The following is a 59,557-nucleotide window of genomic DNA, read 5'->3' as shown; positions in this document are numbered from 1 at the left end:
GATACAAGGACAATTATGGGTTTTCAAGTATAAATGGAATTCAAGTTTACTGATACGTTACTATTTATCGCTAAATAATAATCAATTAAACATTTCAGTTCCTTCAAATCAACAGGTTAACTGTAAAATACTTCTGCAATAATGCAATGAAGATTATAAGAGATTTTAGTTTACATAAATGGCTGTAACATAGACAGACTTGCGGCACCGCTTTGAAGTTCGATGACCGAGCGCGCATAATACGAGACGCGAGACGAGTATCTCATTCGCTCTTCTCTTTGGACGATTCACGCGTGGTTTGGTCTCAGCTCGAGATACGACAGATTGATTCCTGGACTGAATCGTCGACCAACCCCGAGTAATTGCGAATTTCCGACCCCGATTTCTCTCATATAGCCGGGCACGCCTGCATTTCGTAACGTTCCATAAAGCTATTTACTATAAATTAATAAACTCTATCGAATTTCCATGGACCATAAATCACCCGGTAATCAAACCCATGGATTCCATTTTGCCCAACACTGCCATGATCTCCAACCAGACGGGCAGGGGTTGGGGAGGGGGATCCTTGGGGAAAAAAAGAGGTTAAGAACCACTGCTCTAAATGGAGCTCGGTTTAAAGCGCATCGTTGGAACTCTCTTTCTCTCTCGTTCGTTCTCTCGTTCACTCTCTCGCTCTCGCTCTAAGTAAACACCAAGAAGGGTCGTCTCGGAACAGTTCGTGGGAAACTCGCGGGCGCGCTTTAACGCACTTAAAATAATTTGTACAGCATATTATTGCACATTGTCTTTCGAGGAGCGTGGACGACGCGCCTAACGCTCTCCGGCACGAACAGTCGCGAATGGTCAACCTCTCTCGACGGAGGGACTCGTGGCGACTGGACTCGTTTGTTTTTGTTGGATTTGCTCGGGATGAGCCGGTCTCATCGTGCAGCGCACGCGTAGCAACCCGTACGGCAGCCAACCGTTGGTCGTGTGCACGGCCCTATTGTTCTTTCTGCTGTCGACCGCCTCGCGTTGCGCTTGCAGCCGATGAAGCATCGCCCCTGCCACGAGGGCAGAGATCACCGCGGAGAGAGCAACAACGATGAACAACGCGCTGAAACCGGGCATGGGCAGGCAGATACCATAAACCACTTCCTCCCGTATTCTACCTTGAAAGACCGTTACAGCTTCCGCGTGAGTGTCCGGGCTGAAGGCCAGATCGGCCTCGGAAATCACTTCGTACAGACCGCTCACGCCGACGTCCGCGCTACGTATCTTTCTGTCGGACACTACGACCGATCTCTTTCGTCTGCCGTTCGGAGACGAAAGAGGTGTCACCGGTACAGCTGTCTCACCCTCGAGATTCCGCGGACCATGAGGGAACTGATCCTGTTCGCTCTCGTATCGCGTCACTCTCGGTGGATCCTGAAAATAGATTCACTGGGTTAAGAACTAGTGGAAGATTGGGTCGCTTTTATGGTGGCGAGAATTTATTTTCTATTATTGAGATGATAACTTGAAATATTGGAAACAATGCACAGTCGGTCCCATGAATATTCGCAACCTCTATATCTATCGAAGAAATTTGTTTAAATTAAATGGCAGGTTTGACGTTTCCAAGTGTATATTTGTATAAATATGTTGATTCATATATAAATATATACATGTATAAGCTTGTTCATATTTATAATGAAAAGTTCATTTGGTAATATGAAAATTATTATATAATTCGAGTAAGAATATTTATGGGATTGACTAGTATATCGCAGTTGTTGACGTAATGTCATAAGTCACTACGTAGACTATGAAACAAGCGCTATGCAGAGATGAGAAGATGAATAGCGAGTCTGACTAGTTATGGTATAATCTCCTAAATTATACGGTGGAAGGCAGAGCACTGCTTTCCCGCTGCGAGTCAGCGGCGCGCCGTCCACGCAGCGGCAGTAGTATAAGTCCCTCATGCGCAGACACTTTATACTCGGACATACGATTAATAACTCGGAGATCACAGAGACACAGAACATCGAACGCAACTTCGCAATCCTTGACTTTCGTCTTATTTTGACACGCAGAGTCATTAACTTACGTTTTCTTGGACTAAACAAATGTCCACTAGGAAATCATTTTTAAAAATACGTTCTCATAATTACCAAGAATGGCCTCGAGAGATCGCCGTCGTCAGGATGAATCTCCTCGTCCTGTGGCTCGACTACCGGCGCCGGTAATCGGTTGCTCGTCTGCGCCTGCGCCTTCGGGACCGACTTCTCGACCCCCAAGAAGTGACCCCCTATCGAGGTCATCTCGTCACCATCTTGAATGATGTCGTCGTAAAGGGAGCCGTCCGGTTGCTCGGCTCCCCCTCCAGCGTTTTCGTTATCCTTGTCGGCGCTGTTATTGTCGTCATTGTGAACGGTGGGCGGTGCTGTGGTCTGCGAATACTGCGGTCGTATCTGATCCTTGCGCTCCTGAATGTAGTGGCCAACGGACCCGCTCAGTTGACAGTGATCCAAACAACCGTGACGACAAATCTCGACCTTGACATTGATCAAAACAACTTATCATCCGGCTGGACCGCGTCATCTACTTCGTTCTTTTTTTATTTTTTTTTTTACAACGGACGAATTTGCATAACGAACGAGTCGACGCTTTTTGTCGTGCGTTCAGCGAATTCATCGAACCTCTTTAGCAGCTGTTTGACGGTAAATATTTGTTTGCGGTTTCGCGAAAGGCTCTCCGAGTTAACGTTAGCGACAGGATCGAGCACCTTCCGAGCAGGCTCGAGTCCTCCAACTATTACGAGAAAGAAAAGTAGTAGTTTCAAGTAGACTCGAACCTCGTCGAGGCAGATTCGATTCCTCTGTAAGCACTTTGAGAAACAAAAGTCGGACTTCCTAGTAGAATGGAACCGTACGATGCTTCGTGTACTCGACAGTGTGTTCTTTAAGTGCTACTTGTAATAGGTTCGATTCCTTCAAATATTGAAATACTTGTAAGCGCAACTTTCGAATTTTACAGGTGCTCACCTTAGGATTCGAAACTAGATTTCATAGATTAGTATTTTACACTTCATACATAATCGTACGAAAATCATACACTCGAAGATTACAAAATACAACAAAAGTGAGAATAAAACTGGTATTTAGGTGAAGTTGTTTCTTCCTTTATTTATTTAAATTCCCTTCTTTTTTTAGTTAAAGTAAATTTCAAATAAAACACTTAGAAGCGTTGGGAGCTGCTTGTAACGAAATTGAAATTAAATTCGGAATGTAAAGGGTTAAAACTGAAATTGTGATTAGCGAATGGATATCACTAGCAACTTAGAATCTTGCAGAGCAGTTCTTCAAAATATTCTACAATTAGATTCGTAAGTACCTATTGATCTCAATCCCATCTTTAGCGACGACATCGAGATAAACAGGTACCTACCGATTCAATTCTACTTGGAATTGCTTCCTGTCTTTCTTAAAATGCTTCTTCCTGTGCTTGATCCCATCCCTAACACGGTAGCCTAACAACGCAATATTTCATCTGGCGATAATTACGTTCCTGATTGAAGGCCACCATGGTTTACCTTGCACTTGATGTGCACGCTGAGCGCGTCCGGGAACTTGAACGCGTGAAAGAAGGCGTAAGTGATGACTGTCGCCCGATCATCCGAGCCTCGCGCCTTCAGGAATCGGCTGATCATTTTCGGCCTAAGCACGCATCCGAACTCGTCGCTTAGCTGTATCGTGTGCCCACCACCGTCCGACGCCACGCACGACTTGACACGCATGTCGAATTCTCCTGGATCGAGATAACGAGAAAAGTTACGTTAGTTGCCTTTGATAGAAGTTCACGGTGTCTCGCGTAGAGTCGAAACAAATATAGCGATCTGCTCAAGTCGGTTTCCAAGTGTCCGTTAAGCAATCAGATGGAATTCGAACTAATTGTGCTATGGAATTAAACGTAATTGATTCAAAAGTTTTGGGGATTTAAAATTCATCTTAAAAAGGTGAGTCTCTGGTTTTTCGTAAATGTTCACTTGTGCACTTGTCCATAATCTTGAAACATCCTATAACTCGTAAGCAGAGTCGTCCTATTTCACACTCGTTAATACACGGCAATCCTGAGTGGTATCCCGCAGTTAGGCTGCTACCGTCTTGGCACCCCTGCAGTTTCCACGAGATCGCTACATTTGTTCCAGCGGTTCGAAATGTGCGTCGGTCGTTACCTCGATAATCGTTTATAGCGACGACCAGGGTGAGGGTGGAGCCGAGCGGCACTATCCCGGAGACCGGCGGCGCCCATGGTCCCTTGCCGTGTTGAATTTCCATCCAACAATCCACGTTGTCGCCTGCAATATCAATAGAACTGGCATGCTCGTATTTGTGCGACCCGGAGGTAGGGGCGGTTCGTGCTTTCTAGGCGCGACGCGCCAGGCGCAATTTATACGCGTTGCATAAATTGAAATTAAGTGGCGTGGCTGCGGTTCCACCTGTGGTAAACCGCGGGTGCACGAGTTACCGTATACGGTACCATCGTTTACCTCGTATTAAACTCTTTGCGCCGAGGGATCATCGTTTCTCCTATCCGCTACGTGTCCCGTAGTTCTCGTACACGGTAAAATGTGGCTGACGTAAACTGCTCGCACGTACATCGGGCAACGAGTGCCCGTCGCAATTGCTCTGTCGTGTCGATAGATCCCGCGGTTCCGTCTCACGGTGTTTAAAGTACATCACGATTTATCTCGGGGATCTCACGCGACCGTTCGATAGACTCCGCGACAACGTTAAGGTATACCGTGATTGTTTATTTATCGTCGATAGGCGACGTTAGACTGACGCGTACATGATGGGGGAAACCGTACCTCTGAAGTCTAATTGTATCACGTCGAGATCGGCGATCACCATCGGCGGTTTCGAGGCGGTTTTCTCGTAATCGTTGAACCACTCGCATCGCAATCGTTTCGCCTCGTCCCAGACCTCGAGCAGGTCTTTGTCGTACTGAACGACTACGGTGTTTTCGTAGAATTGGCCGTGCATGTCCGGTTTGGTGCCGCATCTGTGACGAAAAGAAGAGAATCTTTAAGATAAATTAATTCATTGATGAATGTTTGGGTATATTTTAGGGATTTCTTGTAGTATTATCTAATTCTTTGGGTGAAAATGGACCGAAAAGTCCTGTACTCTTTCGTATTATGACGCTTCGTTATTTAGATAGAAATTAACGTTGACATATGACTGATATTTAAAGATTGACACAGTTACAATGGAAACTCCTCGTATCATGTTCCAGGTTTTCCACCAGCCGCTGAAACCAATTCTCTGGCACTCTAGTCGATTATTTGTAATTGCAAACATACTCTTACTTAATCGCCCCATTAATTAATTAATCCCACGTATGGAATAAGAATATTATAGTGTCATTGCGGCTCCTCAAAGTTTTCAGATCCTCCCAAACCTGCCACAGTTGACTCTACACATTTTGAAGAACATTTTAAATAACATGTTGTCGAACAGGTTTCTCCATAAGAACTCGATCAATTAAATTTAAAGTTATCTGTGGGAACGACTTTCGACCAGATTGCCAAAGAGTGATAATTATGACATAAATTTTCTTAGTGAGACTATCCGTCGTTTAGCTCATTTTGATGCTAATTGGATCGAAATTTGTGGCACGTTATTAATTGAATCAGGGTTAAAAATAAATAGTACACTCAAAGTTGAGGAATTTCAAACGATTTGATGTCATTGCTAAGATAATGATACTGAAGATTATAAGATTTCGTTTTGCGAGTAATATTTTTATTGTTTATTTGGATTTGTAAATTAGGCTCTCAAAGTTTAAAATGGCCCACGTTTTAATCAAGGTAAACAACAAAGTCATGAATCCTCCACACGTCAGTCCCATAAATATTCGTACCTTTTATGTCTATTAAATAAATCTGCCTAAATTAAATGGTAGATGTAATATTTTTAAATAAAATTTTCATTATAAATATGTGCACGAATGAACTTTACACTTGTGTGTATTAATATTGAAATATTTATTTGAAAATAGCAAACCTATCGTTAAATTTAGATAGATTTCTTTAATAGACGTAGAAGGTAGGAATATTTATGGGACTGACTATATTTATTTCTACAGAATTTTCTATAGCCTCCATGGTAAATTATCTAGGTTTGCTTGCTAAGCATCTCTTAAATCTTTTGATAGACCCAAGTTATAGGGTCGTAGAGCCTCCCTATAAAGATATTTTTCAAGATAAGCACAGCTGAACGAGTAGATGGGAAATCTAATGGTCTTACCTCGCGTAGGCTATCCGAAAGGAGAAGAAAGTTTGCCCGGTGGAAGGCGGAACGTAGACGCATCGAGGATCGGCGTGCTGGCCTTTGGACGAGACTATGCCTTCGAAGGGTTGCGAGAACGAGAGATGCACGTCCATGTGATCCTTTCCGCACATCACTTCGAGGGATTGTATGGCTGGCATTCCTTCTGGCCTCTCCAGCGGCCAAATGTCGCTGTTGCTACCGACGCTCTTCAAGCCAACCACCTGTGCATTCAACGAACACATTTTTCTACCTTGAACTCTCGACGACCTCCTCTTCCTTTCTCACTGGTTTACCGCGGGGGATCACGAGGCACGCGTGCTACTGCCTTCTATGAATATCGTTCGGCCAGGAGCGACCCAAAGTTACGCGCGTAAATCACCAGTTAGCGGTTGTCGACGGTGGTCAGGCCATTGTGTCAAAATTTATTACGAGTTCAGCAATTCCTCGCAGTTTATGTCTGTATCTGTTGGGGATACTGTAACTCTGACGATTTCATTAATCCTTTGTGCGGCGAAATCGCGGACGCTGGATTGGGTTATCCACTCGTCGGCGACCCGAATAGCGCAGCTCTTCGTTTAGATGCCGCTTAACTATTCCGAAACTTTTCCTTTTATTTCTCGAGGAGATTTTATTCGTGGAAGTTTATTTTTCTGGGGGAATTGAATCAGTGTTTCTCAAATTAAATACAGCGGTAGTGTCGATGAATATTTTACAGAGGAAAAATAATTTCATAGTAATTTCTACGTGTTGTTTGTAACTTTGTAAGGAATTTTTTAGACGAATTGAATGACCACGGTAACAGTTGTACCTACTCTCCATAGGCTGGTAACGGAGTTATGAAGCAATTATCATACAACCCACGAGATGGATGAGATCGAGAAAGATTAACGTATCTGTATGAAATCAGGTGTTGAAGGTTGCAACTTGTATAGTTCCAGGATACAACACGCCAGTATGTCCAATCTGATTGAGTAACAGGATGGGCAAGAGTTGCGGTATAGTTACCTAGATATATAATCGGTATAAAACTTTTATAGGTTGGTTACGCTCTGAAAGTCAAGAGAGTGATCTCATAGATGTTATTTACGAACTGGGGGTATCCTGATCGTAAATTTTCGCACGATCAGCATGTAAATTCTCTGGTATTATTGTTATTCAAAATTAGTTGGTTCAGTCTTTTATCGCGTTTCCTCCGTAAGAATGGGACAATTACTGCAACGGTTTCTTCATGAAATTCCTGTTTAAAACTGCGTAAATTTATATCGAGGCAACGTGTGTCGTATGAATATTTAGATAAACGGTTGTTCACATTGTGCTTGCTACATTTTAGGTAATCCTTTTGTCAGACGTTAACCGCGATACATGTGACGGTAATTGAGAAAATTGTACACATTGCAGCTGGTTAATTACGGTTCGTTGTAGTCTACTGTTTCCCAGCTGTGTGAAACTGGGATAAATTCATAATAGAATAAGTACAACTGTTTTTATAACTGAAAATGCTCGCGTGTATAATTTTCTGTAATATCGCGGTGCATGAAATTCTACAAGACGTACGTGACTTTTCAAGTATCAAGATCGCAATTGGAATTAGCTTCTCGAGAATTCTTCTTAGAGGATGGAGTATCCGATTCTCGAGGAATCTTGCTTGTTAATGAAAGCAATCTATTCCTGACCCTATTTAATTTAGAACCCCAATAAAGATCACGACGAAGCCAAAGGAAGAGTCTCATGCCAGTACATCATCCTCCGGGATATTCATCGTTCGCCTAACACTCGCAAGCACCGCTCGGAACAGAGACTTTACTATTTATTCTCGAGGATGCAAACCGTAAGTCGTCTTAAGCTATATGCAGGAGAGATTACTTAACGACTGCCGTAATAGCCGATCCATCGTTCATTACGCGTACCGGTTCGAAGCATAGAAGATACCCTTGTCGTGAATTGTGAAATTATTATCGCGCGTGCACCAATCGCAGCCCGCGCGCACCCATGTAGATCATCCTGGGATGAGCTTTACTCGGTAACGTACAGGATATTCCCCGTGCGCGTTAGCAACCGATAAAAAACCAAGTTACAGCCTTCGAAACGGTCTGTTACCAATGAGCTAAAACCGAATGAGATACAAATCAACCGCGACGGCTCGAATAGCGAGTTATATCCCGAACGAGCGCCTCGACGAGACCTATCCCACGGCGTCTATAATTTCGCGTGTCCAGCGTCGTTATTTTCAATCAGACGTTGCCGATTGTGTCATTACGGTTATCGTAAACTACTCGTTGCAACATTCATCCGCGGCGCGTCTACTCTGACCGTAAATCCCGCGGCGATGAATGAGCGACTCTCGTTCCGACGATACAACGGATCCTATTAGGTCGTAGCAAATGAAATATTCGATCGGTCGAAGATCGATTGCGATTAATAAAGTGCCCACGGAGTAAGGTAGGAAGTAGCGGTAGTTGAGCGTGGAGTAGCAAATCATAGTGAATGGATATTAAATGAGCGGGAAATGACGACCGAAAGGATGGTGGATTCATTTCTCAAAAATGAGTGGGAGGAAGTTGTATAGAGTAAAATTACTATTTTCTTTTACAGTGATTGCCTTCAAAAACTGCGATAAAAGCATTGTTAATAATTGAGTGATTTTAGGAAGAAATTTGAAGTACATGGATCAAATTGCCAAGCTTAGTAGTCTTAGAACTATGTTGATCCTTTATAGAAGCAATTCTGTTTTTGGAGAATTTTCAACATGAATTAGAATATTTAAATTTGAGTATAGGAATACATAGCTTCGCTCTAATGCGTGGAGGGGGTAGGAGTCAGGCGAGAGGCCCAACCCATAGACTGCCTCAACGAACCAACGCTTCAAAAATATAAAGGAGGTTAGTTACAAGAGTTTGAAACATTGAAACCTGATCTAAGCAGTCATCCAGAAGGCAATTATCATTTCCTGGTGCCAAAAACAGTATCTTCCTATTCCCCCAATGCTCTGAGGTCCAACCCATAGACAAACTCAACGAACTCAACGCTTCGAAGACATAAAGCATTTTAGTTATATAAGAGCATGAAACGTTGAAACCTAATCTAAGCAGCCATCCAGAAGGCAATTATCATTTCCTTGTGGCAAAAACAGTATCTCCCCAATGCCCCAATGCTCTGGTTCCAACTGATCCTAGTTTTTTTTCCTCCCTCGTCCCATATCCCGAAGATCCAAGAATCCCGAGGACGGGAGTCAGAGGCGCGCAGGCCGTGGGAGATTAGGCGTGTTCGTCCGCAAGGATTTCTAGAAATGTCTCCGCTCTGCGTGCATTCTTCGGTACGTCTTTGGGCGTATTACCTCGAACCCAGCGTACTAACACGACCGAATGGGTCGGGCTCAGCCGCAGAAAATCCGCGACACGTACGCGTAAGTGAGCATCGTCGAAGGAAGGTGTTCCCCGCGTATATGCCCGTGGCTTGCTCGCGCGCAATGCTGTAACGGGAGAGGCGTCTTTACCGCTGCATTAACGGTCGCCGTTTTTCGCGCAAGTGAAAACAAGTTTCTGCGCTCTTACAATCGCACTGTTAAATGACAACGTTTCATTAGAAATGATTACGCACCTGGCATACGCCTGGACCACGCGCGTGTGTGCGTCCGCGACGCTGGTCGCGAGAGAGCCTTGTTTTTCCGTGCTCGTCCGTCCGTCGTCTCCGCCGCGCCTCGATTCATGCTCGACATCGAGGATCGGCGAATCAACGGAGAACGATTTTCGATACCCATTGCTGCCATTGTACGCAAAGTGCGAGACACGGCGACACTTCGCAGGATGATTCGATAGAAAAATAGCGTCACGGAAACGAATGGCGATATTTTCGGGATTATATCATCGTTCCAACATCTAAGTCAGTGGTTCCCAAACTTTTTTGTCCTACCGCTCCCTTTCCAGAAAAACTATTACTTAGCGCCCCCTGGAAATTAATTTTTTGTTAATTTTAATAGCAATTAATACGAAATATATATGTATTAATGTTTATACCTTTTTCGTAAAATATAGAAAGGTGTAAATTAGAAACATCGAACTTTGAAATTATGAAACTATTTATTGAACTCGGAATAGAATGTAATACAAAAAAAAAAGTTAAAACATTCGAAATCATCTTAACGAGAAGGATGAATCTGGTGTGCTGCTAACAATTTAGTTATCCTCGGCTTTATTTTCGTCAGCAGTAATCTTAAATCACCGCGATTTACTATTCGCAATTGGTTTCTTTTTTTTTTGTTAATAAATTGGTTACTGCACCGAACCCACGTTCCACTGAATATGACGAAGGAAATGCAATTAAGAACTTTTGAATTATAGCCCACATTGGCCGTCAGCGTCCTCCTAAATCGCTGCAGCATCCACCAGGGGGCGGTGGTCTAAGTCTTTTACTTCGAGTTCAACCAAGAGTCCTATTATTCGGATAGATTTTCCTCGCGTTTGGGAAAAGCAAAATCGAAGCTATAGAAATCGTCGAGGTCGCCGCGAACGAGCGAGGTTCTATCTCCGCCATCTATCAACCTGGGGACAATGCGCCCGTGCTTTCGAACGTGAAACGAATGGCAAACGATATTTATATTACGCGTCGCGGTCTGAAGCAATTCGCAGGGATATAGACTTTACGATTCCGCGGCGGTTCGTCGCAACAGCGAATATATCAGTATTCCGAGTGACTCGAACGTGAGGCGCGCAGGTAGGTGAGTTTCCCATCGCGGCTCTTCTAGCGTTCGAATACTAATGCCCGTCTCGGTGCTCGATTGTGCTGCTCGTGACACGCGGAAATAGCTTCCTCTCTGCCCGCTTATGCGCTTGTCTTTGCTTGGGACGAGCGTCTATTTCTCCCCGTCACGTTCCTTCGAGTGGATACCCATGAAGCATCCAGCGGTGGTTCGCGATTCAAAGACCGATGCCGAAAAATGATTGCCGTTTTATGGGAAAAAACAATCATTTGGTACAAATTTTTATGTACGGTGCGTTTATAGATTCTAGGGATGCCATTTCATCGGATTTTTCCACTTTTTCTTTCATGGAGTTAATCGATTCGTGCAATGTATAAAAGTATAAAATAATAGAAATTTGACTGATAATCCAGGATAATAATATGGTACAAAAGTAATTCTTGAATTTCTCATGGTTCTTTTAATCCAGCATTGCTTCATACAGCAATTAATTGCACGGTCTAGTCGCACCTATGGCGAAGCTTGCTGGGTCAGCCTCACTGATGAGGCTCCTAACAACACACAATGAAAAGTCGAATGTTCCCGGCGAAAGACCTAAATTACAGGTTCCTCCGATGTATCGAACAAAAGAAATGATGAATCTCCGTGTGTAATTTAGATTACCTTCCAAAATGAAACCGTTACTTTACTTGTAAGAAGTTGAATCATACCCCGACTAACAATCGCTTTTTAATTTGAGTACGAAATAAAACGAATTTGTTACAATGTCGATCGTACCACCAGTATCGTTTAAATATATGTATACTGTATTTTACTACAAAATTCTAATGTGTAGGACAGTCCTTACATCTTCTGTGAAATTATAAAACCTGTAAACGCGTTGCTCCTTCAACGGATAATTATTCGCGCACATGCATCATATCGTTCGCTATTAAGATCAAAAGATCCACAGTGTATAGAGTTTCTTACGTGCCTGGTAAGCAATGAGAACAAGCAGTCATGTTACGGGGATGATAAACCAGCAAAGAAAGAACGACTACGTCAAAACAACGTGATTAATCAACAGAAAAGATTAAGTAACGTGGATGGGCAGACATGTTACGCAGATGTTGAAACGAGCAAAGAGAAGACTACAACGTCAAAACAACGTGATGAATTAATGGAAGAGACTTTTGAAGAACTTGCGATCCTGGTGAGAACACGTGTCATTGATTTGTTATTAACCTGTACTCTGCTAAAGGCAATATTAAATATTTGGTAATAATTAACGAATCATTTATTTTAATATGTACAATGGCATCCATATTAGATTAGATCCACAATTGAGGACACAAAATCGAACAATTACCGACACTATCGTTTAGGGCGAATGTCATTTGTGGATATGAAGGAGGGCCAGTTTTCCTCGAAAACAACACTATTAGAATCTTTTTTCCATACTAATTTTATTCGAAGTTAACCCTAAAAATTGAATTGCATTAGTACGATCAAAAAAAAGATAATTCAGGTTTTGAAAGGGTTAACCATATCCACGTATAAAATTCCACAGAGCGGTCATTGCCAAGATCGCCTGGCTTTACCTGCCCGAGCAGATTGCAAGCGAAGATCTATCTCTCTTTTCGCAGAAGCCATATCGTGGATTTAAAACAAGACGCGGCCAACGGTCCCTCGGTTGCTTTGCATACACGTAAAGAAATCCATGAAAGTTGGCGAGTGCACGGTCCTCCGTGGGACGAATAATAAATCCAGCAGCGCGAACAATATGGACACGGAAGCGCATAAATTTGCCAAGGAGCAGACACGCGAGAGGACGCGACGCATTTCCTGCGCGAGACCGCAGTAAGAGGTCTCACTCCGCAGACGCAATAACGTCGCGGGGCCAATAGGTTGCGCAGGGGTCCTGAATAACTTTCAGAGGAAGCAGGTGCAGAGGGAAAAAGAGGAAAAGAAGGTCGCAAGACACGCGTAACGGTACCTAGAGTAGGCAATATCCGCTTGTGAGCCGACGAGTCTCCCGCTGCGTCATCGCATTGTCATCGAACTATGACGAATTTCTCATTGGGAGTCGTTTCAGAACGCGCCACGTTCCATCCATTCTCTGTTCGTACCTGGATGGTGGCCAGGGGGAGGAGGGAACGCTTTTCCCCCCACCTTTCGTCCATCGTTTCTCGTTCTGAACGGTACCCCCTTGTCAGGGTTTTACTCCTAAGCCCGTTAGCCTTTAATTAAGGGATCCACGAGGAGTATGGCGGCGTTAGGAAACATACTCGAAATTATAGACCGTTAACGGAATTGGTGGCCGAACCTCGGCACGATCTACGATTCGATTGTCTCGACAAAAGGATGCGCTGGGAGATAAGAGAATCTGCGAGGAGTTGCGCGATTGCTGGACCATGCAACGACTACGGTCTTGTTGGCTATGGGAATCCCAGGCATGCGGTCTTATTCGACGCGGTGCCACCATTAGACTGGAGAATCGTCCGTAATGAACCACAAGCATTCGTTGCAACTTAATGGAAGGGGCAGGCGGGCGATGGGATCGGTGTCGAGAAATTTTTCTCTTTTATCGTTCGGTACTTACTTAACCCATCGAACCTTTGAGTGCAAGAGAAAATTTTCATTCATATTCGAGAATAGCCAGACAATTTTAACACGACGAATGGCACATCATATATGAGTGACAGAGCTTTTCACCAAGGAAATTCAACAATTAATTTCAAGGGTTAATTTATTTCAGGCTTCCATAGGACGACCAACGTCATCGCACTCGTACAAACCCGTTTCGATCCAAGTTACGCGATTCGGAATCGCAGGAAATGCTGAACAGATCAAACGAAACAGCATTTGCCAGGCATGTGGTTTAAACAACTCGACGACGCATCGCGAGGTAGCACAATTGCGTTTATCCGACCCGCGTACGATACCTATTGCGCGGGCAAATGTAAACAGACGTTCCCCATGCAGGCTTCACAGAGGCTAACCGTTAGACCAATATTGAATTACATTTTCCATGTGGGTCCGCTCCTAGTGGTATCCGCAGCCGTTTTGCTCGCGTTATGGCAGATGCATGCACGTTCGTTAATTGCAGTATCACTCACCATATAGATCATCATACGTAGCAACCTCCACACCCCTGGCATCCTGGAGGTCCCAGCCTCTCACGATGAGATACGCTTCCCTGGAAAGACAAACGTTCGTCGTTAGGAACGGCGGATGATGCTCTAATCGCACGCAATCTAGCCAGGCCCGTAGGAATTCGCAGCCGGATCTATTTTAATTTATCCGACCACCATGGTCTAGCGAGCAAATTAACTGAACACCGGCCGGCCAGGTCGCGGTTCGAATCCCAAGGAGGTCTCCCGGCGCAAAATTGATTTGCGAAGAGAAATCATGGTCATGGGGTTTCACGAGTGTACGTGTGCCCGATCCATTCTGCGGAATCAGGATACGCGTTACAAGTTTAGATAAATAAGATCGATACCGATATAACGATGGGGCACACAACTCGATGCAACATAGTAGCCTCTCGAACGATTACGCGTTATTCGGGAAATTATCGAGCGGAGGTAATCGCGATCGAAGCTTGGGACTACGCGTACTACATGATATTTAAGATTCGGACGGGGTGCTATTAAGCGATATCGTTAGGAATACGGTGTTGGTACATTTATCTCTGATGTACGAGATATGAAACGGATTTCGTACCTCGAATGACTTGACAATCTTGATGGCCGGTAATTAGTTCGTTTGTGGGCCGATGGTGAACGACGATGGATGTTTTAATCGGGTGTTTAGGGAATGTGTGGGAATTAGGAGACGATAAATGTGTCTTTAGGGGTGATAAATTGGACAGATATGTCACTTTTATCACTGTCACATTTTAGGTATAAAAGTAATCTTCGCACTACAGTAATTCTTTTTCGTCTTCTCACTCCTCCAAAAAAAAAAAAAAAAAAGATGTTTAAATAGTATTCAAGAAAATTTTAAACACAACGTAACGCGCAAGGAAACTTGACTGTTAAAACGTGCGCAACACAAACATTGATTAAACATCGGAACTAGTACGGACACGCTGACATTAATCGTCCGACCCTGGAGTAACAAGTTTCATACATTTTCGTATCGGTAACTCTACTCTCGGCTAGCAATGACCTACCGATAAGTATCGTTCGACTTTTACGTTGATTTATCGCACGAGATACCTCGCGAAGATAGCGAATACAGTTGCCTTTACCCTATGGAGCAACGTTTTAAATGCTATGGGGGGAGCCTGGAGGGAGGGGGGGGGGGGAGTTACAACTTACAACCGGCGCGTTTGTAGAATAACCTACTCACCAACGGTTCTTTGTTGATTAGGATGTAGTCGCAACGGAGTTGTTAATGAATCGATAAGCGATACGTTACCGGTTCGGGTAGTTCCTCGAGCGTCATTCTAATTGCAGTTTTGCGTACAGTACAGGCAACCTCGATCGATGCGATCCATGTTTTCGTCGACAACAATATCGACCCCGGAGGATGTAAATGATAGGATATCGTAAATACAGAGAAGCTCAAACGTTTGGCTACGCTTGTACACATCACAGTGGTAAATGAAATATGCCGAGGAAAATCAGTCAATTACAACAATGGGGGTATCGTGCAACGTTCACGTGGCTTCTGATGTTGAATTGCTTCATTTTCTCTGTCAAGATTAGTTTCTGCCTAGAGATGTTCGTACAACCTCTTCGTCGAAACATTGTACCTAATACTGTCTCGTAATTTGCTCGGTTGTAAGATCAGTGGAAGGAAAAGAAAGATTGTTGATTGATTTTAAAATTGTTTACCTCCTCCACTTGATTCTACGCGTGTTCGACAACCGTTGATTGATATGAATATCAATTAGATAATTGAGAAAATTAATCAAGCCTCGCCACGCCGATTGATATTCAGCATTAAGAGGAACGTAAAACAAGAACGACGCAGAAATAAAACGTCTCGATGATCGCACAGCTAGATGGAAACCTGTTCCCCGTGACCATTCATAAAACTGTGGTCCGCTCCGCGGCTAAGTATTTATGAGTTATTTACGCTGATGGATTTACCGCGGAGTCTCGATCGTATTTAGCGGCGGAGATCAATCGTTTGGGCGCCCCTAATGGACTAGACATCTACGATTTCGCGATTAGCTTTACGACTGTCGCGAATATTGTTAATACGGTTCGATCAGCGTTGTGTCACGGAAATGCTTTCAGGCACTTCGTGCTATTTAGCACACTTTATGGGATAATACTACGGATTTTAATGAGACTTGGATACATACGTATATTGAAGGCTTTACTGACGTTTGAAGATCTAATTCCGAAAATTTCATGTGGAGTTTGCGTGTAAAATAATACGGTTCGATGTTTGTCACGAGGTTTCGAGTCTTGGATTCAAGTCACCTTTAAGCAGAGTCATCAAGCAAAACTTATATTAGGTTGTCCCAAAAGTCTCTTTCGTAATTTGCACTCAATTATTTTGTGTGACAGTGTTTATATAAATAGACAATCTAATTTCTCAGATATTGATGTTGTAACAGTGATGGAGCAAAATGAATCGTACACGATTCGATAATGTAACATTAGACGTAAAATGTTGTGTTTGTATTACTTATTAATAAAACGAAAGAAACTTTTGGGATAACCTAATATTAACGCTTCACCGACCGGTAGCTCGTTAATCGTCTCTTTTCCATGGCAAGCAATGCTTATTTATTACCGAGAAAGTACGATCCCATTGTATGCTCCCATTATTATGTGAATTATGAAATATTATTGTAGTATCCGCGCTTCCCATACCCAACAATAAGGAGTCGCGTAGGTAAAGCGGTCGACTGCGAGGATCGTGGGTTCGAATCCCCGTGCCTTATTTTTCGTTCAGACTCCTACATTATGTACATTCAGTACATCACATCTAAACTTTACCAAAATCTTCACCTTTACCCCGAAAATGATTAAAAATCTCGTAACACCATTATAAAGCAAAATCACAGCATATCAATGGCTCCAGTGTTCATAGTTCGTTCCCCTGTCAGATTAAAATCTTCGCTTCGCCAAGGTTTCGATTGACAACGGTCGCCTTACAACCTCGTTCCCCTAATGACTGGATAAAGACTGTGATACGACCGCTCGAAGCGATTCGTTCTTCTCTCGTCCGTGGTTCCATTCACCAAAGTCCTCGCCATCGACCAACGAACAGTCGGACACTTTTTTCCTCGTGTCCTGTGTTGCTCGCCCAAGTAGACATCAGCTAGCAAATCCCCGATAATCTATCCTTTTTTATGATCCTTTCGTCGCTCTGAGGATGAAAGTTCTCGCGTATTAAAATCCTTTTTCAGCGTGACTTAATTCTGACAAGGGCAACGTTTTTGTCCAACATTGGTATTCGAACTTGGTTCCCTGGAAACACGATCGCCACGTACCGACTGACCGCGAAATGACTTCCTCGAATTCTTGTTCTTTCACTTCTTCAGCGGTTTCTGGCGCAATTCATTAGGCGTAAAATCAACAATCCTTAATTGTTTTGCAGCTTCTCCCACTGCAATTAGATCAAAAATTTCACGCCCTATCGTACAAACAATTAGAGATAGAAGGCCTACTAAGAAGGCCACATCTGGGACTCTCCTCTCTCAAATGAAACCTCATGAATCCACCACAAGCCCTCAGGGGGCTGTGGCTGTGCTTGGTCGCAACTACAGTACGGGTTCGGCGATCCCGAGGTACCCCAGCCTCATGTAGGCCCATTGGGCCTGAATATAACAGAGTGATAAGAATGTAACATGTAAAAGAGAAAGAAGTATGTAAATATGTTCCGTAAAGTATAGTAAGAAAGTGTCTCAAAGCCACAAATATTGTAGATTAACTTTAAACACATTCTATTATTAATTATGTTGAAAATAGATTGCAAACTACGTAGTAATCTAATAATACTGATGGAACCTCTAAATTTTTCAATTGAAAAATAAAAAATTTTCAATTAATGAAAAGAAGACTAAATATGTACAAAAATTACTTTTTAGTTTCTATGAACAAAAATGATGTCGAGTGCAACTCGACATAGGAGTGCAAAGAGTTCAAATAAACCAACCGATCTCAATCCACCACAAAACCAGTTTTCTAAAACATCCAGATATTTGTATCGTCGCTATCAGTTTCCCCTCATTGAAAAATATACAAACAATCTTGAGGACAACTCCCGTTACAAAAAAACTCTCACTTGCAAACGATGGTTATATTTAGATCGTAGACAGTGTCACGATGTCAATTGCGAGGCTCCCAGAGATAGAGCAAATAGGAGAGGCTGACAGGGTGGCTGGTGGATTGGCGTGCAGCTGAGTACGCCCACTGTCGCGCGGAGGACGTTAATTAAAACTGAGTTTACAACTGTGTTCTACGCATAAGTGGCACGTCGCGGATTACGACCGATAGAACGTCAGCGTTTGCGACTATCCACGTGTGCGGTTGGCTGATGGCTCTTTGTTGCGGGGCGTATTTAATTAATGCGGCAGCGACGCCCGCTGAGAGGCACGGGGCTGCTTTCGTTCTGAATTTGCATCGACGAATGTCGAACAATTACAGCTGATTGGTTAACGACTCGTGGCCGCCGGTGAAGAACTATCCGTGCCTATCCTACCGGAACCATCGGACGTTGCCGATGGCTACGCTCGATAGGCGCAAGAAAACCGTAAAATCACGCGAATCGAGATCGAATTAAGAAGGTTCCCATAAAACTTGGACACGCCTGGTGCTAGAATCTAATTGCAGAATTTTAATGCAATGAAATTGAAGAAATGCATTCAAAATGAATAAAAATACAGAATTATGTGAAAATTATTTTAATTAAACGTACAATGTTTTATTAAAAATAGTTATATATAATCAGAGTTTCATTCGTATAAACGACATTTCATATGTACCAATCTAATAATTTCTTACTAGCATTTCCAGAATTTCATTTAGGAATTATATTGGATGAGTACATAAGATCGTCATTGAGATCCTCGAGGGATATGCAGCAATTCGCGTACCTACAAATGTCAGCCGTAAAATTGATGTACAAACTGAATCTTCCTGCAAAAAGTGCCACGTAAATCCAGGGGCCATGCACCGTTCAACCGGAAACTGTGTTACGTACTTTACCCGAGTACAGGCCAACGAGGTTTTGTCACACACATACTACACGTTTACCGCGGCATAGAAAAGAGGCTTTCGTACCCCCCTCGACGTCATCTAATCCATCGATCAGTGATGCAGGTCATCTTTCGATCGCTCCGGGACACACAAGTCTCGTTTCACGGAATTCCCACGGTGTCCGCGATTATTGCAATGGGGAATTGTTGAAAAATCGGGAACATCGAACATTCGAACAGTGAGGGCATATCTTTCAAGCATCTTAACACACACGTACACATACGCCGACGATTTCCGCGGAGACCATCCGAGGAGGTAGGCAAGTAAGACATTCCACGGATGTTTAGAAGCTGGAATGCTTCAAAGGGCCAGTCGGATTGCACGTATCGCTGTAACGGTGTCTCCTACTCGCCACTTCTGGGACTGGCAATAGATCCCACGCTAATAATTTCCCCGTGGCATCCTCTCACGGGATCGCGACGACGTCGTTTTCCAGACGGTTTCTGTTTCGTCGATACCGGCGAGCCAGCACGCGTCGCGGCTGCGATTTGTCTTCGCCAATGAAGCATCTTCTCGACATCGCGCAGCTAATTCGTTCTGGAATTTCCCGCGTGGGTAGAATTCTGTAACCATGCGCTAGGGGAAAGAAAGGTGGCAAGGGGAACCTTCGGAATTGGAGGCAATTTCGATGAAACCATGATGAGATTTTTGTTCTAGAGCGTTTAGTATAAATGAATGTTTCGTTTGGAATCTATAGATCTTCAAATGATTTTTTTTTATTTTAGGCTTTGTGCTGTGCACCCAAGAATAAAAGGATACATTGGTGAAAATATGAAGAGATGTTTAGTTCTGGAGAGTTTAGTATAAATCAATGTTTTCTTAGGAATCTATAGATCTACAAATTTTTTATTTTAGGCTTTGTGCCTGTGCACCCAAGAAGACAAGGATTGATGAAGAACCCATATTAGTACATATTCTCATGTTGATATATGTATATGTATGTGTTTGTCGGATATAACCAGAGTGTCTTGATCGCGTTAGTTACGACTGGAGACCGCTACGATGCTAATATCGCGGCGATTAATTTCTGATACGTTAAGACGTTGTAAATTAGCAAGTTTATCAGCTCCATGCGTTTCAGGAAGGATTATTTCATAGTCTTGAGACTTTCTACGCTTTATCTCCTTTTTTCTGTCTGATATCTCGTGAATTATTAGTTTCCTTAAACCTGTGGTATCATTGCAACATTTACACTAGTGGTATTGACCTGGTTGTATATTGGTGACCTAGGGAAAGAATGAGTAGATTATTTGACTGTTAACAATTTTTCTATCCTATCACGTACTCATTCAAGAATTTTCTCTGCACTTTGAAACCAGACTTTGAGTCCCTCAGTATCGCATTATTTATTATACCATGATAACCAACAGAAAAAATTCAAGTATCGTGGATGAAAACATGTCACAGTAGTGGAGCATGCGAGGTGTATAGCTGTTTTGCAATACGACCATGACTTGACGATTAATAAAAACTTTCGAATTACAAGCGTAAATCACGATTATGGCTTCCGCGGTATTCACCGTCCTCGCGCAGGCAATGTCTTAGATCCGAGGGACCTCGTAACGTACGAATTATTCTCGGAATGCGCGAGGAACATATGTATATCGTCGTAGTAGGATTCGTAGATCTCCCGCGGCTAACCATCGTTAATTCTCGCGGCTCTTCGTAATTTGTAAGTGTCACCGGAGTGAACGGTAACTTATTCCAAAAGCGAATATCTCGTAAAAAACCGAAGGAGGTAAAGCGAGTGTCACCCGATCATCACGGATCCGCTATACTAACGACGAAAGACAAAACTCGTTCCGTGGGAAGCGATCGCTTAGATTCGACGATAAGTGACGATTAATTATTATCGCGTATAAATGTAAATGTCGCTTTTATAACTGCTCGAGCGGATATTCGTTAAATGGAAGACGAGAGAATCGTTCGCTTGGGGGCCTCTTACCATCGAAGGTGCTTCGACCTATTTTATCAGTATACTATTTTTAGATTATACGATCAGTTTTTTTTTTTTATATACATACAACGTTGGATACAATTTTATATTTTGAAATTTATGTAAATTCCATCGGATTTGATTAGTTATTTATGTTAGTATTCGTTTTGGCTGGAATTAAGTGTTTTTATATTTGTAAATATCAAAATTTGGAATTATTGAAAAGAACAAAGGTACCTGAAGTACCCAATAAATTGTTCTTTGATTTTTCTTAGACCTCTGAGAAACTTTGCATTTCGTATCGAGCAATTAATCAATAGTCAGCTTTGCTCATAATCTGCGCGACAGAGGAAATGATAAATATGGAATTCAATACGTAGTGCCGGATGCCGTTTAACTGTCTCGTTAGTATTCTTACGATGATATTATACAGTGCTTGCAATAATTAGAGAATCAACTGCTCAAATGACTGTATCATTTACGATAGGAGTACCAGAAATGGAGACGTGTTTTTTTTTAATGAGTCATAAACCAAATGCCACGTCTTGCGGATGAAGTGGAGTTGATTAAGAAATGCTTGCTTTTATGTTCATCTGATCATTTCTTTACGGGATTAATGGAAGTAAAGGTCAAGATGTCAATGCCCTTGGGTCGTCGAAACATTAGTTTCGACTTTCAGGTTTCGGTAAAGTGAATAAAATTACAATAATAATAATACTAATAATAACAATAATAGCTATATGCTTTACTGTGTATTTGTATAAAAATTGAACGATATAAAATAGAATACAGCTTTGATACAAGAAAATCCCTTACAAAATGTATGAAGTAGTGGAAGCAAAACAAGCGATGACAAGCTAAAAGAGAGTCCACAAAGAAACCCTCCTCCACATAAAAAGAAGAGACACTTCAACGTGAACGTTTTCATATACCCTCTCTGAAAATCCGTCTCGACACACGACAAATTTTTAAAATATTAATTCACACCCCTCCGAAAATTCTTCAACCATTACCTACTTCCGAGCATTTAGCCAAGTGTACCCTCGATCCTAACAAATCTAAAAATAAGTACAGGTGGGTTAAAAAAAAATTCATGGCCCTCCACCCACGAGAATCTCTGATCTAAGCAACGGTGACCTTCGATCTTTTAACCGCGAACTGTAGCCTCAGCGCCGTGTCCGTAGAATTTATAGCTCGGCGAATCGAAGAGGATACGCGGAACGGAACGAGCGTGGCACAGCACGAGCGGAGAGATTCGTGCGAGCCGTAACCGAGCGCGTAATTGACTTTACGATCCATTCACCGCGATCGAGATCGGTTATGTTAACATTAACGGTTAATGTGACCCAGTGATCGCCGTTGCCGCGGCGGAGGAAGGCCGCCGCGACGATGAGCAATTATCGCGTGCGGTATGTCCATCTCGCGTACCGATCGTCTCGGACGAAGGCTGCGAGTGGCAGCCGCGTATTACGCGGCATGCACGCGCGGCCGCGTGCATTCGACCGTGTGAATGCGCTCCGAGTCCACGTTTACTACGTGTACGCGCGCGTACACGCGCGGAGCGATAACAGCAACCGTGAATGGAATGCCCGGCGATACGACGCGCCGCGCTCCACTGCCCCCTTGGGGCTCTCTTCTGCTTGTCCGATATTTTTTTTCCATACTCGAGCGTACGCGAATGAGTAAATATTTTGAAATCGATGGAAATTGTTTTCCCCGAGTCTGTGATTTCTATCGAACGTTTCATATGGGTGGATTCCCTCGAAAGCGAGGTGATTCGCGAGGTCGGCGAATAGTTTTATGGCCGTAGAGCTTGAAACAACAGAAATTTTAATAGGAATGTTTGAAACATTTGGCTGGACAATTTTGAAAAAGTAGTAAGTGTTTAGTTATTAGTAGACTGCAGATCTTTATGCAAAATAAAATCTTCGCGAGCGTGCCTACAAAAAAATTGAAGCTAAATAGGAATTTATTTTATTCTGTAAATATTATAACACGAACTTTACTTTCAATTTTTTTTTTATCCTTGTATATCGTTTGCATTCTGTAGGGTCTTGCACATTCAAATTTCCTATAATTGCATAAAGACCATCAGTCTAGTTATTAGCTTCAAGTCAGTAAGGATCTAGTTAACTTCACCTACAAGAACCATTGCATGGTATATATGTTGGAATATTTACTATAATTCAACCTTTATTTTATTACGAAAATAAATTTATTGAGAATATGTGTACAATGTATACAGTCTGTCTCATAAATATACCCTCTACGTCTATCAAAGAAGTTTGTCTGAATTAAATAATAGGTTCGATGTCTTCAAATAAATGTTTCTATTATCTATCTATCTATTCGTGGAAATTCTACGAATCCTCTAATCTAATGTGTCTTCCCATTCTACGTCATTTCCATCTTCAAAAAAAGTAATTCTTAAAAGCCTATTTTAAAACTCTTTCTACAAAACATCGCAATATCGAATTAGAAGTATAGTCTGACTTCAAACCTCATCCTCGATGGACAGGATACTCGTTTCGTGATCCATCGAGGGTAATTAACGCCCGACTACCACGTTCAAAAGCAATGGTTACATTGAATCCGTTAGAGCAACGTCGTGAACCATCGTCGTGGATCGTGTGGTTCTCGAGGATCACGCAGCGTCCCTTGTTAATCGACAGAGATCAATTTGATCCGCGGGAGAGATCGTCGACATATGCGCGACGAAGTAGACTCATGGTGGCGAGGATATGCGATTAAGGTTGCATCATAATGCGTGCGATGTAGGCTACGTCTCTGGTATACAGGATGGAAAGCATCCACGCATCTGGGACGCGTTAATGCGATAAGTGGGGCTGGAACTATTCGAATAATTCGATATTCGAATACTTCAGGGATGTGGTACATTGACGACACAGAAGGCTGATACATATGTGATTGGCACGCTGTAAACTATGGATAGTATAGTGTTGTACTGGTGGAAGGAACTGGACTGCATGTATGATCAGTCTTAACACACTCGCGACCGCTGACGTGAATTCACGTCACTTCAAATTTCATTCCTGGTTATGAAAAAATTATGAAAATCTTTTTATTTTATACACTACACACTTACATCGTTGATATTTCAAAAGATATTTTGTAATATTTATTTTCCCCCTAACAATACAAATTTGCGATGTCCAGCTTCCGCATTTTATTATTTTCGTCAGTACTCGATATTAGGAACGTAAAATATGTGCCGGTCGCGAATGTGCTAACAAGGAATAGAGCAGTGCCTCGTGATATTTGTTGATCTATCACGATTAAATTAAAAAGAATGCCCACCTCTTCCACTTCAGCTCACGCATATAAAAATTAGCACTTCTAAAGAGCAACACTCCCAATGCTCATGAAAAATTAAAACGACTGCACATACCCATCAAGTTCGCTCGAGCATTAAATATACAATTAATATCTGCTCTTGTTTCCGCTATTAATTTTAAGAACCAACACGTGGCCCACCCGGTAGATTCCGGTGTGTAATTCTCCGCAGCGTTACTCTACTTTTTCCCTCCTGCCGATATCCGTGGAAAGTGGAGTCCGTGGACTCGATGCAGTCGCGACCATCGCCGGCCAGAATATCTATTGAAATTTAGAATAGCACGGTCCAAGGAACTCCAGGAGCAGCTCTGCGTGTCGAGCCCCCAATCGTTCACCGCAAAACCGACAGCTGTCGCGAACCGTCATTATCCTCGTTCGGCCTAGCCACGGAAACCCAGAGCGGCCGCGAAACTGGGTTAACGCTAACGCGCCACGGCTGCTTCGTTTCCGCGCGAGGTGTAGCGGAATCTTCTGATACTTCGTGTCTTCGTTAGGGATTAATGAGGATCCTCGCCTGGGCACGGAGTGCGTTCGTTAACGAGCGTGAATCGTATACGCGTGACGATACGCGTGCGTGCCGGGGGGGCTGCTCTGCGATGGAGAACCAGCCATAGATGGGGAACGGCTCTGATCGTGGAAGGCCACACTTCGTAGTTTCATCGTGAGACTATTTTACGAGGAATATATTCTCCCAAGTGTTTCGTAGATGTGGTTTGCTCTGGTTGAGATGAATTATAGGGAGTTCAGAAAGTGTGGTTGTGTTGGTTTGCGAGTAGCACTGATTTGCTTCACGGCTGTATACTCTGAACTAAAAGAGAATTTCTTTAAGAGATGTTGGTTATATCGATTTTTCTGGAATTTCCATGTCGATTTTTGATAGGTGGTACAAGTCTGAATATATCAGAATGGTTGAAAAGAAATAACCTTTCGGTTTTTGAATTTTTCTTAAAAATTAGCACGTACTTCCTAGACAACTCGATATGTAAGGTGTGAATCGTTAGATCGAAGGTTTGATCTTAAGGCAACTGTTGAATCAGTCTTATTGAAAAGCTTAGGTTTCTTTAATAGCGTAGAATTGAAAAGCCTTTTTCTTCTTTAAATTTCTTTGAAAGAAGTACGCACCGGTACAGGTTCCCATGAACCTTTCATTTATTATGTGAATAACCACCGACGTTGGCGCACATACAAAAGTTGCTGATGTATAATGGTGCACAGAGATGAGGTGACTAGCGAGTATGATTGGTAAGGGTATAATCTCCTTGATTATACATAGAATTCTATAGCATAATCTAGGAGATTATGCTGTTACCAATCAGACTCGCTAGCTTTCTTCTCGTCTCTGCGTGGTGCGCTATCTTTGGCAACCCTGACGTACCTGACATGTTAAAAAAAATTGTTTATTTCTTAGTAACCGCATCGATCACCATATTCTTTGGTCTCTTGTATCATTTAAGTAACATTCAAATAGTCATGTGGTGAAAATTATGTTTGAATATTTCAGAGATGCTTTGATCTACCGATTTGAATAGATCACCCAACTATCACCTAACTATATGGTTCATGCAGACCATATTGCAGCATTAATGCAAATAATGATTATGTAGATATACGTATATATTCAATGCAATAGATTTCAAATTCTCAAAGACACGCTATATGTACGATATAATCTTGGAACTGCCTGTCTGTAAAATTAAGACACTAAGTATTCCATTGCTCTATCGTGAAAGTGTCAAGTGTCTATATATTCATTTAGGTATGCAATGACTCCGATTGGAATCCTTGCATCAAGTTTATGCTGCTTGGCTCAGCATGACCCCAGAGTTGAATCCCACAAGCCCAGACCGGTTTTACAACGATTTTGTGCGGCAGGAATTTGTTTTCAATCGAAAGTTTATACCGACGTCCCTGTAAGTCTCGGTAGACTCACGTGCTTCCAGATTAGTCTTTATCTCGATCTAATCTGAGGCATTTCCCCTTATCGAATCTTATTGGTGCAGGTTCGCAGGTTCGCAGGTTAACATAAGTGGTCAGCAAGTAATTTCCTTCGTCTTTAGTCGATATGAACAGGTTTGGTTTCGTTTGTTTTTATTCGCTGTCTGGGTCAAAACATAGTTGCACGTAGTTTAAATGTTCATGGAAGTATTTTGATGGTCTAGAATATTCTGCAGATTCTAAGACACTGGTAGTTATTGTGCTGTTGATTGGAAATGACCATATGGAGGAGATAGACGTGTGTTTTAGTGACTATGGGAGTCCGTATGGCATTCTACCAATTTATAAAAATTCTGCAAGTGTTAAAGGCCGTTCTAGTGAGAAGCAAAAGTTTGGAAACATACTAGTCGAATTGATTCCATTCACTGTCAACGAATTGAGTTTTCTTCTCATAGCATCCGACTATAGAATAAGGAAGACAGAGATGCGCGATGGTAGCCATCACATGAGAGATCCACATGTCCGCAATCACAGAACTGATCGAAATCTACTCTCTAGCAAATAACAAAAATTCCAAGGGACGGATTTTATTATTCCCAAGATACAAGAACTTGAAAGAAGACTTTCTTTTTCAAAGACTCACCTGTAAATTAAAGAAAAAAAAAAGAAAAAATAGAAACGCTCTTCGATAACTATGACATTCCAATCTCGACGTGTGCCCCACGAAACGATACAAATTCTGACACGCGACGCACGCCGAGTCTGGCGTCACCCCGCGTCACCCTTGCGCTCGATGTTCGCCAAGCCTTTCAGTGTGCCGGTTGCGAGCGCGGATAGCGTGTCAAATGAACGTAATGCCGCGGTGGTTAATGGATAATGGCACGAATCTACGGCGATACCGGTTTTCATGTACGGGAGCCAGCGCTCGCGCGTTTCGCGACCGTAACCCTGTAAATGATACGCGTCCGCGTGTGTGCGAGACGCACGCGCACACACGAACTCCGTAACCCCGCTCCGATTACGGTTCCGACCAGTATTTGCGATGCTCGATGCGTAAAGTATTATAGGCTGCACACCGCCGCCGCTGTCACCGGACCAGAATGCGATAACGCTCGCGATATACGCGCTATACGGGCCGCGGAAATCGGCGACCCGTGCTCTATATTGCCGTTTTGCACCCCCTCGCGACCCCTCACCCCTCCCCGTGCCCACCCTTCGCAGGCCACGGGAAAATCCGAAAACCGTGAAATCTGGGAGAGATCCATCGGTTGCGGTTCGACGTTATCGGCGAAGGGGGAGAGGGGAGAGAGAGAGAGAGAGAGAGGTCTGGTTCTTCATGAGGACGTGGGAACATGTGCTGCTCGTAGAGAGGGATTGGTAGGACTTCGAAGTTCGTGGCTTTTAGGATTTTGTTTGGGAACGCAGTGCGAGTTGCAGATGGTTGCGAGGATGTCGATGATTTCTCTAGAGGTGAAGGTGTAAGTGAGATATCTCGTTAATGATATATTAGAGCAATGAAGACAATAGGCTGAGAGTAACTGAGCACAACGAAGTTATGTTCCGTTGTTTGTAGGCTAAGAGGATACATCGCTCGTTCCAATAAAGAAGGCTGGCCTGATTAATATGCATTACGTTCGGCTTTGTCACAGCTGGTTTGTACGTGAGACACCGGCTTCGTAGCTTGCATTAGAAGCGATTAAGATTAGATTACAAGCTATTGAGTACACATGGTATCGCATTACTGAATGCAGTCAATCGTTTCATTAGACTATTACGTGAGCCGCGTACAGAAAATCATGGCTCACGCGTAGATCTTATAATTAGCCTGCTAGTTAATCTATTGCAGGGAGATTAGCGGATCAATCTTACAACCTTTAACGCCAACGCTCGTCTGATTCGTTGCATTAATTATCGCGAAAAGTTCTAGTACGCGTTTAACGACCCCTATATCTTCAGTCGCACGTCGCAAGTTGTTTCAAGTTCTTTCTATTAATTTTTAGTCGGAGCACGAGGACATTTTTGGTTTCCAACAAGTGATTCAAATCTTCATGGAAAACGTATTTCATGTTTATATCCACCCAGGAGATTCGTACTTTTTAAAGTAATCTTTATCTCCACGTTGAACTTGCAGAGAACCATTGTCGCAAGTCGTAATGAACTTTAATGTATTCTTATTGTATACTGAAGGCTACCCATGCATACATAGTGCAAGAAGAAAAAGAATCAGGCAATTGGACTGCTGAACTGGGATTTGAACCCGGATCTTCCACGAGGATTGCTTTAACTAATTCCACTATCACTGGGGGGAATTCTTCCACCGCACGATACTGGGATAATTAAAATAAGATTGTACCAGATGTGAACTGTATTATAATTTTATCAAGAATAATCATTTTAGATAACCTGACAGTAGTACCGCTTAAAAACAAAATATTCTTAATCATTTTTAGCCCAAAAATATTTCCTTCGCTTGAAGTGCAAGTTATTCTAACAAAATTCTATGCTCGCATGGACCATGTGTGACTACAATTTATGTTTCTAAAATTAGTTTTATTTTTTCAGTTGACCCAACAAAATTTATCTTTTATATGATTTTAATAGCTAAAAAATCTTGATTTTCTTATTTTCTTATATAAGTCGAGTATTTTCATTCGCGGAACTATTCGAACAATTCGATTCTATTCATGCTACTCGCGTCATGAGATCGAATTTTTTCGAATACTGGGATCATTTGCGTTTCTCGTTTCAACTCAGAGATAAACCTTCGGGGTGCTCTGGTTGTTCTTATTGGGGCGTTGCGTGCGAGGAAATCACCGATGAAAGTGTCGAAACCGCAATTATGCCACCGATTTCTCACTCTTACGGTGTTCGCATTTGCATGCACGAGGATGTCAGATATAACTTGCAAATTCAAACGACGGACATTAGTATTCGTAACCGAACGGTCTGGCATCCGTGTCGAAATTCACGAAACATGAGTACTAAGTGCAGGTAACACTCCTGTAACACGGTTAACTCCTTCCGTGTGAAACGAAACCGTGCTATACGATGCTTTAATGTTATGTGTTTATACAAAAGTGGCGATTGTCTTCCAAAAGTAATAAAAAATCACATCAAGGATTTTTAACCTCGTGAAAGTGGACGATATTCAAGTAGCCCGAGTAGTCCAACTGAATTAGTCTCAGACGACAAAGTGCTTTATTTTGTAATGCTTCCAAAGATTCTTGGGTAAGAAGCTAAGTAACTTAGCAGTTCTCCTTTGAACTTACCACTCTGCAGTTCCGAGGGATCTTTGCAATGCCTCAAAATTCTAAGCTTTTAGTTAAATGGATTTCACACTATTCAAAGCTAAATTTGGAACAGATTTATTATTAATTTCACTTAGCGTTTGTGTGTTTTATATTCTGAAGTATCCAATCTTTCTCCGTTTATATTCTAAGGTATCAATCTTCGTTCAACATTTCTGTCCACCAAAACAGATAAAATCTATAAACTTCCAGTGCCCGAATTTTACACAAAAGTTACGAATCAAGATAAATGATGACTTAAACTCCCCCTAATTCCACGTCAAGTACAACATATCCCAATATCAACAGAATTCCTAACGAGCTACGTGCATAACCAATGCGGGAAGGAGTGGCTTACAGATAATCGCTTCCTTCCTTTTTCTGAGTCCTCGACGCCCCTCACTGAGGAACCCTAGGGGCCTCGCATTTTGAGAAACACTGATGGCATAATACCCATTCAGGGAACTAGTAACCGGACGTTGCTTTTTACCTGGCGTACCTTCGTGGACAAATAAGCGAAGTCGCTATATGTCTGTATTAATTCACGAGGAAATTACGCCAGCAAACGAATGCAAAGTTATGTCGGGCGCGATTCCAACGCCGCGACCAGGCGGTTGAATGCCCCTGTACAACGTACGGATTAGTGCTTCGGTACTAACGTAATCGTATGCCTGGTGAATATTTCATGAAGCGCGGAAAAAAGAGATGACACCTGTTCGGAAACCGTTAGCGTACTCCTTTTGCCCGCCAACGACGGGGCGGCGATGGCAAACGGACGTTCGGCGACTTATTTCGATGCAAATTTTTAAAAGAATGCCCGCTCCGCGCGCGTCAGACGTTCGGGGAGCGGTTGCGCTTGCGTAGGTGCGGAAATTTGCAAATATGTGTCGGGTAGAAATTATTCTTGTCCCTTACTCGCGTATTGAAAGGATCTGTTGACCTTTTTAAACCTGAATTATTTTTTTTTTGTCGTAATGTACTCTAATTTTTACGGTTAACTTGGACCAAAATTAGTATGGAGGAAATATAAAAAAAAAAACAACTCCTAATAGTGTAGTTTTCGAGGAAAACTGGTCTTTCTTCGTGCGAATAAATGACATTCACCCTAAACGATACAGTCGGTAATATTAAAATTTTGTGTCCTGAATTGTGGCCGCCAGGTCTGAAAGGGTTAATTAGGGGAGTTATGACTAGCAGTATTGTTTTTACTAATCAGGTGTGTAGTTTCTTTTGTTCAAAGCATAGTTCAGTGGTCCTTAGCTTTTAAGTTCAAGGTATCGTTTAGAAGTATTTTGAAATACTTGAATGTACAAGATAAAGGTTAGAAACGTAAGTCAGCTGTTTTAATCAAATTAGCCGAACAAATTAATCGACTCCACGCGTGAGATTCCAAACAGATTATCCATTTGCGATAAGAATCGCCACTTGTAACACGGAAATGACACTCCTTCCATTCTTGCTATTAACGGTGTCTACTCTAGAACATCGAATAACTTGTTTCTCTCTGAATATTTTACATGTGTAATCGCGTTTTCAAACTTTGCATTCTTATTAACACGTGTTCCAGAAAAACTTGTATTTTTTCGTGAAAGAATACTGATTTACATAGCTGATTTACATAGAAAAATATTCTTTCATAGCTAAAAGAATACTAATTCACACAGAAAAATGTTCTTCCGTAGCTGAAAGAATACTGATTTACATAGTTCATAGATAAAAGAACGTATAATATGCAAAGAATATTTCTGAGGATACTTTCTTGAACTCGAAAAGAAGAAAAACGTCCTCGGAATATTTCTGAAAACGTTTCCCCGGACGATCGTCCTTATTATTCCGTTCCACGTGTGCATGTATACGCAGTGGCACTTCCAGTTGAACGCCGGCTATGTAAATACACACGGTGGCCAGCGAAGGTGTTAAAATGTTACATTCAGAATGGTTACCACGGGCGGCTTCGGAGGAAGCCTCTCACGAATGGGTTCGCGATGGTATGGTACCAATGACACGGCGAATCTCCGAAACGAATTCTCGAGCGGCGTGCAAGTGTAGCTCAGGTGTGTTGGGGGTTCTTTTGCTCGTGGCTACATACACTCGGTGTCGAGAACCGCGTACCCAGCGTACCCGAATCGGTCTCTCTAGTCAGGTTCCTTTGCAGGATCGCATAATAGCTCGCGGTAGCTGTGTGTACATCGTGAGACGTGTCGGTTCGAAGTGAGCGCGCCGACGTCGCGTAGAATTCGACCATTCACGGGGTCGTTACGGTCGACACGAACGATTGTTACCGTTCGATTTGTATTGCTCAACGTGTGGAACGAGATTCTCGATGCGTGTATTTTATTCTGCTCGGGATAAACGTTTCCATCTGGGTTTTAAACACGTGTTTTTAATATTTCGAGCTGGACAAATTCGATTCATTTGGAAAGCTTATTTTTTGGATTATGTTTAAATTAACAATAGAGTACAGAAAATACTCTTTGACTATTTTACATTATTTTGTGCCTTTTATATGTTAATGATTCGCTAATGCATTGCAAGGAATAAGAATGCAGAGTTAAGGAGAGTATGGTACTACGGGCAAGTAGAATGAGGACAGTATGGCGTCTGACCATAACCTTTGACCCAATAGAAGCAACAGTCTCTCAGTTTCTATCAGGATAAATTTACAAACATACAAATATATAGAGTACTAAGAAAGTGTTTAAGAACACTATGACCACTAGTAATACATTATTTAATTATTATTAATTATTCACTTCTTATAAGAAGTGAAATGATTACTTTTTTGTTCATCGTGATTTTCAAGTAAAATAGTTTGTAGGTCATGCAAGCAATTGAAATAACATTCAGTACCAATATACCAGTATACTATAAACTTTAGAAGTTACAATGATAATTGACACATGGTAAAGCAATCAGATTTACCCAGCACATGTTCCCGCATGTTCCCGCATGTGACAATTCTTAGATTACTTTCAGCCATGTTTCTCAAGCTATAACATGCCCAACCACGTCTGCATAATAATATAAATATGCGGTATCAAAGTCAAATACCACGGAAACCGCGGAAACTTCCAGGATGGTCTAATAGAGAGCAACAGGGACCTGTTGCTTTGTATTGGATGTAATCTACCATTCTGAAAGGTAGATTAAAATCGAAGGCGGACAAGTTGAGTGCTTCCCTTCTAAGAGCTTGGCGGGATTCCGTCAACAAGAAACGACGTCACGCGATCCCTCGTTTCCGATCCTCGTCGCTCCAACACACCACGCTTCGAGTTATCAAATGACACTCAATCACAGACAACAAGGTACAATAATGGATAAATAATAATCCTAGCTCAAACTTGGTTCACATATTACATGCACTCCACTTTAATTCCATATCTTCCGTACATTCCACACACTCATTCCAAACTCTCCCATACGTTACAAGTATGTAAATAATTTCCGAAAACATCGCAGTGAACTTTTTCGCTCTGTTTGAATGTTACATGGTTCACTTCCTCAAATAAAATCCGTACTCATTCGTTACGTATACTCGACGTTACGCCACGTCACCCAGAAGTGGGTGACAGGACTTTTCATTAAGGAACTAAAAAAATGAATTCTTGGCGAGGTTGACAAATTAAATACTACGAAAAATGTTAAATTATCTAATCTTCGACATTCTCGTTTACAAAATTCTAACTGCGTAGAAATTTTCACAAGTTCAAATCTGGCAGCCAACGTGTTAAAGACAAATAAAATGCAGAGTTCGCACGAAGTCATGGTAACGCATACGAGAGTAAAAGATAAGAGTAATTCGAGAAAAACATCATTTCAGGTTCTTCGTCGAAAGAAACTTAGATGTCTCTGGCTCTTCAGGGCTATTAATCCAACAGTCTATTACCTCGGACATCTGCGTATGGTGATCGTCTATTATTATTTAGATTTCCGGTGAGTACGAGTTTATTATTATTTAGATATCCGGTGCATACGAGTTTCCCTAATCGACGCATTGCTCGTCCCTCCTAAGACCTCTGGCTGGATTCCGTCAACGCGGAACGGCGGTCACGCGATCCCTCCTCGTTTCCGATCCTCGTCGTTGGAGCGCACACACCACGCCGACCGAATCGGGTCCCCTGAATGACTGCGGTGAACGATACACCAGCGTCGAGACGGGAGGAACACAGCAACGGTTAAGCGTTCGTCGGACCGCTAACCGGAATGCGCGTGCTAACTCTTCGGCATCTCGGGGCCCCGCGAGGCGGTTGGGTGCTCCACTCAGCTCCGAAGAGGAGCGAGAGACGGAAAGGCAGACGATGTTGCGAGCAAGATGGAGGAGAGCTGAACAGAGGCTCGCGGGAACGGAGCCCACGAGTCCGCGTACGAGGAAGACGGCGAAAGACAGGGACGGGACGAGGCGTTCATCCGAAGGTGGGAGGAAGATACGTGTTCGAAGCACGTGGAGATTCGAGGCACATTGCGCCCAGAACAGCGGCACGAAAATTTGGTGAGGGCCCCCTTACCTGCCGACCGACCACATTCCCTCCCCACCCGATTTCCTCGTACGAGAACCTTATCCGCCTGGATGTTTCGCCGTGGTCCCGGCTCTATCCGCGCGCGCGTTTACATCGACAGCCCCGGATCATCGGTCCGGTTTGCATTAACCGTCGCGGACCGAGCAGTCTGGCTTCAATGAGAAGAAACCTCGTTGGGCGATAACGGACGGCCCCGAGATGGGATGGATATTCTACGTGGGCCCAGATCGCGAATCTTGGAAAGGGTTTCCATTGATGCCTGGTCTCCTCATGACCAATTAACCGAGATTTAACGCTTGCTGTTGGAGCCTTTTGGGCAGTGTGTGGGTACCGATGGAGGATGTTGGTCGTCATCCGACTGGTAAATGCGTTAATGGATTGTATCGGGTGAAAAGATCCTCAGCGAATGTTTTTTTTTTCGTTTTAAGTAGGGTGGAAGCATGGTCCTCCGAGGAGTACACTCTCAGCTGGAACTTTCATCCCGGGCCACCTCTCTATATTTTAACCTAGCTTTCTAAAGACACTTTTAATCCTTTCAGAACTGGCGTCTACAATTGAGGACGCAACATTTAAAAATTTTTAAATGTCCTTGTTTGTGCACATGAAGAAAGACCAGTTCTCCTCGAAAACTACAGTGTTGGGATTTTTAAAAAACTTAATTAAGTAAAGTGTCAATAGTTATTATTTCAGACACAAGCAATAAAACTTTTCTTCGAGTCTGTCGTAATACTAATTATCGGATCATAGATGTTCTGTTACCGAACAACAGCTGCGACAGAGTTACAAGCTTCACATTGAATTTTCTTTACAGCTGCAATTCAATAGAGAATCTTCCCAGCTACTCGTTGAGCAGCCATACACGTTCCAATCTGTCGTCCATCGAATCTGCAGGACGGTAGATTTTACGGCAGCGCCTTACAATCATCTACCAAGATCGTACGACAGGCTGCAAGACTGCAATACCGCACATTTTACAATTATCTTTTGAACTGTCCCATCGACCATAGACGTGCAAATTATAGTACGATAAATCGTTACGTCTGGGCCTCTATGAGATTCATCGTGGAATAAATTCCTACACCTGTGGCCTCTATCAGACTACCTGTCCTGGCTTTCAGTATATGAAAGGCTTGTGTCAACAACTTGTAGCTCGTAAAAATGAATAAATGGTACAGTGTGTTATCCACTGTTAAGTGATAATAGTCATTTCTGTAGATTACTGGTTCCTTCTCGTGTCCTGTGTCTTGCTATTGCGATATCTTGCAATCTTTTGCTCATTTCTCATTAGTATTTTTTTGTAATCCTTAGACGACCACGTGGAGACCACCAAGGACCTTAGGTTCATTGATTCGTTAATAGGTCATTCACTTAATTGATTTAATGTTTGCTATTCATACACACACGTGTATTTGTGAATCGCTAACTCTCCTCTCTCAGCACCATTATAGGTTAAGCCTAACACGTTCACTGTTCGAGCCTCGAGCGGTGGTTTCATTCGCACGTCCGGAGAAGCGATAAGATTCCCATAGCATAAACATAATACCTTCTTCTCTGAACACGACCAGAGGTCGTTCTTACAATTTAGTCACGTTCTTCATTTTTTCAAGATTTTTCGGAAAATACTGGGTCACCCTATGTAAATTGCTGAAGAGAATCAGAACGTAACACGATCGAGACGTTTCAACAAACAAAGTTTTAAGAATGATTGTTTTGATTTTTTAATGACTTAATAATGATTTTTGAATTACTGTCAAATCAATATTGTCCATAAAAGATGAAAATTAAATCCAAACGTTCCATGGAACGTCGTCGTTCGTTTTCTGATCCCATTTCTGCAAATGGAAACTTCAGTGGGACACCTGTAGAATTCCCTGGCGAGTCAAAATCGCAATGACCCGTATATGGGACGTGGGCAGTAAACGTGTTAATAGTAGCCCAGCTGAACCTCGCCTTTTACAATACTCTCTATACATGTATATACATATTTCCTGTTGAATGTCGTACCAAAGATGTTCTTAGTGCCATAATTTATAGCAAAGCGATACAATCGTCATCCTTACACAGGTAACGTGGCCTATTGAGAACATCATCTAAATTTAGCTAACATTTCAGTCAAAGTGTTAATACTTGGATCGATTGATTTAAAATAAACTTACTCATAAGAATGACAATTCAAAGCATATGCCAAAACTACCGTTTCATCCACGGAAGATAATGGTGATTGATCGGTGGTCATTCGAAGGACTTATGCATCATCATTTTCCACCATCTGGATCTACAATTACCGTATCGAGGAAATGCATTCAAATTGATGGAAAGACCTCATGCGTAAAAAATCACTAGAACCTTCTACTCAAATTATTTCGAGAAGAAGAAGTTGTAGAAATGACCATTCAAGAATTTTCAATATTTACAAATGAGAATTATTTCAAATCCACGAAGGTCAAATAAATTAATTATTGAAAGGAGTGTATATAATAGGGTAAAAGTCATTTCGATTACTCGCACCCTTAGCTGGCTGAGCTATTTCAAAAATACCAAGTGCGATTAGATCTAAGTTCTATAAACAACGTTCGACACGCGCCAAACTCAATGCAAAATACGGTGGAAGAGTAAACCAGTCACGGATAACGATCGAGACTTGGCGTGAAGAATAAAGCTCACCTAGCGATCGCGGAGTGCGTGCGGAGTCGCCACGTGTTAGCTGCAGCTTAGCGGCTCCTCGTGCCGCATCCCGGCAGCCGCGTTATCGCCTTATCAGCTCCGCCTTCCTTCCTTTCGCGTTTCCAACCCCTGGGATTACCCTTTGGCGCGTCGTCTCGCCTCTGTTCGCGTTCCTTCGACCGGTTGCCCACCACCGATCGACGCGTGCACCGTCTGTCGGCGTCTGTCCCGTTGAGTTCCAGCGGTACCGATCTTCCCTGGCCAGGGTCACTTAACACAATTCACCGATGCCCAGCCCGTTACATCGACGCGATCGCGATCATCGCGCGACTGGCAGCCGAACGATCGTCAACCGGGCACACCGATCGGTGGTCGCAATCGTTCGACCAGCTCGACGGGGAATCACTGAGAGCGCTCGAGATCGATTTCTTGCGGCAGAGTAACTTCTCCGCGATGCCGATCGTCGTCTGCGGATCGGCAAAGGGGACTAGACACGGCGGTTAGGATGGAACGAGACTGAAACTCCCGTTCGATCGTGGCTGAGTATCGGTAACGGCAGCGGTACCGGTAACGACCGACGGTATCCGTCGTAAAGGATTTGCGCGACGGTTCCGTCAATTTGTCCTCTCAGCTGCCACTACCTTCGTCCCTCTATTTACCTCTCTCTATATATATATCTTCTTTTTCCCTTACTCTCTCTTTCTCTCTCTCTTTTTTTCTCCGCGTCTCCAAACGAGAGAACGAGTCCAACAACAACCACGCTGGTCTACTGTTCCGTTCGCGACGAAGATGTTCTGCGGACTGATAACCTGCCGTCTACTTACCTCCGGCGAACGCCCCTAACGCGCCGAACTCCCTGGCACGACAGGTGCTCCGAAGGAGGAGTGGGAATAAGAGGATGGTTTCGCGGAGGGGACAGGGATAACCTACTCGCAGCAGCGGCGGCGGCGGCGGCGGTGGCGGCCGTTGCCGGTGTGTACGCATTGCGAGAGAGAGAATGTGAGAAAGGTGGGATGAGAGGAGGGGGGGGGGAGAGGAAGACGCGAGAGTACGAGGGAGAGAGTGACGGGAAGGAGAGCGAGACAGAACGAACTGAACGACGACGGCGGCGGCGGCAGGCTGTGCAACCAGCACCGAGCAGACCGAAGAGAAGAGGGCAACGACACCGCATCGCGGGTCGGTGGGCTTCGACACATTTACCGAAAACTACATCGCCACCACCGCCACCGTCAACGTCGCCGCCGCTCGGATTCTCCGAATCCCTCGATAATTGATCGATCGCGACACCCAACCGACCACTATGCGATCCACGTACCCCCGCGAACGTCATTCTCATTTGCACGAGCCTAGGTCCGTCTGGAGCCGCCTTCGGGATCTCTGCGAATCTCACCCCCTTTGGAAGAGTCGAGGATGCAGGAGGTAGGGGCTTTGGAAGGAATTGGAGCACCGAGATTGTGGCTTGGAGGTTCAGGGGGTAACCTTGGATTGGTTTGTTAGATGGCGAGGATTTGATTTTGAGATACAATTGAGACGTTCCACTGCAGAAATCGATTAACTCAACTTTTTTGAAAAATCGTAAATTTAAGTGTCATAGCACTTGGTATAGTTGTAACTTTTTATATTTATGATAACTTTCCTGAATAATAAAGATTAACACCATTAAGTGATAACATTTCTTTTGGCCATTGAATATTAAATAATTTATTTCAATGAATTAGTGCAATAAACGGCTCAATTTATAATAGGTGGATGATGTGGAATGTGTGTGCAATTTATGCGAGAATGATTAGGTCCCGTCGGGTTCTTCTTCTGGGTCCCCTAGGTATGACTATTGTATTTTCTAAGTAGAACTGTGATACTGTAGTGCTTTTATGGCTGTGAAGGTATTTAAACTGACTCATCCATTACTCTGGTTATCTAAACTCAGATTTGTTCTATGTTGAACATCCTTGCACCCTGGATGATACCAATTATTGCTTGAACCGCCTCAACGTTTGTGGTATCATGTACTCTTGTCATTGTTTCGAATTCCTCTCCTTCTTCCTCTGACGAGACTGCCTCACTGGCTCTCAAAGAACAGCGTGTACTTGCAAATCTTAACTAACGTTCTTCTTATCTGTATTGCACTTACCAAGAACTAACCCAGGCACATCCTCCTGACATATCCTTTCATTCTTTTCTCTACTTATTACCCAGCATACCAACAGATATACAGGGTGTCCCGTAACCGGTGGTACCAGCGAGTAGGGGGTGAGTCTAGTTGAAAAATTTTATCCTACATTTTCGATTAAATTTGTCACGTAGACTCACCCCCTACTCGCTTGTACCACCGGTTACAAGACACCCTGTATGTATGATAATAATTGCGATTGCATCTGTTCGTACTGTACTTTCCAAGACCTAACCTGGAAACACTTTCCTAAAGTGTACCTTCATTGTTTACGGTATTGTGTTGTATCGAAGGAGGTTTGACTTTGTTAGATTGCTAAATAAATAAATAATTTAGGGGGACGTGGGCATCCTCGATCGTTGGCCCCGTTGGGGCCCGGCCATTTCGTAGCCGGGCCGCGTTTTCCACCTCCCATCCTTCTCATCTTTGCCACTATCGTGCCACCTCATCCTCTCGCTTCTTTCTCCTCTTCGTCTTCTCCCCGTAGTCTTATACGTACATGCTTCACCCTTTTTCTTCCTCTCGGCCGGTGCCTTTCCTCTTTCTTCGACTAGGGCAGCTCCGAGAACACCGATATCTCGAGAGCGATCTGCGATCTGGCCCTTTCCATGTTACGTTCCACGTTCGAGAAGTCGCGATAACTATTTGCGTCATCCCTTGATGTCCAACTGTGCTATCATTCGCTACTGCTATCTAATTCTCGTCATTAGGGTTGCAACCTGGTTTTGTATTCCAGTCTTCGGCAGTGTTAAGGACGTTTCCCCTCGGTTTAGTTCAGTTTTCAATCCTCGTTGCAACGCCACCAGGCGTCTATCCCTTCCTATTTCCATCGACGATGGTTCTCCCTTCATTTTTCTTCCCCGCGATGTCGGTGTTCCTTTTCAGCTATCGATATCTGTCGCGGCGCGCTCATCCTTTCTCATTCTTCCAATTGTGGCGTTCCTCATTCCCCGTGCATCGTATTCCGGGTTTGTTCGACATCTGAATGACGTTCGCCATCGATCATTCTTCTTCTCCCCCTGATTTCCGCGTAGCTCGCCTAACTGTTCACCGTGACACATTCCGACGATGTGTATGCGCGTGTCGGTGTCCCTGGTGTGCGCAAAAATTCGCCAAAGTTAAATGCCAAATCCACCTCGGTATCGTTAATTCGTCGCCGCGATAAATATTCATGAAGACGGTCATTGGATAGGTCGGTTCGCCCACCCTTGGGCTGAGTGAGTTTCAGCGGCTCGAGGCTCGAGAGGACGACACGCTCGGAGACGGCGACGTCAGCGCGAGCCGACGGGCGAGTGCAGGCAAGCTGCAAGTACGAGTCGACGAAAAAAGAAACATTTTCCGTTTTCAAGATCACGCTAAAAACCCGATGCCAGTTTCTAGCGCGCGTTCTGAGAAGGATCGGGGTCGCGGGACCGTCTGCACAAGCGTACGCGAGAAGATGCGACGCGAGGCGGGGCGGAGCGCGATGGGCGATCCGATCCGATCCGAGGCGAGGCCAGGCGAGACAAGACGAGACGAGGATCAACCGAGGCGTCGTCGTCGTGCGCTTAACTGCCCTAAAAGGCAGTTCTTCTCTCTTTGCTACCTAGTCACCGTTGTCTCCAGGAGTACCGTGCCTATGGCGAGGTGTCCTGAACGCAAGCCGCGCGATCGCACGCCTTCCATCCGCTACCGTCGCAGATTTCCATCGACCTTCCGTTGGCTTTAAATGTTTATTGTTTGTCACAGGCTCGGAAAGCCGAAATATGAAATAAAGGAACAGAGGTCTCAACACGTAGGTCCTACACATGGGTGACGGTGCTTTTCTCTGGAGCACGAACAAAAAATAATTCTAAAAGTTCAGCAACGAAGGAAACGAATTTTAATGAAATTCATGAATTTTGATGATGTTACAAAAATAAATACGACGATAAATGTTCGATTATGTACGACGATTACGTAGTCTCCAATAGTCTAAATAATATTCAATCCTAGTAGAAATTTTCAAAAATATTTGTTCGGCAGTCATCGTGTAAATGTCTTCTTTTAAGTTGATAGGAAATTTGAAGGGAACGGAAGCGAGTCCAGATTTATCCTTTTATAAAATATTTAAATGTATTTACTTTTGGTCCCAACGTACGCATTTAACGTTAACCTTCGTAGTTTCAGAATTATTAACACAGTTCTGCTGTCGGAATTTCCTAAAAACGCTTTCCCTCATCAAGATTCGCGACAACCCTGATAGAGGAACCAAGGTATGAGATACACTGCCACGGTGGACCACGCAGAAATCGAATAATGGCAGTCGACACGACGATTCATCCGCGTATTTTCCCCAACGGAAGAAACGAGATTCATGTGTCTGATCATTCTCGAGTTTTCGGAAAAGTTCTCACGGACGTATCTCTGCCTTTCTGTCTGGCGACAAGCCGCGATCGATCCTTCGCTCGTTGATCCTTAGGACGTGTCGGTAGTCAGGGAGCACGTTTGGTCGCACGTGAGACGCATTTTCGGTCATGGCGTCGCGGGACCAGGCTCCACAGACGCCGCTGGCCATTGTCTTGTTTCCTTGTACCGACGAATCCTCTTAAAGTCGCAGCCGGCATATCAATGAATCGACGAAAAACCGCAGTCGCGCCACGATCGTCGTTTAAATGGTGCCACGCTGCGTACGCTAATGACTTCTCGGTAACGAAAGACTCGATTGCGAACTGCTTTGCGCGATTACGTTCCGCCTGGTTCACGGAGGCTCCATTAAAATCATTAGATCGAGCCTGTGAGGCGCGATCGTGTTACCATCCGATCGTCACTCTACAGAATCGTCAATCAGAAGTGGACGTCATTAAGGAGTGACTCTGTAGGCGAAATTGAGAAATGAAAATATGCGAGACATAATCATTTGACCTGAATAAATTTGACTCGAAACCTAATCAGGACTTGGGATGAATACATGAAACTTGAATATAAAATTTAGGCGCAACTGTGTTAACAGGTACATACCGCTCGTGTGCGAGAAGAATGCCTCTGGGGCATCTCATTATATACTCGCAGATTATAGTTTCCCTATGATTAATGAGATAAAATGACCCTCAGGTGAAAATCAATGAAAAAAAAAAGTAGCGAAATCTATGCACCTCGACTCGAAATAAATTTTACACCTTCGTAAATCTTGATTCTTGATTTATTATGGCCAAGCATTCAACCCTCTGAAAGATAGCTCACCCGTAGTTAAACACCCTGTACATCAGTGAAGACGTCTTCAGGCATTTGAAACTTGCGCGGTCAACTAGCGACCGGAATTTCTTTCGTCTTTTTTATCGCGCACAAGAAGCGTACAGTAAGCTATTGTTCGAGTCTTCGCCTCGCGCAAGACGCGCGTGCAGGAAGTTCATGACGTTTCTTGCCCCGTAGATCTGACTCATAATTTCCTTATTTGAGGATAATCTACACGCCGGGGGCATTAGACGGATATTCGCGTTCTTTTACGATAAGCATGTCAAACTCATTTTCGCTTGAGGGTCAATTCGCGCTTCGTCATGGTTGCCGTCATTCCAAAATACAAGGTGTTCCAGGTAACGCCTTTCACGATTTTTCAAGTACTTGCGATAACCCGACAAGAATATATTTTAAACAAATGTCGATCAGTTTTCGATTGGCTATACATTGCAATAAAAAGAAGTTCGAAAAATTTTCTTTTAGTATCGTCGAGATCATCTTAATTTTTTTAAACGGCATTTGGCATTTTCGACTTAACAGTAATATAGTCCGTGTCAAAACGAATTCAACGACCTAGTGTACCGTGGCCTTGGAATGACCTTGAAGGCAAAGAAATGAAGATATCAACAAAAAATGGCAATCTGCTCGAATGGGTGATAATAACTTGCTTTTGTTATTAAGACTCGAAATTACATTCGATTCAAGAACTTTGACCAAGTGGGACAACCTGTATATTCATCCAGCCTACAGCCACTCCTGTGGAACGTTTTCTATCCTCCAATCCAACCAGAAATACTCGTCCCATTTTTTCGTGCCTCGACCCGCAACATATCAGAAAATTATGCGTTAGAATAGGAATCTAGTTTCTCGACTCGACGATACCTTTCACAACTTCGAAGGACCAAACAGACGCCCAGGATTCAAGAATCGGGTTTCGAGACACGTATCCCCAATCAAGGTCGTGAAAACTTCGTGAGTTTCAATTCCACTCGCCACAAGTTGATTCCTCCGAAGCTCGAGTTGTATCGACTAGAGAAATGCGCGGGGTGTGTAGCTCGGGTATCGCGTTCCTCTTAGGTTGGGTTACCAGATATCCTTTGCGCCTCGGGTGACATATGGATACGTGGATGCCACTAAGCTTCGTCCAGGATTCGAGAGCGTTTCTGGCCAAGACCCCGTGGTAAGTTACGTCTACGTGCTTCTCATGCGGCTGGAGTCTTCGACTTTTAGGTCGAAAGTTCGAAAGTGTTGCGCACGTCGTCGATTCGTCGACTAACGCGAGCCACGATCGAGGAACAAGTTCGCAGGGATCGACGCTGGTTCTCTGGGATGTTCCAACTGGTATCAAACTCGCGAGCAGCGAATCGCGTTGTTACGAGGGGAGTTGGCGTTGCTATGGACGAACAAAAGACGGTAGTTTGAATGTTCAACCAGTTCCCACCGATTATTGTGTTCCCCACTGTTATTAACGGAGGAAGAATATTGCTCCTAATAAAAATTTTCATAACCTTATTTCTTTTCATTGTTGCATCTTAATTCCGAACTACGGAATTTCAGAAGATAAAAGGTAGAGAGTCGGTAAAGTAAGGTACTCTGTCGATAAACCTCGGTAAGGCAGATTGCTCTGTTGACAATGCAGAATACTCTGCCGCTAAGTCCTGCGAGACAAATTTGAACAGTTTGTCAATTCGCTTCGTAATTACGTCAACAACTCCGATAGTCTAGACAGAGGAAACGCAGTTCTGTGTTGATATTAAGACTGTCTCGAGCTAGTTTCTAGGCTGTTTGGTGAAACCCGCTATAAGTGTCTCGTTGGCGATTTCAGCACGGAACTCTGGTGTTTATTGGCGCGGATCGAAGATGTTTTCTAGACGGGTGCGGATGGGTAGGGGTAGGGGGAGGGTGGGGGGGAGGGGGAAAGAAGGCTGAAAATTACTTTCGCACGATTTCTCCCCTCGGAACCAAGGACGATCGATGTCAAGGTCGTACCAGTCGCGAATCTTGAGCCAAGTGGAGGAAGACACCCATCGGGCGCAACGAATAAGGCAATCGCGACATGCTCACCGGAATAAACTCTCTTTAACTCCGCTCGTACATGGAGCGATCGGGACACGGCGAAGCGCTTTTACGATAATTCGCTGAGAAACACTTTTCAGCCACTCTTGCTTTTTAAACGTCTCGCCTTGTCCCCTTCGCGGAATACGGAAATACGGTCGTTTTCAGGTGTTAATCCTGGGAGGACTTTTCGGGTGTCGACTAATCTCAAACGTTTCTGTATTCGTTATCCATAGCTCTGGTTAGTGTATATTTTGTTGCTCCCTCGATAATTTATCGATAAATGTAAAGTGAATTGTTTTTAGATTGCTTGTTTATAATTTTATAATATCTTATTTTTATATATTTCTCTTATCACGCGTGATTCAACGATATTCAAATCCAGAGTTCATCTCAGAGAGCTGTTTATCCTATGTACCCTTAATCCTGTTTGAATAATCGTCCTAGAACCCCGTGGCAAAAGCATCACTAATGATTGGATAATTCTAAAAAGAAAATTTGAAAGAGGAATCCCGTTGAACGCTCCAACGAAGGAAATTCCAATCCTAATTAATATCCACTGTAAGACCTGTTGACCTAACCAAATGGAAACTACCGAACAGTAATACCGAAACGAGACAACATTGTATCAAAAAAATGCCAGAGTCTACCGAGTTCCGCGAAGAAATAAATTCCGAGCGGCGAGACGTGCACGCTTTACGGATAGACGATTTTTACTCGGTCGATTTTACTACTCGATCCTCGTTTCGAGTGGACGATTTAACTTAGCACTTCCCATTAGTTAGCGGCCATAATCATTTCCAACGCGCGCATCTAGAATTCTACGATCTCTACGCACCGTTGATCGTGGCGGCGCGACCGAAATCAAGGAATCAGGAACAACCGGACGTAGAAGAATTTTATACGTGTCGTGCACTTGGCAGGCATGTATGTAGAACGAAGTGCAGTAAACCGGGCGCATTGCCACGAATAACGTGACCCTAACTCCGCGTCACAATATTCGCGTCCACTTTCGGGATTCCGTGTGGCGCGTCGTCTCGTGTCATCCTTTGCACTACGGAGCCACTTAAACTGATTCGTGCATTCCAAACTTCTTTTTCAAAGTATTTAGTAGTTAACGACGCTTTCTAATCATTTTTTGACGACGATTATAACCATCTTAAAAGGCCACTCTAATTTCAAACAAAAAGTTCTTTTTGTCAGTTTTTAGTCAATTATTGACGAAGTGATTCAACCTGCCTGCTCCCTTCAACAAAAAGATTATGGAAAATCTATGGGAACTCCAATCTCATGGAATTCCTGTTCAGTTACCCAGCGTGGGTTACTCAATCATTTTCTTGTTCGTGGCCAACAATTTCTAATGGCGTGGGATTGAATTTATCGCGACGGGGGAGGTACGTATTAGGGGTATCGATCGAGGCTCAAGATTATACGAAAACCTTTTAATGTGAACGAGGCGTACCTACAGCGTGGCCTGTATTAATGCGAATCGCGCTTTGAAAACGTTCTTTTACATTCGCGGAATTGCTCTTGACCCACTCTCTTCGGTACATAGTAATGGCTAGTAAATTTACGATTATAGCGTGAAGCCGGATACTCGACTTTTCGTCTTCATCACGTTCAAGCAGAACTGTGAAAACAGTGACGAGCAGAATTCCGAGCATATATATGCCCAATTTACCTTTGCTAATGCTTTCGATGGTTAGTCCCAGTACTTTGTAATTATTTCCACGCAGCTGAGTATATCGATCACTCTAACCTCTTTCACTCCGACAACCTTCTTACAGATTTATTCCTCTAGGTGAATTCATTTTTAATAGAAAATGGTACTATATCATTTATTCACTTTTCCTTCATCTTCTCGTAAAATGTTTTCACAAGTCAGTGCCTCATATTATATTCATATTATATCCTTCTTATATTACTTTATAATATTGTCGGTAATGCAGAATCTTACCTCCAGAGTACCTAGTTGGTAATATATATAGAATTTTGCCTACGGATTACTCAGTCGTTACTGTAGAGTCTTGCCTACCGAGCTGAGCAAGTACGCCTTTCTATCTCACTGTCACGGAATCCTCATATTATCATGACACATCGCTTGATAGTTAATATTAAGCAACGAAGGAAAGCTATAATTTTCGTTACTTATCTTCTTCTACGTCCTAACTAAATGATAGGCATTATCCTATACAGTGAAATTGAAATGATACATATCTTAACTAAAACTTGAATTTCTCGTTACTGTTGTTACCTCGTCGTTGGAGGTATATATTTCGTTTACCCCGTGACTGGAAGTTTACAGTTTCGCATGGTCACAACGGCAACAGAGAAACGACGTGTCTGTGCAAAGTCACTGGAAATAAATACCACGACGATTTCACAGACGATGGTTAGACGTTGGTGTTCTATAATTCAGACGAATGGGATGTCTTCAATTTAGATGAGTGAGCGTACGTTTTCGAGACTTGGACGAATGGGCATAGATTTCTTCAATTTGAACATTTACACTGGCAAGGTTAAACGGAGACCACCAGTCCGCGACATGCTGAGAAATCGGATGAAACGTCATCTTGTTTCTATTACAAATAAACGTGCGCCATTTGCACGTGCTTTCCAGGAGACCAACTACGTTCCTCGTGCAATTACCGTTTGTTATACAAATGCAATAAGTAAAAAAGAACGTCCAGTCGTCCTTTCTCCTGTTTTCTTGTCTCTTTCCCAATAACTATAACTTGCAACGTGCCTACCAGCTACACAATGCGTGTTCCCTTCACGTTGTCTTATTGTTAGCGAGCACAGGCTTGAACCACTTGACATCGATACCAGCAAGGAATCCTCGAGCTCCCGCCTTACCCCGAGCTCATGTGCGCGCCAGAAGAAAAATTTTAATTGCACTCCCTTGCATTTCTCCAGCGGGTTCCACGTATTACCATTTATCTCTTGGTGCCGCTAAGCAGCCACTACCTGGAAGAGATCGTTCGCCAGGTAGCTACCGTTGAATGCGTGCGCGTGCCACGATCATGTCGGAGATTAAGAGTGTCTCTCGTAAACGGGATCGGTATTTCGAATCGGATGGCCTGTTCCGTCCCCAACTGAACATTCGGGACCACTCGAGAACTCCTAACCCAGGAAATGGCTTCATTGCTCCAGTCGCATCTGGAATTTTGTCCAGCCAAACGTCAGATGGCGAGAGGACGGGGTCGTTTTAATCTTTTATTTCACGAGTCGAGAAGATCCTCTCAAGTATCGAGATTATGAGCTTTTATTGGAGGGAGATCACAGTTATTTGAATTTTTATCTTGTCCTGATGCAAGCATTTTTTGAGGTTTGATGCTTTATATTGTTCGTTTGATTATAAAGCTAACCATTTGGACAGAAGTTTCTTGGAGTAAATTGATATAGTAGGTGAATGTTTTGTTATGTTTGAAGGTGATTGTGATATTTATGTAGTATATAGGAAACTCACTTGTCGAGAAACCTCTAAACTCAAGGGTTCCGCTATCAAGGCGCTATTAACACATGGATAGTGTCTAAGCACGTTCCAGCCTAATCGCTAATCGTTTCAAACGCCATAAAGCTGAATTAGCCATGTCGAAGCGGCCTTGTTATTGTAGTGTGCGCGACTGGCGAGCCGCGGAGTTAGAAAAGGGTGAATTGGCGCTCGCAAACACGTCGTTGTCCGAGTGGTAGCCTATTATTTGTGTAGCTCGCGAGTTAGCTTCGTCCATTACTTCGCATTAACAGAGTGGTCTGTTTCTTCTTCGTTCCTCGCCTACGTAGCTTCTTCGTGCGGTTCGCCAGCTGATAGACACGTACAACGTTGGAGCTTAATTTGCCTTAGATCCATCATGCCCTTCCGATCCACACCATGCAATTTCACCATTACTATCTGAACTCTGACACGTTTCTTTGATGTACAGGACTTTGCGTGGCGTTGAAAGTGCTGGATAAGAGTCAATACAGTTTATGGTCGTGAAGGTTGCTACTTGGTGGTTATCGGGGTCTTTGGTAGCAACTTAAAAGGTTATTTGTAGAATAGGCTTATTTAAGTAATTGGAGAGACGTTGACAAGAGGGATGAGTGTTCCTTGCTAGTAGGAGACTAATCCGTCTAAGTTTATTCGTGGCAATAGAATGCTAAGAGAAAGCATCTCAAGTTGCTAATAGATACCAGAAAAAAAGGTTACGAGTGCAAAAGGTTAATTTTGTGTCGTTTAGGTTTCAAGCTAAGTATAAAAGCTTCCTAACACTCGCTTCAAAAAGCTCCAACCTGAAAGCAACAACCTCTTGCGCCTAATGCCGTCGATATTATCCAACACGCAGCTCTTTCTCTACCACCAACGAAACGAGGTCTCTTGGTCAATAACTATCTCCGACCTTGTATTATGATACCACCTGACAATGAACGCTGTAATACACAATAACATAAAGAGTTTAGAGGCATACAGCGCGGCGGCAAGTAAAGCACCCCACGCTAGCGATGTGCATATATTCCAACGCTGCTTCAGAAGCCTTTGCACAGGTTTCGCCCATGCACAATCCAGACCTTCCTAGAATCGACGAGGAGCTCGTCGACCGCCATAAAACATATCGATGCTAGCTACCGCTCAGACACCACGGCGTATCAACTTTACAACGCAAACAACGAGTCCTCGACGTGCATAAACTGGTGGCGCCTCATGCGAGTAACGATTTGCAAGATCTTCCGCCTCGACTGGGTGAATTTATCGATCGTCTCCTCGAGCCAACCACCGGGATATCTCGATTACGTGAATGAGTTTAGATCGGCGATAGCGGCGAGCTAATTATGCGCTAATACGCGTACGCTCCCGAGAACTGGCTGAGGGGCACGTGTCTACTGTCTCTTGATCCGTGATCCTTCGCGAGACTGAGTATCCGTTGTATGAAGTTATCAGGGAACTTGGGGTGTAATGTAACTATGTATAGTCTAGACTTAGGATTTATCTAGAGGACTCATTTTGATCTGGTCTGAAACTAGACAGAAAATGCTATAAAAGCGCACGTTTCTTTATTCGAAGAAGTTTGTGAACTTCTTCGTGTATGAATACAGAGATGTTGATGTTGAGGTTATTTATGAGAGTAAGAATATAAATTCCAAGTGAGTTTTATGAGATATGGCACGTTGAAGTTGAAATGTTCGAATTGAAGTTATCTTGGAAAGATGTCATCACTGACACCTTCATCATACCAAAGGGTGTACGTGCTTGCTGCCTTTCAAAATGCAATAACTTTTATCCACGTCACCCATTTTCCTCGAAGCTTCGACAGAGAATACACTCGCCCTGCAACAATAAAAAAGTAGTAGCATTCAACAAATACCATTTACAGTTCTCTTGATAGGAACTGATCCCTGTCACTTGCCACCACGTCTGGACCCCATAGGTAAGGGAGCACGTGCCGGCTGTCTCCGTTCCGCGATTCTTGGTGCGACCCACGGAGTATACCTACTTACAGAGCGGTTGAAACGCGATGGTAATAGCGTGACAGCCAGCAAGACGGATGTTAGGCATGATGCCGCACGTGCGCGTCAGTCCTATCCGCTGGATACCCGCGGTAGGCGTGTAGTGGTGTATCCGCGCCACGGACGTGCCATTAATTAGGTACGCCGGGCATCGGGGAGGCCTTTAACGGTATACATGAGACACGTCGCCATTAACACGAACGCCCCGACGATTCGACGCCCGATCGCCTCTCGGCTACGTGCACGACGCCTAGGAGGACCAAAGCGTCTACGACGATCGCGACCGGTCACGCCTCGACGCGTGGGAAAAAAAAAAGAACGGATGTCGTCTTGGTAAATATAGGCGCAGCCTCGGCATGTGTAGACGCGGCAAAAATCGCTGCGCCGGGCATGTGTTCCCGAATAACAGTAAAAGAACGCTTTATTTGCATTTTGTGTGTACCGAACGTTCGTGGACGGGCATACTCCTGGTCGGCCAATTGGCCATTCCGCGCTTGATTTTGACACTTTTGGCCGTTGCCCGGTTTCACCCGACCCTGCGCGCCTTTTAAAGTGGATCCCCACGTGCCGTCTCGGCGACCGAACTGAAGGCAAATATGCACTCCGACTTGGCACTCGTTCGGCTAGTTTGTTCCTGGTCGGTTTTGGTTTAATTGAGCGGTTTGTTAGGCCCCGACAGGCCCCAGTCAATGAATTCGTAATGAGGTAATCCCGCCTGGCGCGCGCGAGCCTTGGTTCAATTCGTGAGCAGAGTTTGGAAGTGGATGCCTTGCGATTAGATTTGTAATAATCAGTCACAAGTGTCGGATTGATTAGTAATTAATTAACCCTTTCAGACCTGGGGTCCACAATTGAAGACACAAAGTTACCACACACAAAACCGACGCTATCGTTTAGGGCCAATGTCCTTATTTGTTCACATAAGAAACCAGTTTCCCTCGAAAACTACCCTCGCTCTGTCTGCACTATGGAAAGAATGATCGAGTAATTTGGTAAAAGTAATGCCTCACGGAAAGATCTAACTCTAGTAAGTATCTGAAACATTCGAACAATTGAATTTTACCAATTTCAAGGACGTAGCCATTCGAAATTTACTCGAACAGTTGCACTTGAAGTACATCTACATACATTGGATACGTAAGTCTACCAACAAGCACAAGCAATTTAGAATGAAATGCTATCAAAGTTTTCTATCATAAAATAGGCTTGCCTGTATTACCATAATATCAACGAAGTCTACGAAGCTATAAGATGCCTCCTAACTATGGTGAAGCAAGCACAGTAGGATACTGTAAGAATGATCATTATTTTTTACCCAGCGAGGTAGACTGATTGAGCAGGCAGAGTTAAGTAGTCGTAAAACAGTCGTCGTTAATTGACATGTTCGAAGCTGTCCACGTTATTCGCTATTCAAAACATTACGACCACGGTAATATTTCCCCGTCGTGATAATATACCTCTGACACGCTGCGCAACAATTTTTTTCTAAATTCCCGTTTGCGATTACTCGAGCATCTGCTATGCAGGCTAGACCTTCCTCGTTGTGAGTTATTATTTCCATATATCAAGACTAAATTAAAAGAACGTCGCTTCGCAGACGGTGATCAGACGATTGCTGCGTGGGATGACGCGTGAGCTCAAGTGCCCGAGCAAAGTGATTAAAAATATTCGCTGACTGGTTTCCGCGCGCGAAGTCTACGGAACTTCGTGGCAAAAATACTTCGGGGAATCGCGTACATTCCGAAACAATCACCTATTTCGAATGACTTCACTGTTTAATCGAATGAACTATTAATAAAAACGAATTCTATTTTATCGATGCATCGATTGCTTATTTAGAGAATGATAGACGACCTTTAATTTGAATTCTTTCGATTCTCGACATTTCATTGTTGCCGATCGCCTAGGAGCATGATCCTCTAATTATTATGGGCGGTGTAATAGGGCACGCATGCACGGTGAACCCTTTTTGCGCGACGCGAATAGTTCGGCGTATCGTTCAAGTATCGCAACGTCCCCCGACGTTCTTACTAGAGGAGAGGAGGCAATAGGAACGAGGGAAAAGAAATTCCCCGTAAAGACAGCGGTTAAAATTATAACCATTTAACGATTGTGAGAACACGGCGTAGAATGTTGATGTGTACGAGGACTCTGAATCGGGAGATAAAGACTCGGATAGAAAGGAAAGGAGGAGGGAGCAAGGGACGAAGGTGACCTCTTGTCCGTGGCATTGTGCGTCCGATGGCTGCGGAGCTGTGTTTCTTGCTTAGAGTAGCAACGCGAAGGAGCCACGTTGCTTCTTGGAGGCCGATTGGTTCTCCGTCCTGCACCAGCGACTCTCGCACCTGCCAACTAGCGTACGCGCCAAATATTTTGACTGTTCAAGGGCACTCACGGCACACCCCACTACTAATAACATACATAGATAAACCTTTATATAAAAATTACAAAGTTAAAATATTTTATCACGAGCTTCAGACATCCCAAAAAATATTTTATTCGTTCCTCCCTCTCCATTGAAAACATTATTTTATTTAATCTGCAGATCATCTATTACTCGTAATAATATTAAAAATATATCTATTTCAAATTTTACCCAGCTCTACTGCCCTCCTTTTACAAGCTGCCGATCCAACCTCCTTAAAGTCTGCCCTGAGTGACGTATACAACTTGCCCCTGTACTCCGAATGCCATAACCTTCGCCACCTTCCAGCACCCACCTCCCGTCGCTCCCTACCTTCGACAACTCGAGCCGTGCCCTCTCCTACTCTGCTCCTCTGCATCCGTTCTACGATCCACCTCCCTTTATCTTTTCTTCACTCCTTTTCCTTCTTCGCCGCGATTTTCCTCTCCGTCTTTCTGTCACGATCTCCCTTTTTCTCCACGCTTGGACCGCCTCGACCGTTCAGTAAGGCAGGAGAAGAGTTACAGGATCACTGATACCATATCCGACCTGCTCGCGATTTCTTCGCCGACGTAGGAATACGTTCCGGTCGGCCAAACGCTTCTTACCGATTCGTTACCGTGCGAGATGGCTCGCTCGAGATTAGGATGGCTTCCCTTTCGGACGGGAATTGCGAGAGATCGTCTTCGAGTCCTTGGGTTTCTTTGGCGCTCCCTCTGTTTCCAGTCTTTGGCAGGAGTCCATCAGTCAAGGCGCTTTGAGACCCGTTTGGCTTTGCTTTCGTGGAATTTTTAGGAGAAACTTTGACTGGCTTTATGGGAAACACTTCTTCGTTGCAGTAACCCGTATCTTTGGTCTGGGATGGGTCGGAAAGTAGGGATTCGAGGCGAACCTTGCTTCTTCACTTTACTTTCGATACTATTTATTCTTTACGATTGAATTTATCTATTTTTCTTTACGTTTCCAATGTTTTTATTCGAATCTCCACGTTCTTGCTAGGCAACCGCGTATTGCTGTTACTGCGTTAAGCTGATCTTTTATTGGTTACTCGAAATTGTCATTTAAATAAGAATTCCGCTCATGTTTGTTGCGGAACGAGCAGAGTCGCCTCGGTAAATGGGAAAACGTGACTCGCGGATAGGTCAGGAATTCTGCCAATCCTCGACGTCCGTTTCTACTAATTTGATTAGACGATTAACCGCGTGCCGTGTTCGGTTCAGTTTGATTACCCTCGTCTCGACGCGATGCATGTCGTAACGAACTCGACGAAGCGGCGGCGCTCGATGTAAATGAAAATTACGCAAATCTCGGTACAGTTAATCGAAGTCTTCGCATTGTAATTTGTAAGGCCTCTGCGCATGTTGATTCGCAAGTTGAACGCACGGATTCGTTGTATGGAATAATTTTCATTATCGCTGGGTCGATTTTCGAACAGAAGGAGGACGTAAAGTAAAACTAATTCTTAATTTCTATTTAGAAACAATGGATTTATAAGTCTACCCATTTATTAAGTGTTGAAATTTCTTCTGGAATATATCCTTCAGAAACTTGTTACAAGTTCTCCATATGGTGGGCGTACAAACTTGCAAGTAATTGTCTCGAATTTATCGTACGACGAGATCAAATAAAAACAAACGAACAAAGAACGACGTCTACAGGTCATCGTTCATCCGCAAAGAATTAAAACCTTAATTTGAATTTAATTCGTGCCAGGTGTCCGAGTTAATGAGAGCTAATGGGATCTTAATCTTCCTCAAATTTAAAACGCCCCGCGTTCACGGCTAATTTCAGTAACCAAATTAGTTTTTCTACAAAAGGGACAACGATTTACGGTGTCGTAGCGTTGAACGGACATTCGTACATCCCAACAATCGTTAACTTCCTTGAACGTGCTTCGTTCATGGTTCTGCCGGAGAATGTACAGGGCGACTGAGAAAAAGTACCAGCTCAAATTGTTGCAAACAGAATTTCATTTGTTTCAATGTTATCAGGGATGTAATGATTCCTGAAATAATACATTGAAAATATTAACATTTTTGTTTTTCCAATCTTTAACGTAACAGTTCAAGATATATACCAGCAAAAATAATCATAATTTAATGAAGTAAAAGTCATTAAAGAAACCGACAAAAACTATATATAATCTACAGATTCGTGGGGTCAGTTGAGATCCTAAAACTAGGTTCGATGCATATGGTCAATTCTTGCTTAGCATTGTTAATGCCATGTAATCCTGAGTTTGCGTTTTTCTATCACCCTGTATATTGTCGTCCGCGAATGCTACTACAACCGACATTTTACTCGGAAATGAGAGCGAGTGAAAAAGGCAAGTTCCCTCTCGGGAGTGCTTCTGCCCTTTTGCTGCAACAGTGTTGAACGCCTGAGACACGGCCCTCGATGAGCCGTGAGACCCAGGTAGCATTGTTGCAAAATATTGCGTATACACATAAAAAGCATTGGGTAGAAAGGAAATAATATAAACACATCATTCGAGTGCTCGATTTCATTCATAGAATATAAATAATAACATTCCATGCTCATCTTGGAAAAATAATAAATATTTTAGTAGCTATTAAATAACTTTCATTTCCATAAATTACCGTTTAATTCGACCAGGAAATCGAAGCTGTAGAAATTTAATAAACGGCGTTGAACAATGGACGCGGTGTTATTCATCTCCGCGATAACTCCAGACCCGATATTGCAAAGAAAACTTCGTAAAAGTTTAACAATAGGAAAACCCTCGACAATGGACCTGACGTGAAGCAGACATTCATAATTTCATTAAAAAAAAAAAAAGTACGATTTTTATAGCTTTTATATTTGATTTATTCAATACCACAATGTATTGAGAATTTATTGTAACGCTATACGATAGACTTATAAAGAAACTTTTATACATAATGCTTCATAGATAGTTTGATCAAACAGGTATAAAATGTTCGAGTATTTCGTAATTAGTGAAATATCAGCGCGAAAAGAAATAGCGAAGTATAAAGTTAACGATACCGCAAACGAATTTGTTTTGCAGACATTCGAAAAAGTATTCGAGGACGAAACAGTCTAAGCACCGCGCGAAAAAAGGGGAAGCAAACAACGCGCTAATCGAATGAAGCTTGCAATCCGGTTGGCAAAGTTGATTGAGAGCCTGAAACCGACAGAGAAAATTCCGCAACTTACTCGCTGCTCTCGAATGCAAATAATTAATCGTTGCTCTTAATTAATTTAATTCCGATTACGCTCTCCGTCGCGGAAATTAGAGGGAATTACACAAGCAGCGCCGCACGGCATAAAACCGTCGAACTAATGATTTACCCAGGAGTACTTGTTGCGCGTTTCGTGAGATGGCGCGTCGTGGCACTTGTTAAAGAGCGACACAAGATTCGAAATTCAACACTCGAATCGTTCTTTCGAATCAAAAGAAAATATTTCATATATATTTTGACTTATTCGAGGTCCAATAAATGTAGTTAAACAGTGAAGTATTACTATATTCGTGCATCTTAATTGCAATTTAATGTAAATGATGAATAGTGATCTATTTTTAGTGAAAAATGTAGATCAACGCACTCGAGGTTGCAAATTAAAGTTTTGTGGAAAGTATAAATATGATTTCTTAGAATAGAACACAATCTTCTTACTGCATGACGTTATTCTCGACTATTAAGCGATCCAAAGCCATCTTCATTCCCTTCGATGGCGTTTGTCGAAAATATATCTTCTGTCGCGAGGCGTCTGTAAATTTCCAGTTAATTCTATATTAGATAGTTTGTCATGATACGAATCAGAAAGATAAAAAAATGTATCGGACGGAGTTTGTCATTCCTTGGGTCCAGATGCGGGCGAGGGATGAGCATACTCTGAAAGCGCGCAAGTTTGATCCCGTGGTAAGAAACGCTGTGCTTCCATAATTATAGCATTCGTCGTTTAAATTCATTCTACTTGTTCATCAGACAAACTACCCACGTATTGAGACAAAATTGATTTCAGTTGGAGCCGTTCGCACCTCGTCATTCGATCTCGTACTTTAACAATAATAAAAAAGATAGCGCGAAATCGGCGTACGAGCGTCTTCACAGCGCGGCGGATTTCGATCCTGGCAAGCCTCGATGCGATCGCACGAAACCCAGCCTTTATTGGCTCGAGATCGCGAAGGAGAACAATGGTCACACGGTTCCAATGACTTCTAATCACTGGTACGGTCGACCGAACAGAATCCAAGTCGACTTTCCTCAGAAGAAATTCAATCGGTCGAGCAAAATGCTGGAGTTCTACAGTCGGTCCGGCCTCAACCTAATCAGCGACGAGGACGAACGTCGGCCAAGAGTCTGTTAGGCAAACTTTTTCCTCTCATTTTTCCTGTAACGATCGATCAAACGTTCACCGTTGCATCGAGGTACGGGGCGAAAGAACGAAGAAAACAGACAACCAGTTGCGAAACGTTCCAGAAAGCTGCCGGAGTTGAGAAAAATTATCGTGAAACTGGTAATTATTACAAGGCCTGACGTATTATTGGCGCCAGCAAAGTTCCCTCACCGGTGTTTACACGCGGAAAATCCGCTTTACGCGTCGCGATGAATAAAACTAACCGAGAGATATAATTTCGCGAGTCGCGTGCTGCTGTTTGCATTTAATCCGCGCCATATGACGATTCGACTGAAAAATTACTCGCTCGGCGGAGCACTGTTTGTAGAAAGAAATTAATTCGTTTGGAATACAGTACCGTCGACGTGGCTCGTCCAATTTTTTTTTTTTTTTTTTTTTTTTTTTTTTTTTTTTTTTTTTTTTTTTGGTCGTTTTCGCGTGGAATGTACTTACAGTTGACACAGTGTACGGGTAAACACGGCCAGCCGATCGTTCTCTTCAACTACCGCGGATCGAGTAAATACGAGCCTGTTCATACGCGGAATAACTTTCGTGGGCGACCTCCTCGAGGACAACGTAGCAATTCATAATGGAACACATGTTACGGTTTCCGTCTGTCGTTAGTAGAGTTCGTGGGGCTGAATTTATGGCAAATACGGAATTATTTGCGAACACGGAATTATTTTCAAGGAAAATCGATCGATTTGTTTTTTTTTTTCTTTTTTAGAATTGTTGGTCTTGTGCTGAGCGCTGGAAAGGATTCAAGAAGAGGTTAGATCTAAATTAAAAATAATTTTAAATGACTGAATATTTTAAGTGGATCCAAAATTTTATATTGTAAATAACTTTCAACTCATAAATTACCGCTACTTATAATTAGTCGTATTCGCAAGGAAATGAACTTGTTGTAAAAATATTTAATAATCCACGTTTCACAATAGACGTTGTATTGTATACCTCCATAATAACCCCAGGATCCACATTGCTAAGAAAACTTCGCGGGAAGTTTAACAATAGGAAAGCCATTAACGGAGCAACCGCGGAACAGATATTCGTGAACTATTAGGGAAGAGAAGTCTGACTTTAATACACGAAAATGTATGTTTAATTAGAGAACTCTAAGTGAAGTACGTCGAGTTAAACAAGTTAGAAATCATGTTTGAAACGTTATACGTGTGCTTGCAAGTACTTGTTGGTGTTTGTACTGACATTATACCTTGGGTATAAATCATTACGGATAAATAATATGTTTCATAATTGAGACTATTGAAAAAGTCACCGTTTATATCAGTTTATGCGCTTCTTAAATTCCGATCCCCCACATGGACAGACATTTCCCTAACCCTTGACATTTCTTTCCCTGTCACGGCGTGTCTGAGTCGAATCCAGATTTAGATACGCGGACTGTGTCGTTATACAGGACAGTGAACAAGATTATATTCATGAAAATGGCGCACATACACGTTTCTGACATACCCAACCGAAACTGACTACAACTCGATGCTCCAAAGTTCCGCCGAGAGTGCCCATATAATCCCTTGCTCCGTCATTACCATTAAAATTTCAACATCTCAAACTTTTCCCGAGTGTTGCCTTAGCACGGTCGCTGTAATATTCAAGAAATATCAAGAATCCATGTCTCGGAGAATTGGGTCAAAATTTTGTAGGCCTCTTATCTATGAGTACTATAACCTCCATAGTAAGACAGTCAAAAGGAAAAATAAAGTTGCCATCATTGGCCACGAGTGAAGAATTCAGATCCAGATAAATTAATCTCAAGCTTCCACATATAGTGACGAGCTCCTAAGAAAAACTCGATTAAATTCGTACCGCCATTTTTTTCCCGCCAAAAAACCTTCTGCGACACCCTCCTTATATTTTTCCCTTCTTCCAGAAACGTTCGCCTACGAACCCTCATAAAAATTTCTACCTCATTTCCCTCAGTTTCGTCAGTTCTTTAATTTAAATGGAAAGAGCTTCGCGGGCGCGTACTTATACACGCGTGTCGAATTCGAGTCGAGTAATCTCCCCGCGAGCTCGCAATTCCGTTTCGCGTGGCGCGTAATTTCAGTTTTAAATTGGTGGCTGGATATTAAGAATCGTCCAGGATATTACTCGCGAACGTTGCAAACAATTTCATTCAGGTATCTTCAAAGATATACGCCGACGTCGAGCGTATTCCGCGGCGTTTCTGTTCCCGCTGCCATATCCAAGCAGAGAGGAAGGTCGGTTGATATTGGGATTGCCAGTTCCGAATACGAGGGTGGAAACACCGCGGAAAGAGGTACGCGAGCCTGTATACACGAATGCATGCACGTTATATACTTCCGTCTCTGGCTGCAGCAAAGTTGGCTTCAAGTTTCCGTGTCGGGGTATCCCGAGATCGCTGCAACTCAAAGGTCTTATAGAAAGTATCGATACGAATCGCGGCGACTTTATGTAATCTAAAGCGCGCATATCGGCCCTCGAATGTGTACGTTACGCCCATGTCGAAACCATCGACGGTCACATGTTCCACGAGGGGTTATTTCTTCCATAGAGTCGAGGAATTCTCGCCTTCCGGTGACGATTCTTAAAAGGTTTCAGGAGAAGCGATCAAAATTCGAGCGATCGCGCATGAATTGGAAAAGACGTTTCAGAATTTTTGCCTGATGTATTATATTTTATGGAAATTATTGTTCAATACGTTTTTAGAATTGCTGACTACGGATTGTCACAGGGGCTTTTTGAAGCAAGGATATGGAAGGAAGCATAATTGTAATACTGGGTAAAATATTAAAAGTAAAATATTGTAAAATACGTGGAATATTACATAGATAAAAATGTTTAAAATAAAATCATTAAGATAAAAAAATAGCTTGAGAATTATTCGATATAAAATTCTAAATATATAAAGGTGTCGGTATGTTGGCGATTATGTTGATGAGAACTAGCTAATACTTATGTCAACGACCATACCACGCATGCCACACCAGTTCTCGTCCGATCA

The 59,557-nt window shown here is 43.1% G+C and overlaps 2 protein-coding genes across 3 annotated transcripts; one reads left to right on the top strand and one right to left on the bottom strand.

Moving 5' to 3' along the window:
• Positions 1-821: 821 nt before the first annotated feature.
• On the bottom strand, positions 822-37,696 carry LOC128896354 (uncharacterized). 2 transcript variants are annotated; one of them, XM_054159695.1, is made up of 8 exons: positions 36,896-37,696; positions 14,094-14,173; positions 6,276-6,520; positions 4,835-5,028; positions 4,199-4,321; positions 3,557-3,771; positions 2,136-2,519; positions 822-1,410 (listed from the first exon to the last, which is right to left on the bottom strand). In XM_054159695.1, exons 2-8 carry the CDS (start codon positions 14,133-14,135, stop codon positions 847-849), a joined length of 1,767 nt encoding a protein of 588 aa, XP_054015670.1. In that variant the 5' UTR covers positions 14,136-14,173; positions 36,896-37,696; the 3' UTR covers positions 822-846. The 2 variants fall into 2 exon arrangements, with proteins under 2 accessions (XP_054015670.1, XP_054015671.1); XM_054159696.1 differs by lacking the exon at positions 36,896-37,696 and having other exon boundaries at positions 14,094-15,180.
• Positions 37,697-55,764: 18,068 nt separating this feature from the next.
• Positions 55,765-56,978, top strand: LOC128896364 (uncharacterized). Its single transcript, XM_054159714.1, has 2 exons — positions 55,765-56,090; positions 56,194-56,978. The coding sequence occupies exons 1-2, from the start codon at positions 56,004-56,006 to the stop codon at positions 56,536-56,538; spliced, it is 432 nt and encodes a 143-aa protein (XP_054015689.1). The 5' UTR covers positions 55,765-56,003; the 3' UTR covers positions 56,539-56,978.
• The last annotated feature ends 2,579 nt before the right edge of the window (positions 56,979-59,557 follow it).

The sequence above is a fragment of the Hylaeus anthracinus genome, unplaced genomic scaffold (genome assembly GCF_026225885.1).
Source record: "Hylaeus anthracinus isolate JK02 unplaced genomic scaffold, UHH_iyHylAnth1.0_haploid 0, whole genome shotgun sequence".
Lineage (NCBI taxonomy): Eukaryota > Metazoa > Arthropoda > Insecta > Hymenoptera > Colletidae > Hylaeus > Hylaeus anthracinus.
This window is presented reverse-complemented; position numbering and strand designations above follow the sequence as displayed.

What these genes read in the sequence shown, in the direction of transcription:
- LOC128896354 (XM_054159695.1), bottom strand. Translation starts at nt 14,135, where the DNA reads ATGCCAGGGGTGTGGAGGTTGCTACGTATGATGATCTATATG. An exon ending in GATACAATTAGACTTCAGAG is followed by an intron (nt 4,322 to 4,834) that starts GTACGGTTTCCC and finishes TTGATATTGCAG; the next exon opens with GCGACAACGTGGATTGTTGG. An exon ending in ATCTCTCGAGGCCATTCTTG is followed by an intron (nt 1,411 to 2,135) that starts GTAATTATGAGA and finishes ATCTATTTTCAG; the next exon opens with GATCCACCGAGAGTGACGCG.
- LOC128896364 (XM_054159714.1), top strand. Translation starts at nt 56,004, where the DNA reads ATGTATCGGACGGAGTTTGTCATTCCTTGGGTCCAGATGCGGGCGAGG. An exon ending in CGCGCAAGTTTGATCCCGTG is followed by an intron (nt 56,091 to 56,193) that starts GTAAGAAACGCT and finishes AATTGATTTCAG; the next exon opens with TTGGAGCCGTTCGCACCTCG.